This window comes from Babylonia areolata, chromosome 5 (genome assembly GCF_041734735.1).
Source record: "Babylonia areolata isolate BAREFJ2019XMU chromosome 5, ASM4173473v1, whole genome shotgun sequence".
Classification (NCBI taxonomy): Eukaryota; Metazoa; Mollusca; class Gastropoda; order Neogastropoda; family Buccinidae; genus Babylonia; species Babylonia areolata.
Genome location: NC_134880.1, coordinates 28,979,951 through 29,039,950, shown reverse-complemented (window position 1 = coordinate 29,039,950; position 60,000 = coordinate 28,979,951). Strand labels below are relative to the sequence as shown.

At 43.0% G+C, this 60,000-nt stretch overlaps 2 protein-coding genes across 2 annotated transcripts; both read left to right on the top strand.

Annotated features, from left to right (window-relative positions):
* Positions 1–15,038: 15,038 nt before the first annotated feature.
* On the top strand, positions 15,039–28,693 carry LOC143282243 (uncharacterized). Its single transcript, XM_076587841.1, has 5 exons — positions 15,039–15,326; positions 25,596–27,195; positions 27,529–27,721; positions 27,995–28,135; positions 28,422–28,693. Exons 1-5 carry the CDS (start codon positions 15,211–15,213, stop codon positions 28,691–28,693), a joined length of 2,322 nt encoding a protein of 773 aa, XP_076443956.1. The 5' UTR covers positions 15,039–15,210.
* Positions 28,694–33,088: 4,395 nt separating this feature from the next.
* On the top strand, positions 33,089–55,114 carry LOC143282437 (uncharacterized). Its single transcript, XM_076588079.1, has 4 exons — positions 33,089–37,243; positions 39,705–41,048; positions 42,148–42,209; positions 54,700–55,114. The coding sequence occupies exons 1-3, from the start codon at positions 33,109–33,111 to the stop codon at positions 42,192–42,194; spliced, it is 5,526 nt and encodes a 1,841-aa protein (XP_076444194.1). The 5' UTR covers positions 33,089–33,108; the 3' UTR covers positions 42,195–42,209; positions 54,700–55,114.
* Positions 55,115–60,000: the final 4,886 nt, after the last annotated feature.

Below are 60,000 nucleotides of genomic sequence, written 5' to 3'. Positions count from 1 at the left end.
TTTTTCCAGGTATATGTTATTATCACTTTTTATTTCTATTGATTATCCAAGGGAAATATACCTTCATTCATTCAATCAATCATTTATTTCTTCATTTATCCATTCATTTACTAAACCATGAAAAAACCCTCCGTCTCTTTCTCTCTTGCATATTAGAATGATTCTTCCTGCCACCCCCGAAGCAGACGTCTCTTCCCCATTCCTTATTAATTAACTCTGCCACTAGCGGCGTCTTTCAGAAGTACTCTGCTGTAAAACCACCACCTTTCCCCTCAACCGACAGCAGAGCAACTGTTTGCGGCAGCCCTGTTATTACCCTTCCCAACAGCCATTATTTCACCACCAGCTGGAAAACGGGCGGACACACCCATGCTTTCTCGGAGGCCACAATCTATCCACCCCGAGGCTGCGAGAGCTACAGCAGAGCGATGCGGAAAGCGGGGTTGTGTATAGTTGACGGAACAGCCGGTTCACAGTCCCCGCGCAAACCTCGCCGCCTCTCATTTTTTATAGTGTGACAATAAGATTAACAACCCAAGACGGGAGGCGGGTAAGAGGCTGTGACAGCCTCATAACAACACGTACAGTGAACGTGAGGAAGGAAAAGGTTTCGAGTTTCATCACCGTCTTCGATAAGACTATTGATGTTGCCCTTTTACGTGACAGAACTGTTTGCTGGAAGAGCTAGCTGTTTAAATTCTTGTACAAAAGACACTGGTGGGAGGGGAGCTGTGTACAAACTGGAACAGCTGATGCTGCTGATGATGATGATGAAGACGATGGTACAGCAAAGAATGGAGAGAGAGAGAAAAGAGAGAGAGAGAGAGAGAGAGAGAGAGAGAGAGAGTACACTGTGTGTGGGGTGGGGAGTGGAGGTGGGGGTCGTGTCATTGACTAAGAGGTTGTGTGTTTCTCATTGTCTCCTATGAACGTATTGATGTTTTCCTTGCAATGTCAGAAGAAACATACCCGTTGTGCTGGCTTTCTTACACAAGGCATCTGCATGTTGTTTTCATGGCAAGGAAAGGTTGGGGTGGCTCGTCGTGTTGGCAGAAATAGAGAAAAAAGACGGAAAAAAACCACGACTACAAGACAAATGATTGAGAGAGAGAGAGAGAGAGAGAGAGAGAGAGAGAGAGAGAGAGAGAGAGAGACGGTGACAGTCACACACACACACACACACACACACACACACACACACACACACACACACTCACACACAAGAGAAAAAAAGAAAGAAAAACAACACAAACAAAGGAATTGACACAAAACGCCATTCTGGATACAACTGAAAACAAATGTTCACAGAACCTAAACAACGCTCTACTTAATGGAGACAGAAAAAAGGGACTCTCCCACGATTTACCAATTAAGGTGCTCAGAAAAAAAGAAATGAAACAGCACAAAGAATGCAACAGGACTACAGTAGGGGGCTGAACTAAAACTATACCACCCACCTTTACGATTCCGGACAATTTATGCTACAGCTTGACCTACTCATATCACAGAAAATGCCAGAAAATGTCCATGATTCTTTTGACAAAAAATATACCCAATGCGACGAGGTAAACTGAACAGTTTTTCGTTCATTTATTTCTGTTGATCAAGACGCGGTCATTGCAATTGGTTATCGATCATACTTCTTTGCTATCTTTTTTTTTTTTTACTTGTCATTTGTGCAAAGAAATAATCTTTCATGATAATCAGTTGTTTCTCACTCATTCATTTTGTCAACAAACAAACAAACAAAAAGAAAAAAAGAAAAAAAAAAAGAAAAAAAAAAAAAAAAAGAAGAAAAAAAAGAAAAGGTAAATGATGACAGATATGTCACAAAAAGAAAAACAAAGGTAAACACGACAGCATATGAAGGGCACATTAGTTTTTTCATGATAATAAAACGATGGAAAAGAAACAACCAACCCAGAACAGAAAAAAAGCCACCCCACCCCCCACCCCCCAAAGAAACAAACAAACAAACAAACAAAAAACCAATAAAAAACAACAACAACAACAGGAAAGGCACAGAATAAAGTACTGGTTTTATCATAACGGAAACGATGAAAGGGGTGTCACTCCGGTCTGAGGCCAGGCACAGTTTAAGAAACATAGGTACCTTTTGTTCACGAAAAACGGATTTAAAAAATGGAACGGCCAACAAAAACTGTCGCGACGTAATATACGCGCGCGCGCGCGCATGTGTGTGTGTGTGTTCTTTTCCGTAGAGAAGGGATGGAAGCATAAAAAAAATCAGTTTTGGTTAAACTTTCAACCTTGAAAACTAATTTGGGCTTGGGTTAAAAGTTGTATACCATATCTGATTTTTTATGCTTCTACCCCTTCCCCGTGGAAAACGAAGCCACCTACTATCCTGCATCCAAATCAATGAATACAATACAATACAATACAATACAATACAATACATCTTTATTCATCTATTTGGAAATTAATTGTGCATCCACAGGTCCGTAACTCACCCGACACAATATCTCAGCCCACAGGCGAGTCTTAGGCACACACAACACGACAATGTTTTGACCATAAGGTCCAAAAGCAACATACATGAAGCCCCCCCACCCCCCCCAACCCCACCCCCAGCACCTCCCCCTCCCCCCAACACACACATATATGATAAAATGATATGTATATCAAGAAACACAATTTCAAAATCAGAAATGCTTCCATAAAATCTTTACAAATTGATAAATGGCAGGTTTAGTACTTTAGAAAAATTCAATATGCATTTAAAGAAAAATGTTCTAATACAACACGCAGGTATACATTTGGATAAAATATTCTGGAATAAGACACCCTGCTACAATTTAATTATTACAATGTCGTATTGTTCTCAGGGTATTTAATTATGGCATCAAGCAATTATTTATAACATCCAAACAATAAACTCGTGACATGCAACTGCCAGTAAAACACTTAAACGGGAATTCTGTAGCTAAGATGGGAGGTGTGTGTGAGTCGTAAGTGTTGTTACACTTTTCAATATGATTTTTCGGCGAGTTTGTGTCTTGATATTTCATTATGTGGGTGAAGTGAAAGAGCTGTGTGAGTCGTAATTTTAGTGCTTTGTATCTTAACATTTTACTATGGGAGTAAGTTGAGAGAGCTGTATGAGTTGTGAGTGATGTTACAATGTTTTCAAATGGTTAGCGAGTTGTATCCAATCATTTTTGACTCACTTGTGTAAACAAAGTGAGTATGTTTTAACCCGCCTTTCGGTTGTGTGTGTGTGTGTGTGGGGGGGGGGAGGGGAACTTTAACATTGCCATTTTCTCTGAAAATACTTTCTCTGCCAATACCAAAATTGGCTTAAACATAGTATGAAAAAAATCTTCACAGTCATACCAATAACAGGTTGTAAGTCTCCCTAATTAAGCTGTTTCCGAATCATTAACGGTGTATTTCGTTGAGATGTGTTCCGAATTCCGAAAATTCTGAAAACCGCTTTCCACTGTGTTTGGCCGACTTGATGGTAGGTGTGTTCGAAGACCACATGTCCTCGTGTTTCTTGTTCACAGTTAAAAGTAAACACAAATTCTGGACAGAACACTTACATTGATACTAACTACACCATCGACGTGTTTACTGCATAGAAATATTCTTAAGTGGACACTGAATTAACTGGAATGAACATAAAATAAAAATTGAATTGATCGTTTCTTTCAGCCCATTGTTGACTGTACCGATGAAGAGATCTACAATGTGTTGCGATGTGCTTGAAGGAGATGGAAACGTCTCCTTTACCGCCGAAATAAAAGAATAATCGAGATATAATATACTACGCAAGAAACATGATTTAAACGGCGTTATTACGTCTACTACAAGCACATCTATTTATTCCACGGAGAAGAAAAAGTCAACATTGCTTTAAGTTTTAAATTCAGTAACTTGATGTCAGATGTGCCGCAGCCTTTGGGATTAGTCTGTTTGCATCGGAACTGAACATGCGTGGTTCGATCCCGCTGGCATGCCTTTTTTTTTCTTCTTCTCCCAAGCTTATCTTATGTATCATATTAATTTTTAATAATGAGCACTTTTCAACGATCTTTCAAATCTCTTTTTTTTCTCTCTCCCAAGCTTATCTTATACATCATATTTGATACAGACCACTTTTCAACGATCTTTCAAATCTCTTTTTTTTCTCTCTTCCAAGCTTATCTTATATATCATATTTAATACAGACCACTTTTCAACGATCTTTCAAATCTCTTTTTTCTCTCCTCATGGTTCCTTTACTGGATAAAGCGCGAAGCACAAGTGAGTCTTGAAGGCTTTGCCTCTTGTTTAAACTGTAGGCCTAATTACTGTTTCTTATTTAAAAAAATGTAATTGGTGCAATGTTAAAGGCGCTTAGAACCGCAGGGTAATCGCTATATAAATATACATTTTTATTATTATTATTATTTCGACACTTTCATATAAGTGCACCAGTTTTATTTCACACACACACACACACACACACACACACACACACACACACACAGAGTGAACAAATAATGGCACCAAAGGATGCGTCAGTTGTGTGTGCTGTCTGTCAAGGTTATGTGTTCGGATAGCTGTGAGGTTAAAAGAACAGTTGAAACGTGCTGTTCTTGCATGGGGTGCTCGAAACCTACCGCTTCTGTCAACCCGTTCGCCGTTAAGTCCGCGAAAACAGGGTGAGTTTCATCATTTAAAATTGTATAAAATCTGTCTGCCGACATTTTTCGGTAAATATCAAAAGTATCCTGTTTACTGTCCATCACCCTGCCCGCTTTTCTGATAATGATAATAATAGTATTTTATTTTTATATAGCGCTAGAATTCAAGCATAAGCAAGCTCTAAGCGCTTTACTATCCAGTACCTAAAGCGAAACAATAAAGCATATAAATGTAGTAGATACATAAAACAGAATCATTGATATTATAAGAACACAATGCATAAAACTCACAAAGTACCATACTCTCAGTACTACAATTGTTACACTCCAACACACACACAAACACACACACACATGATTAAACAGCTGAGATAACAGCAATTTTCACTTAAAGGACATACATGTAAAAAGGAGCATAACTGCAATTTGCATGTCATAGATTTTGTAAAAATTGTAAGATAAAGTTTTGGATAGAATAGGTAAAAGGGGTAAAAATCGGCAGTCATTCTCCCTTTCGAACCACACCACCACCATCCATTCTCTCTAATCACCTGTCATACACATTTCACATTGCCATGAGCCTGGGGCAACAGCACTATCTGAGTTATGACAAGTTATGATAAGTTTGTCAAGTCGGTCTTTGTCTTGTTTCGTCACGTTCCCGCCTCAACACACAGAACCATAAAACGTAACACTAGAAACAACAGAAAACAAAACATTTGTAGTATCTGGCTGCATACAATAAAAGAACTTAATTTTCTAAGACATTTCAATCGGCTGTTTTTTGTTTTTGTTTTTTTGCTAAGAACATTTGAATCTTTTACTCCATGATAGTTTGTTGTCCAGAATCACACCAAAGTACTTATCAGTATTAAACAGCTAAACAATCCCTCCATTGATGACAGTTTAATTGGTTCTGGGTTTCGACTTCCTGAAATCAATAACAAGTTCTTTCGTTCTATTAACATTTAAATGTAGGAACGTTGCATCGCACAAAGTGGTAGAATTGTCGATTTCCTGTCTGTACTTTGTCTCATTCTCATCAATCAAATGGGCTGTCAGAGCTGAATCGTCAGCGAACTTGACGAATGGACAGGATTCTGTAACAGTACTTCTACGGTCAGTTGTATATACAGTATAAATGAAAGGGTGACAGCACTGTGTCCTTTTCAGGCTTTCAGGCTTGTGGTGTGGCGTCCAGTTTTTTTAATATTCGGGTTCTCTCTCTCTCTCTCTCTCTCTCTCTCTCTCTCTCATGATGCAGATTAGCAAGGACAGATTGGAAGAAGAGGCCATGCCTAAAATCTCAATCCTCGAATAAAAAAAACGTTTTGAGTACTGAGTTCTCTCTCTCTCTCTCTCTCCTCATATATACATCTATCTATAGCTATATATATATATCGATCTATATATATATATATCTATCATATATATATATATATATATATATATATATATATATATATATATATCTGTGTGTGTTTGTGTATGTGTGTGTGTGTGTAAATACATAGACATAGATACAATACTTTGCGAGTTGCTTAATACAGACAAAAGCAGATATGGTCAATGAAATAACGCAATGTTCATTCGCAGATGACCTCATTAGATGTGAACTTACATCGGAAGGTACATGCCACGTTCATGTGCAGAAAATCCCATTTGCAGAACTCGGTTGCTTTGGTTCACATAACGATAGAGAACTGTCTTCAACACAGTAAGAATGTTTTTGTCTTTGTTTAAAGTGTGTTCAACTTCACTTTCATATTGTGCAAAATGCATAAACACATGTTCGGGAAAAACGTTATTGTAGAAACGTTAAAAGCAGTTTTAATGTTCCGAAAAGTTTGAAATGCGAAACAAAGTTCATATTCCGTAATATAATCGTGGCTGTTTTTCTGTATTTATCTGTCTCGTGTATTGCCCCCCTTCCTCGAGAACACACACACACACACACACACACACACACACACACACACACACACACACACATTCACCCTCACCCCTTCCGGTTTTCTATGTTTCTCGGCCGTCCTTGTTTGTAAACAGTGGTTGTTTAATTATTTGTGATCAAAATAATCTAAAAGATTTCATTCTTTATCACAACCGAAAGGCTGTAAATGGACGATCAGAATAACCACCGAAGATGCTGGGGGAATGAAAGATAGAACTATACATCAAGCCCTGCAGCTGCGACCAGCAAGAACTGAGACAGCCAACAACAATAGCGACTTGCCTATCAGACAAAGACAAAAGGTGTCAATTTTCCCCAACCGGAGCCAGTCACTGATAATCACAATGACGAGCGGGGCGTCACCCTGCCTGTGAGGAAGACTGAGGATAACGTCCCACACCAAATCAGACGACTGTCACTGGGGACGGAAAGGGTTAATTTCTGTAAATGCCTATGCCGGGGAGAGAAGTGGTTAACCTTGTATCGAACGACCGTGCGAGAGTTCGCAACTGCCATTTCGCGCTTTACTGAAGCTACATCATAAATCATTCTGCCATTATGGGACGGTGAATAGCGAGAGAGAGAGAGGGAGGGAGGGAGGGAGGGAGGGAGAGAGATAAAAAGAGAAGAAAGAGGAGGGAGAGAGGGAGAGTAAGAGAGAGATATAAAAAGGAAAGAAAGAGAGGGAGAGAGAGAGAGGAGGAAAGAAAGAAAAGAAAGAGAGAGAGAGTGAATGTAAGAGAGAAGAAGAATGAGAGAGAGATTGAGGAAGAGAGAGACACAGAGAGACAGAGGGAGACAGAGACAGGTAGAAAGGAACAGACCGAAAGTCATAAAACTTGCTGCAGCATCCTCTTCAAACAACATTGTTATTGTTATCGTCGTGAAATATCGATTCCCGCTCCTCTAGAAAAAAGGTACCTGGCATTCTGCTGCTCATATCAAGTGATGATATCTTTTGTCGGCAGCACTGCCAAGGATGGAGCAGCCGTGCAACAACAACTGTCTTCCATCCATATTCAGACATACCTCCCAGACGTTCACGCGTGTTGTGTTGGGATCCAAGAATTTCTGATTCTGAAAGGATGATTTTCTCGATCTCCGTTCACCTCCTCGTGCTCACTGGTAATGTAATTCGCGTGTTCTTTTTTTTTTGACGTGGTGGTGTTGGGAAGTAGCTTGTGGATGTGGCGATTTTTAGTTTACAGGATTTTTTTTCTATTGTTTACTTCGCTCGCTGTGTTTTGCTGGTGTGTGTGTGTGTGTGTGTGTGTGTGTGTGTGTGTGTGTGTGTGAGTGTGTGTGTGTGTGTGTGTGTGTGTGTGTGAGTGTGTGTGTGTGTGTGTGTGTGTGTGTGTGTGTGTGATGTGTGTGTACGTGTGTGTGTGTGTGTGTGTGTGTGTGTGTGTGTGAATATGTGTGTATACGTGTGTGTATGTGTGTGTGTGTGTGTGTGTGTGTGTGCTCTTGATTTTTGGTATCATGGCTCGATTGTCGTTGCTCTTGTTGCTGTTGTTCTTTCTGTTATTGCAGTGTTGTTGTTTTGACGTAATGTTGTCGCTGTTGTCGTTACTCTGTTCATTTTTCTTCATCGTCATCATCATCATCACCACCACCACCGTCATCACAATGATCATCATTGATATCATCATGCCATTCTCTACCATCATATCTTTTTCACTTACTGTCATAGTTTAGGATTTCGTCGTTCTCAATATTGTTGCTGTTGACGTTATTTCTTTCTATCTTTGTTAGTTGCTTGCATCCGCTCATCTACGTTTCTTTCCTCTTCTTCTTTCTTTCTATTCTGGTTAGGACACACACACACACACACACACACACACACACACACACACGTATACACATGCGCGCGGGCTCGCGCGTACACACACACATATATTCACGCGCGTTTACACACACGTGTGTGTACATGTATTTGATAGTATTCCCGCACAACATTTTCTCTTTTATGACATCCCCATTGAGGTTGCGGCTTCCGATGAAGGTAATGATGGGATTAACCGACAAAGCCCCTGTCACCTGGTCCATGTACGGTGATCATACTCGCAAGATATGTAAGAGAAATACTACAGTCAGGTAATCGGTCACCACTTTAAGGGAGCCTGTTCTCTCTCTCTCTCTCTCTCTCTCTCTCTCTGTGTCTCTGTCTCCCACGAGTTTGCATTTCATAGTCGTGAAATGGTTTCCTACTGCTTTTTCTGGTGAAAATGGATTCCTTCTATGCAGTCGTGTGAGCATTGTTAAGTCTCATTTCGTTCTTTTTTTTCAAAACATTAAAAAAAAAAAAAATCCTGCTGACATCACCAGTTTATCGAGAGACTTTTCATGCGTACAGTAAACGCCCAAATCAGTAATGTGTGGTGAAACTGAGTCAGAGAATAGTCTCCTGCAAAGGGTGAGGTACAAGGTGCTCATTTTCTGTCTCTGTCTGTCTGTCTTTCTATCAGTGAGTGAGGGAGTGAGTGAGTGAAAGGCAATGAGAGAGAAATAGAGAGAGAGAGAGTGGGGTGGGGGCTGGGGAGGAGAGCGAAAGAGAGAGGTATATATATATTTTATGTATATATAGTTTAAAACTGTCATTGCGTATTGAAAGACTTACCACTCTTGATTGTTCTCATTGTTTATGGAGAGAGAGAGAGAGAGAGAGAGAGAGAGAGAGAGAGAGAGAGAGAGAGAGAGAGAGATGCATATATACAGATACAGACATGTACGCATGGTTATTGTTTGAATTGTCATTGTGTATTGAGAGAGTTACCACTATTTATTCTCACTGTGTATGTTTCCCAGAGATAAAAAGTACAGGGAAAACACATGATGTGGATGTTCACATAAAAATACAGCAATGCCTTTTAGCAATGCTGATATAATAATAATAATAATAATGATGATGATGATGATGATGATAATGACATTGACAACGATAATGATGATAATGATAACAATGATGATAATGATTATAACAATGAAAGTACTTATACAGCTCTGAATATTGTGCAGAGACAAAATTTTAATCAAAGCACTTACACAAGTCATTCACACACACGCACAAGTCTAATCCAGACAGACGAAAAACTTTTTCTTTTAATACGTGTGAACAGAAAGCTTGAGAAAGTGCCGACAAGAGGCAGGAGGGAGGGGGGGGGGGCAGTGGGAGGATGGAGGGGAGAGGGGCTATCTTGAGAAGATGAAGGCTTTCAAGGCTAGGCTTGAAAGAACTGATTGCGGAGACTTGACGAAGCGATACAGGGAGCTCATTCTAAGTGCCACGTCCAGAAACAGAGAAGGAGTGGTGGCCGACTGTAGATTGTTTTATAAAAATCTGGGAACGCAGAAACAGTGGATCCGAAGCTGATCGCGGAGATGGGTTGTGGAGGTGAAGGGAGCCACGGGATGGGGAGGGGCAAGAATCGACGATTTTTCACCCCGTAAAACCAGATCCCAGGTTTCAGTTTCAGTTTCTCAAAGAGGCGTCACTGCTTTCGGACAAACCCATACACGCTATACCACATCTGCTAGGCAGATGCCTGACCAGTAGCATAACCCAATGCGCTTAGTCAGGCCTTGAGTGCATGCGTACTTATCATATTTGTGTACCTATCACAGTGGATTTTCTTCTGCAGAATTTTGCCAGAGGACAACACTCTCGTTGCCATGGAGTCTTTTTCAGTGCCCCAAGTGCTGCACACGGGACCTGGGTTAGACGTCTCATCCGAATGACTAGAAACTCAGTTCGATTTTCCAGTTAAACTCGGGAGAAAGGCCGAAAGCGAGATTCGAACCCAGACCCTCACGGACTCTGTATTGGCAGTATTCTGCTCTGTATTCAGTACTCTGCATTCTGCCACCTTCCTCCATTTGTTTTGGGAGATTTTGACCCCGCACCTACAGCCTGTGTTGTACATGCAGTATCATAATTCGGAGTGGTTTGACAGCGAGGAAGGCGCTTCGCATTTTCCATCAGTTCCGCGTTGACTCAACGTCAAAGCCAAGCTCATCCATCATCTGTCACCGCGACGTCAGGTGGTAACATTGACACGTGTCAACTCAGTCTTTGAGGGATGCCGATGTGTGTGTGTGTGTGTGTGTTTGTGTGTGTGTGTGTGTGTGTGTGAGGACTCATGAGTCATGACAAACCGATAAAAGCAATAAAATGTGAGTACATACACGAATGTTTAGGATTTTTCACATGTAATGTGTGTGTGTGTGTGTGTGTGTGTGTGTGTGTGTGTGTGTGTGTGTGTGAGGGCTCATGAGTCATGACAAACCGATAAAAGCAATAAAATGTGAGTACATACACGAATGTTTAGGATTTTTCACATGTAATGTGTGTGTGTGTGTGTGTGTGTGTGTGTGTGTGTGTGTGTGAGGGCTCATGAGTCATGACAAACCGATAAAAGCAATAAAATGTGAGTACATACACGAATGTTTAGGATTTTTCACATGTAATGTGTGTGTGTGTGTGTGTGTGTGTGTGTGTGTGTGTGTGTGTGTGTGTGTGTGTGTGTGTGTGTGTGTTGTGAGTGTTGTTAAAAATTTGTTTCATTTTGTCTTCATCCGTCTGCGCCTGCTTCTTGATTGTAGGGTTACGCAGACTGGTAATTTCGGGAGAAAATGATTAATATTTCAACAGAACAACAAACAAGTACTATTACTCAACGTGCATATAAAGGAACAATACCTTCGTGCCTTAATTTCTCTCATTGAGATAAAGAGTTTGTTGTCTAGTCTATATTTCCATGTGTGCCTCATCAAATTTCATATTTGTTGTGTTTCTTGGAAAACTCTCTTTTTTCATGACGATAATACAGTCTCTTATTACTATTATTATTATTACTGTTACTACTACTACTACTACTCCTCTCTCTCTCTCTCTCCCTCGATTGAGTCCGACATACACGTGAAGATGACAAAGGATTAACTTGTAAAGAAGAAGAAAGTAATAACTACAGCAATTTGATATTCATACAGTTTGATAAAAGAACGCGTCTTTTTAAAAGGAAAAAAGAACAGCCAAGTAGTACTTTGTACCCGAATAAGAGACGCTGTGTTGAAATGAAAATAAATTATTCAATGGCAGTTTCTGTACCAAAGGCGTCCTATTCTTACATGCCATAAAAGAGATATGTTCTAATTTTAACGCATACATTAAGTAACGTTGATTCCAAAATAAGAAACCCAAGTGAATGCACCCCGTGTGGCCATAGCTGCAACGCCACACACCTGTATCGTGACTGTCCATAATACTCTATGCTTCAACCTGTCTGATGTTAACAGAAATCTGGGATTTTAGTCACGGCCTTCGCTAGCTTATGACAATGTGTTCGAAATAAAAAGCCCACATTAGATTATAAACATTTCTAACTACACACACACACACACACACACACACACACACACACATGCACACATGCACACGGTTGTGTCAAAAAAGATTAAATATAAACCATAACGCCTATCTTAACTTTGTAGGCCAACAGTGGCTAGCTGTGTAAAGAGGTAAACTATTTCAGAAATATTTTTTTCTTTCCTGTGTCACATATCTCAATGGCAAAGGTCCATTTTGCTTGTTCAGAAAGAATCCGTGGAAAGTCCATTTGTTTACTTGAACGTGTTGAGTGGCGGTGGCTAGTGTTGGAGCGCCCGACAAAGAAGAGCGTGTCCCGATGTCACACACCAAATTGTCTTCCCATCCCGAAAGGTCCCACTGGGGATGTTTCGTCAGTACATGTCGTTTAGAGGATGGTGAAATGTCCCACTGGAAATTCAGCAAAGATGTCCTCTTTGGGTTCAAATATAACTTTCATCCATCTCCTCTGTGTGTGTGTGTGTGTGTGTGTGTGTGTGTGTGTGTGTGTGTGTGTGTTCAGGAGACTTTGTTAAGTCAAGGCGTCACTGAATTCGGACAACTTCATATATGCCACATAACATCTGTAAGGCAGATACCTGACGAATAGCGTAACCCAACACGCTTAGTTAGCCCTTGAGTGCATGCATATATATTTGTACACCTATCTCATGGTGTATAAAATCACACCTGCATAAAATTGATGCAAGAAGACTGGGACATTCGTACGGGTTTTGTGCCATGATTATAAAGACCAACACGCTCGAAGACTGCACAAAAGCAAAACTCTACGAAGAAAAATCACCAGCAGCCGCAATTGTCCATTTAGGACTCAATGATTTAAAAACTAAGAAACTGACCAATCCATCAATGAAATGGACAGATGCATCAACACAATCCTGAATAGATTCCCACAATCAAATATTGTTATCACCAAAATGGCTCCAAAAAATCTATCAAACCTGCAAGCACAAAGTGAACTGTTGAATGCTCGAAATTTCAATCAGCAGTATATGAAAGAGATATTATCTTTTATATCACACACCAATTCAAATATCAAGAACAACAAAATGATGAAGGACAACCTCCACCCTTCTGACAGAGGAGCTAGCGTTCTCACGGGAAATTTGGGACGGCACACCGAAGCCCTTTCCTGGCGGAAATTTGAGAAAAGATCAGGCCACCACACGGTGATGGCAGCAAAGGAAAACGCCAGTCTTCTTCAACAAAGGCCCAGTACCAGCAACGAACGACTCGACAGCAAGGTGACGCCACGTGGTACAGAGATCATCCCCGGGGCCGACGATATGCAGCCAAAAACTGGGACACCCAGACATGGCATCCGCGGAACATCCATCATCTTCAGGGACATCAGTGGAGCTATTACCATGACAAGAGACACCCAGAATTTGACTCAAACCAGTGTCCCTATTCAAGACAGTTCACGTTTTACTAACCCACCCACCTAACGGTGACTTTGTGCATTTTGTTGTACCATTGGCTGTGCGGTTACCAGTGAACAGGTTTTAGCGCTGAACACTGAACTGAACACAAGCCATACGCAGAATTATTGGTTTTTGTTGGTTTTTTTTTTTTTTCATATTACTAACCGAGTGTATCTTTTTTGTTAAGTTTCCTGACTTCTCCTCCCCCACCCCCCTTTTTCATTAGAAAAGATATAACAGTCTAATATCACCAATAGTAAAAAGACGCTAAACTAAAGAACACACATATCAGATGGACTTCTGCAGAATTTTGCTGGAGGACAATCCTTTTGTCGCCAATGGTTACTCCCATGTCGCACATGGGAACTCGATTTATCGTCTCGTCTAAATGACTAGACGCCCAGTTGGATTTTTGTGTCGAACTTCGGAGAAAGGGCGAAAGCGGGAATGGAATCCAGACCCTCACGGACACTGTAGGCCTATCGGTAGATGAGCGTCTTAACCATTCTGCCACCTTTCTCCTGAAGAAGTGAAGAAGTTTCAGAAGATGATACTGTCACATTGTATGCATTTCGCATGAAACTCTCTCCCTCCACAGCCTCTCGAACAACACGAACAAACCCTGAAGAACAACAATCACATTCACAATGGGACACAGACAGACAGACAAAGAGATGAACAGAGAAAGAAAGGATGTATCTGTGTTTATGGGACACAGACAGACAGAGAAAGAGATGAACAGAGAAAGAAAGGATGTATCTGTGTTAAATCTCTCTCTCTCTCCCTCTCTCTCATGATTGCCATAATACAAATCACATGTTATTTCGTGGAATAACAGACAACGAGGAATATGTTCATTTTCTAAGGAAGCTTATATTTGGATGCTTGTGTGTGTGGATGGGATGAGTGAAAGAGGAAGTCGGAGAGAGACAGAGAGGCACAGAGACTGAGAGAGAGAGAAAGGTTAGAGGGAAGAGACTACACATAGTAGAGATCCTAGGCGCAGCCTACATCATTAGGGTCTTCCTTCCTGTCTCGTTATTGAATTAATCAGATGCACCACAATCAGGGCCATTACCAGCGTCAGAAGAAACACTGATCAGAGCTGGGCTGCCTGCACCAAGATCGCTGCTTCACACCCCCACCTCCCGACCCTCCACCCTACCCCACCCCCTCTCCTCAGACCCACAGGCTTTCGAAAGAAAGCATCCGACGCAACAACCAACAAACTTCTACCTGTTACGTGTTTTTTCTTATCAGTCAGTAATCTGCACCAGTCTGAATCCAAACACCTGTGCGCGGGGAAAAGACAAACGCGATGCGCGCAGACCTTTTTGCGGTTGGCTCGCCGCATGCAATAGAGCGCGTGCCAAGCTCGTGCAAGAGCCGCTGCCTGCTGCAAACCGCGTGTCGATAATGTCACCGTGTGGTCCCAGGCTGGTGACAAAGTCATCCATCTTTCGCCTTCGGCTGGCTGTTCTGCAGGCATTTTGCACAGCGCTGTTGCCCCGCCTCACTGTGTCATCAGCCGACGCTCGGTGCAGACGACATTTTTTTTTCCAAACAATCGCCATTTTTAATCTTGTTTTAAAAACCAGAAAAAGCTGCGGATTTACTTTTTTTTAAAAAAAAATCTTGTGAGGACGTAAAGTACTTACCATGGAGCGGCATCTGGATACTGCCCCCTACTCCGTGTTCGACGGGTGTGTGGAGAACTTTGTGTGTGGGTTGTTGACTCTGCTGACGTGAAGTGTCGGGTGAAGTTGGTTCATTTTTTGCTCCCGTGGTGTTGCTATGAGCGGAAGGAACCGAGGCAGGCCCCGAGGGAGACCGAAAGGTAGGGGGAGAGGCAGGGGTCGGGCCTGCCAGACTGACGACTCCTTGGTCACTCGCTCTTCGCGTTCACCTTCGTAAGTTTACATTTCGTTTTTTTTTTTTTTTAAATTAGTTAATTAATTAATTTATTTACAGCAGATGTGTCGCGTAGATGGGCCAGTCCGCTAGCTTTGACACACTGAAATTCTTTTTTTTCTTCTTGTTAAATGAATTGTCACTATTATTATTGTCTTTATATTATTATTATCTATTTATTTAGTATTGTTATTATTATCTTTTTACTTGTTAATTGTTGATTGGACAAAATTGTAGAGTCATGTTGTGCCGAATTCTTTACCCATTAAAGATTCAACCAGTCAGTCTTCTTCCAACAGTTTTCGACAGTTTGATGAATTTGGACATATCGAGATTGTGTTTTCGTGTGTCTGGTTGCAGCAATGAACAAATATACACAGTTTGGTGACACAAAATGGAGGACAAATACTTAATATGGAAATTAACATAAGCTGGACATTCTATTCTCTCTCTCTCTCTCTCTCTCTCTCTCTCTCTCTCTCTCTCTCTCTCTCTCAAGATGGGGTGTACCGTGAATGTTGTTGAACATTTGTGTCAGCTATTTTTGGTTGGTTTGTGTTGTAGATTCATAGTGTGTGATGTTAATCTTATTTATCCTTCTTAACTGTTACCCCCTTCAGTAACAATCGTTATCGTTGTCTCTCTCAAGATGTTGCAAGAATGTCTTGAGCATCTTGGTACTTTGTCTATCTATCGGCCTGCCCGTCTGTCTGTCTCTGCCCCATCTGTATGTGTGTGTGTGTGTGCGCGTGCGTGCGTGCCTCTGTGTGTGTGTGTGTGCGTGTGAGTGAGAGAGAGAGAGAGAGAGAAAGAGAGCGAGAGAGAGAGAGAGAGAGAGAGAGGGCGAGGTGCAGAGTCCATGCCGGCTGAACGTAGTAAGATACAGTTTTGGATCGCGAAATTTTAAAATATGTTTAAACCATTCAAAGCCATGAGTGTTAATTTTTCGTCAATATCGTCATGCTTAGAAGAGCAGAAAGTGGTTTATATAGGAGCAATGTGTCTGTGTATGGTTTGAATTAAATCTCGGTGCACATGATCATGGTTTCGCAACAGTCGGAAAGTCTCCAATGATTTTGACCTTGACCTAAATCTGCTTGCGCATGCACCAGTATTCATCAATGTTTGGACAGATTTGTGAATGTTGGGTGATCAACGTGTCAGTGGTATCAAACTGATGTTTCATTCACTAACATTGCAGAGCCTTTGCGTTGTAAATGATATTTCACCATGACCTTGACCTTTGGTTTAAAGTGAAGAAGTTAAATAATCATGCTTATTTCTAAAGTGTTTGATAGTCATACAGTGTATGCAAGACAAAAATATGCTGCAATTAAAACTACCACTGAATACAATTGATCGTGTTTTTTTGTGTTTTGAGTCAAATGTTTAAAATGAATTTATGGCGGATAGAGTATGGACGCAGAAATCCCGAAAATCTTAGTGTGATGCCTTATTTATTGAAAAGTCTGAGGAAGAAAAACACGTCAGTATTTTAATAATTCTTTCTTTCTTACTGTTTTACAAGTTTTGAGATAATATTCAGAATCAAAGTTCAGAGATCCTGTCAATTCAAAGACGAACCGACACAAATGATGAATGATATCTATTTTTTAAAGTACAAAACCGTGTCACCTTCACTTTCATTTTCGTTTGCATTTTTTTTCTCTCTCTCACAAATGTATTTGTCGTTGAAAGACTTCGGCAGCTGTGGAGGACACCTGGTATCACCAAATAAACAGACAGCTGTGGAGGACACCTGGTATCACCAAATAAACAGCTGTGGAGGACACCTGGTATCACCAAATAAACAGACAGCTGTGGAGGACACCTGGTATCACCAAATAAACGGCTGTGGAGGACACCTGGTATCACCAAATAAACAGCTGTGGAGGACACCTGGTATCACCAAATAAACAGACAGCTGTGGAGGACACGTGGTATCACCAAATAAACAGACAGTTGTGGAGGACACCTGGTATCACCAAAAAAACAGCTGTGGAGGACACCTGGTATCACCAAATAAACAGACAGCTGTGGAGGACACCTGGTATCACCAAATAAACAGACAGCTGTGGAGGACATCTGGTATCACCAAATAAACAGCTGTGGAGGACACCTGGTATCTCCAAATAAACAGCTGTGGAGGACACCTGGTATCACCAAATAAACAGACAGCTGTGGAGGACACGTGGTATCACCAAATAAACAGACTGCTGTGGAGGACACCTGGTATCACGAAATAAACAGCTTTAGAGTTTCTCAGATGTGATCAAACACACACATACACACGCGTGCGCGCCCGCCCGCACCCACACGCACATACACACACACGCATGCAAGCACGCCTGCCTGTCTGTCTTTTTTTGTCTCTCCAGTTCTCTCTATATTGTCTATCGTTGTGTTGGCTTTCTTACACAAGTCAGCTGCATGTTGTTTTCATGGCACGAAAACGTCCGGCTGGCTCGTCGTGGTGGAAGAAATAGAGAAAAAAGACGGAAAAAAACCCAACCCGCCCAAAAAACAAAAGACAAATGATTGATTGATTGATTGACACACAGACAGACACACACAGACACACACACACACACACACACACACACACACACACACACACACACAATATCCGCATGGCTTTGAGATGAATATCTGAAGAGGTAGGTGGCAACATGTTTAAGACGATTATTTGTCAATGCAGAGTCCGTGAGTGTCTGGGATCGAATCCCGCTGTCGCCCTTTCTTCATAAGTTTGACTGGAAAATCAAACTGAGCGACTGGTCTTTCGGGTGAGACGATAAACCCGTGGCGCACTGAAAAATAATATACAGCAACTCCTCTGACAAAATCTTCACAAGAAGTCTACTCTGATAGGTACACCAATATATGTACATGCACTCAAGGCTTGACCAGAGCGTTGGGTTACGCTGCTGTCAGGCATCTGCCTTGCAGATGTGGTGTAGTGTATATGGATTTTTCCAAAAGATCGCAGTGACGCCTCTTTGAGAAACCGAAACTGAATCTGAAGATCTGTTTCAGCACTTTAACCTGTCAGTTTCGAGTATTGGTTCACTCAGACATTAGTTCTTTTCTTTTCTGCATTCACATTAAAAAACCAGCAGAAATCAAACAAACAAAAAACAATGTTTATATAGAAAAAAACATACACAAATAAAAAAGAAATACATTTGGTCAATTTGAAAACAACAACAAAAAAACCCCAACTAAGCAAAGAAGAAGTATGCATTGATATTTTGCGTGATATCATTCGTCAAACAAATTCAAATAAAAAGTAATATATATTGGCAATTTGAAAAATAACAGCAAATCAATAAACATTGATATTTTGCATTATATCATTCGTGACAGTTCATATTACGCAGAACGAGGGGGAAAAGAAGCAAAAACAACCTTCGCATTTCAAATCTACTCTCCAAATGAAATAAATGTTTTTAAAAGCTGTAGTGTATCATATATATGGAAAGCAGACAGGTTACAAAAATAGACAGGTAGACAGATAAGAAAGTATGAAAAGTAGCCAGGTTACAACTGATTTTTAGCTATGCATTGTACTATGTCAAAACATGACTTTAAAAGCAGTAATCTGGTCTGCATTTCTCGTTATATTTGCATAGGTAGCTCTTTGTCAACATTATCATGTTATTTGTTGTAAAGTTTTCTCCCACGCCAAAATGAACAATGTTCCCTCGGATAAAAGGGTTCTAGCGTTTGCACATGGTTCATTAAACAGATCCTGTTATGATGCCTCAGAATGTTTGCTGTGTCTCCAATCCCACATAAAGTGCTCTCTCTCGCTCTCTCTTTCTCTCTCTCTCTCCATTCCTCCGTCTGTTTCTCTCTGTCTCCCTTTTCTCCTCCGTATTTCCGCGTTTGTCTCTGAATCTGTGTTTATCTATCTCTGTCTGTTTCGCTCTGTCTCTGTGTCTAAATGTCTGTCTCTGTCTCTCACTCCCTCTCTCACTCTCCATGTCATCTGACACGTACTATTGTAGTAAACTATGGAATGAAATCTCCGGCTGTCTGAAAAAAGAAATCAGAACAGCGTACAAAACATGCGTAATGGAACAATTATGATTCAGTCTTATCTGAACTCCTGCTAAGTCGACAATTTTCATTTGTCCCCAACAATGTATGAACAGGATGTATTTGTGTGTATTAGTGCGTGTGTGCCTGCGTCTCTCTGTATATATATATATATATATATATATATATATATATATATATATATATATATATGTGTGTGTGTGTGTGTGTGTGTGTGTGTGTGTGTGTGTGTGTGTGTGTGTGTGTGAATATTTTCATGTGATTGTTGATGTTTTTGTGTTAAATTTCCAAGAAGGTTTTTGTAAAGTTTAAGCATCTTATGTATCAATGCTTTGAGGGCAAAGTGTATAGAAGCTTTCAGCTCATCCAGTTTACCCCCAATAAAACATTTGTCATTGACATTTGTCTCTCTGTCTCTCTGTCTGCCTGTCTCAGTCTGTCTGTCTGTCTGTCTCTCTGTTTGTAATTCTGTCTGTCTGTCTGTCTCTCTGTTTGTCTCTCTCTCTCTCTTCGCTGACAATCAGCAGTGACCAGAGAAAATGCACGAAAGCTTTCGAACGTTTGGGAAGCGCAGATACAAAATGGGCGAAATAGTTGAAATGAATATCAACAATCTCTCTCTCTCTCTCTCTCTCTCTCTCTCTCTCTCTCTCTCTCTCTCTCTCTCTCTCTGTGTGAAGGGTGGAAGGGTGGAAAGTTGGGGACGCAAGACAAATACAGAGTGTCAGTGTTTATTTGCTATTTCCACTATTCCTGCCAATAACAAGAAACGCAAAACGGATCCGCTGTGTTCAAGCAATATTTATATCGTTCCGTTCTGACGTTATCAATAATCGCGCCCCCCCCCAACCCCCTGCCCCACACCCCTCTCTCCCGCCCCTCCTCTCGGCCCCCTTCTCTACAATTTCCCCGTTTCTGTCAACTTGAGTCAGCAGTATTTCCATCAGATGGAAACGTCCAGCCAGATGTTGCCAACAAGGATGACTGTGTGGCAGCTATGATTATGACAGACACGAGGTGTACAGTGAATCCACCCGTTATCGATTCGCCTGGCCTGTGTTTCGGTCATTAAGGAAAGAATTAATGTGGTGTATGGCCCAAAGACTGCAACATTATTCGGGAGAAATGGGGGAAATGACGCTTTTATCTGAATGACCGTATGTAAAATCCGTTTGTGACAGTTATAAGTTACTTCACATGAAGTCGTTTTCGTTTTCTTTATGGAGAGTTTAAAAGGCCTTTTCATTCACATTCAACATTTCTCCCTTTTTATTTTACCACGAATATACCAAGTCCACTTCTTATTTCATTTTCATTACACAGAAAATCACAACGTAGCGTAGTGATCAATACACAATAGCAGATTACAGCACGGTAACATCAAAAGAGCAGGCCTATACGCGTTGGTTATCAGATGCTTATCAATTTACATCAGCAAACATTGGCTCATACCGATTCCATGCGACATTAGATTTGGACACAATTTATATCATAATTCGCCTCGAACTGCTCGATCTTATCCGTGCCCTCAAATGTTCAAAAAATAAACACAGCAAACATAAAAAACAACCAGCAACATCAGCATCAAAACAACAGATACAGACAAATTTCTATCTCGCTTTAATACGGACACGATTTGCGAATAAAGTAAAAACTGCTTTTTGTTCTTTGATATTCATCAATGCAAAAAAAAAAAGAAAAGAAAAAAAAAAAAAAAAAAAGAAAGAAAAAAAGTAAATGTTCAATGCCATTGAACAGATTTTCCCCCCTCAAATTTGCTTTCTCTGAAAACGTTTTTCCCATGTGTGAAAGATAATCCCGAAGCCCGAAACAATGAGCAATGAGCTAATGAGCAAAGTAAGTTTTTTTTCTGATAAGAAGAAGAAGAAGAAGATGAACAACAACAACAACAACAACAACAACAACAACAACAATAAGAAGATACACGTATTGTATTGAAAATGATAGTGCATGGAGGCATGGAGGCATTATTTAAAAAAAAATTATTTTATTTAAGTAAGAACAAAAGTGTGCATGAAGGTGAGAAGGAAAATGCACAGAGAGGGATGACTTTCATATACGTTTAAAGGTGAAAGGTCCAGTAGCCTTTTACGGCCATCGGGGCAGTGAATCTGTATACATTGCGTCTGGGACTGGGCATGGGAAGGAGCAGTGAATCTGTATACATTGCGTTTAGGAATGGGCATGGGAAGGGGCAGTGAATCTGTATACATTGCGTCTGGGGCTGGGCATGGGAAGGGGCAGTGAATCTGTATACATTGCGTCTAGGGCTGGGCATGGGAAGGGGCAGTGAATCTGTATACATTGCGTCTGGAGCTGGGCATGGGAAGGGGCAGTGAATCTGTATACATTGTGTCTGGGACTGGGCATGGGAAGGGGCTGTGAACATGTATACATTGCGTCTAGGGCTGGGCATGGGAAGGGGCAGTAAATCTGTATACATTGTGTCTGGGACTGGGCATGGGAAGGGGCTGTGAACATGTATACATTGTGTCTAGGGCTGGGCATGGGAAGGGGCAGTGAATCTGTATACATTGTGTCTGGGACTGGGCATGGGAAGGGGCTGTGAACATGTATACATTGTGTCTGGGGCTGGGCATGGGAAGGCGGGGCCCAGTCATCACTCTGATCACTGGACCAGAAGTTCAGCGCCTCACCGATTCTGCCACGCCGCTTCTTCATGAACTCCGCTCTTGTTTGTAATTTTTGCAAAATAATCACCAACCTCTAAAAAATCACAAAAATTAAAATAATGCTGAAAAGTTTGTAAAAGTATAGTTTTCATAAAGGAAAATGAATGGAGAATATATGATTTTAATACTTTCAATATAGACAGGATGAGATAACTCCCAGTCAGGGTAAAAAAAAAAAGGCAACAACCCCACAAAATATTTTGAAAACAAAAAGAGAAGAAAATAAACGTCTGTGTATTTTACAGGTGGAAATGGTGCTACACTATTTGCGAATGTATCAGACACAACAGCCAAGTGCAGTTATGCTGTTCTCATCCACTATCATATTATTTTAGATATGAACACTATACATAAACACTTACAGGCACCACACACACCCTCTTCCACCCACACATCCACGAACACTATCACACCATATTACAACACAAAAGTTCACTGTTAACAATATTTTGACTTGAAGCTTTCTTCTGAAGGGTCTCATAATAAATGAAAACCCCAAAATGAATGTTTCAAGTTAAAATTTTGGGTTTGTTTCTGAACCCACTTCTAAGACGACCCTGCCTGTCCCGCTCCTGTCGATGTACCTGAAAGCATGTAATTATCATTGGGATAACCAGATTTACTTCAGTTGATAAACAACGATATTACTTTCGTTTTCTATCATCTTTTCGTGGTTGTTGTTACCTCCTCTGCACCGTATGTCCTGGCAGCCATGTTGGCACACTCAAACTTTTCGCTTTACGAAACGCGAAACACCCTACCTCTCTGTGTCTTGTCTATATGTATGTCGTTCTCTTGGACTTTCTCCCCTAACACCCCCCCCCACCCCCCTGTCTCTCTCGCTCGCTCGCTCTCTTTCTCTATCTCTGTCTCTCTTTCTCTCTGTGCCTGTATTGTATCCCTGTCGCTGTGTCTGTCTCTCTCTCTCTGTGTCTTCAATTCATTTCCAGTCTCTGTATCTCATTCTAGCTATGTCTCTTTCTATCTCTCTCTGTCTCTGTCCGTCTCGCTGTGTCTCTCGATCTCCCTCTGTCTGTCTCTCTGTCTGTCTATCTTTGTCCTTGTCTCTCTCCCTCATTTCCTGCTCCTGTCTGTCTGTCTGTCTCATCCCTCTCTGTCCGTATCTTTGTCTGTCTACCTATATTTCTGTCTGTCTGCCTCTGTCGGCCTATCTCTGTCCGTTTCAAATGGTATTTTGCAAACTGAGAAGGCGTATGAAAGCCTGTATTTTCTGTCGGTTTGCTCTGTTGTCTTTTCGCGAAGACCGATTTAGGCTTCGTGCTGCCAATAGGTGCCCGAGGAAAGTTCAGACCCTAGGTGGCATCTTTCTTTCTTCTTTTTTTTCTCTCACCAACACTGTTTTCTGTGTGCATTGATTGATGCTGTTGTTATTTTTGTCTCTGTTTTTATTTATTTATTTTTTTGTCTCTTTCTTTTTGTGCTCTGCCTTTTTGTTTGAATTGTGAGTGAGTCATACCTTTGTACAAAAGCCAACGCAACCTTGCGTATTGATCGAAAGCGTTTTCTTGCACGTATACTTTTAATTAACAGTATTGATTGTGCTGTGTGTGTATCGGGGAGGTTCTGGGGGTGTGGGGAGGGGGGGGGGGGGGGGGGGGGATGGGAGGGGGACTGGAGGGGTGGTGGTGGATATGGGGGTTATTAACTTTTGTTTTTTCAAGACGCGGCTGACTTTGTTGTGTACAGTTTGCTGATGGTATACTGTCAATAAGAGAGTTGTTCGTCGTTTTGTAGCATCTGTGTGTTTTGATGGCTTGTGTGCGTGAGGTATTTTTGCTTTGTTTTTGTTTTCGTTGTCTCCTCAGTTAGCTTCTCACTTTGTTTATTCACTTGATTATTTGCTTATTCCATGTTGGCTGTTTAAAAAAAAAAATTTGTATTGCACAGTTATTGTACAATTAGGTGTTGATGTTTCGTGTGTGCATGTGACAGAGAGAGACAGACAGACAGACAGACAGACAGATGGATCTAACAGGCAATCACAGAAGACAAACATGCAGTACTGTCTGTGTTTCTTGGCGGAGAAACGAACGGCACTTTTTGTTGTTGTCATTTTCCGCAAATAATTCTCGACATAACAACAACGACGTTTCTTTTTGAATGAACTCGCTTGCGAAGTTGTATGACTGAGTCTGATCGGTCTTAATGTGACGTTGGTTCCCAGTAATAACGGTCATCCATTCAGTGATGAGTTCACTGTCTTTATTTGGCCAGATAACCGCAAAAGTGGACGTTGAGTAATGTGTTCCGAATGACAGGAACACACACACACACACACGCGCGCGCGCGCGCGTTTATTTCTAGGCGCAATACAGATACATAAGTATCTCACATACCTTCATGCTTTATACAAACAATTGACAAACACTACAAATCTGAATATTTGCATCATAATGCTCATGTAGAACAATTCAATAACGAACCTTCCTTTTATGATATCTAAATTATCTGTTCATTGAATATTGTCATTGCGATACGATGACTCAGATCCCCATTTACCGTGTTTGTAGTTTTTCTTTTTTTCACCTTCATTGCCCCTTCAAGTTAAAAAGATTTAATTGTATCACATAATTACCCTTAATTTAATAGTTGTAAAAACAGTTATGCTTATATATATATATATATATATATATATATTCTTATCATATTTGGGATAAACGGGCTTGACTGGCATCAGTCTCAAGCCTTTAGGTGTATCATAAAAAAACATTATTTCAGAAGTCGTAATTTTCTTTTGTTTGGCGTTTAATGATCTTATCTTTTTGGGGGAAAAGCAGGTTTGACATGATAGCAGCTTGAAGTACACAGTGACCTTTTGTTGGCAAACACCTGTCAGTGTTCTATCACGATTTCATCAGATGTCATCTCGGTTCCACATATAACGTGATCCAGTTTTGTTCTGGAGATAGGAGAAGTTTGAATAAACACACAAAACACACAACACACACAGACGCACGCATCCGTCCATGTACATCTGTCTGCCTGTTTTTCCCTTTATCCTTCTTTTTTATATTTTTTATCTGTCTTTGTCCTCTCGTGTGCCCGTGTTGTCTGTCTCCCCCCACCCCTCTCGCTCTCCCTCCATCCCCCACACCCTCTCTCTCCTCCCCTCTCTCCTGTTCTTTCTTTTTCTGTCACTTCTATCGTATATTTTTGTCGCCGTCTTTCTCTGCTTTCTCTGTCTTTCTGTTGCCCGCTCTCTCTGTCTGTCTGTCTCTGTATAAACATCGCTGTAATAAAATCACACACATACAAAAGCACACAGACAGACAGACAGACAGACAGACAGACAGACAGACAGACAGACAGACAGACAGACAGACACAAACATACACACACACACATATGTATATTCACACAGGACGTATATATTTTCTGTGTGGAGATAACTAGTGCTGATAGTTACACAAACAGTACGACCCCGTATTCACAGGCAGGTAAACAACAGCGTTCCTTTCTCTTGTGTTTCAGGGCGAGGTCCAGAGCAGAAGGCGGCCAGCACATAGGCAACACCCTATCCAGTTTTCCACACGGCATCCACCCCGGGGCGCCACCCGCTACCTTCCCATGTAGTCTGCCCCCAGGTGTCCAGCCACCCGGCCTCCCCCAGTCCTTCGCCCAGATCTCCCCTCCAGGCATCAGCATGCCTCGTGCCTCCTCGCACAGCAAGTCCAGTCGTCACGATGACCAGTCTCCCAGCAGAGTCAGCTCGGGTATGCAGACCACACTGCCGCCCAGCCAGCAGAGTGGTTTCAACAATGGCCGACACTCCCACGAGTCTTCCCGGCAGCTGTCGGGAAGCAAACAGAACATGGAGTCCGGTTATGGCAGACAGAACCTAGATCACCCCTCGGGTGATCCTCGGTATGTGATGGATCACCAGGTGCGTCCTTCTGTGCGGAAAGCCCATCGCCAGTCCAGGGACTTTCCCTTCCAGGAGGAGTTTGAGCCCACGTACAGTGGACTGAAAGAGAAAAGGGTCAGCATGACAGGACAAAGGCTTGACAAAGATTCCCCATACAGCAGCCAGAAACAAACTGTGGACAAAACTCACAAAGAGATGTCTCATCGTATCCAGTTTCAAAACCTGGAACCTTCGTACCAGAAATCCAAGAAAGACTCAAACTACTTCGAGCAAAAGCACGACAAGGAACAGATGTATGCCAGCCGCAGACTGGACAGAGACCCGTCCTACAGCAGTTCGCGGATGGACAGGGACCAGCGATACACCAACCCCAAACATGACAGAGACCCCATTCCGCCAGCTCCGCGACGCGGGAGGGATTCCCCGTACTGCCTGCAGCGTCAGGAAGCCTCGCACCGCTCCAGCAGCACTGACTCCAGCCAGAGTGCCGGGTCTCAGTACGCCGACAGGGACACGAGCCCTCACTACAGCCCCAGCCCTTCAGCCAGTTACCACACACAGGGCGTTCAGCCCTACATGTTTGATTCCAGAAATCATTCCGGGGACAGAGATTCTGGGTTTTCCAAACACCGGGATTACAGTAGTGAACGCTATCCTTCCCAGAACACCGGATCTTTCTCTTCGCCAGCAATGAGGCAGTCGGTGGACAGTTTTAACGAGCCTACATCCAGGGACATCCAAAGAGAAAACCCGTTCAGTGCTTTAACCTATGCTACTGACAGTCACATGCATCCTAAACTGGGGTGCTCTGGAAAGGCTGGTAAATCAAACAAATCTGGAAATATTCACCCGTCTTACGCCACAACTGCTTCTGGTGATAATATTCCAATTCAGCGAATGTTTTCCTATCCAGGTCATCCGGATTCACGACTCTTGGCGGGATCTGATCCACAGACTGACACAAGGATGTGTATGGACTCGCCTTTGAAGAAAACGTCTGACCAGGGAAATCATGGAAGAAGTGGTTCACTTGAGAGGAATTTCATCGGACAAAGTGATAGAGACAAGTCTTCTAATCGCAAAAAGCAGACCACACGAAACCAGCATTCTGATGTTCAGATTTCCTCCTACTCACCACAGTCCCCTTGTTATCTGAGCAGTTCAGATATTCCAAATGATGTGTCTTCTGCAAGTGGCAGCATAAGAGTCAGCAACAAAGTATGCGAAGAAGAGTATTCTAATTTCAGGACTTCCAAGCAACAGGCATTACAAGGACAGATTCCTGATCACCGACCTTCACGAAGTCGAAGACCTTCGACACCTTCCTCGCCGCCGCCATCACTTTATGCTTCAAGGCCTCCAACGCCGCCTCTGTATCCGTCCGTACCTCCTTCGCCACCACCATTCCCATCAAAACGTCTGTCCTCTAGACAGCAGCAAATACAAGAAGGCCAGGAAAGTGAATCCTGTAGACGATCCTTACGTCTGGCTCAAACCACAGATTCTGAATGCAACACTTCATTAACCGCGATTTCTCAGACGTCTTCCAGTCCACCGAAATTCAACCCAAACAGACGTAGGAAGAATGATACAGAGGCCAACCCAGAGTCTACGGAGCCTCCACCTCTGATTGAACCCATGGCATTTCAGCAGCAGTTCCTGAAACATCTGCAGGAACAACAACATCAAAAGCTGCAGGAAGGCGACACCCAGGACGAAGAACTCCAGCAGCGTTTCCAAATGAAACAAGAAAAGCAAGATGGTGCAAAGATGGCATACGAAGATAAGAGACAGCAAATCATAAGACAACAAATGATGAAACAGGAAGAGCAAATGTGTCGGGAGTATATAAAAATCACACAGGAGAACATGGAGCGGGAGCATAATAGACAACTGGAAGAACTTCAGATGGAGCACACGAGACAAACTGAACAAATGCAAAGAGAGCAAATGACGCAGATGCAGAGGCAAATGCAACGTGACCATGTGAAACACCATGCTCAAGTTCAGCGAGAACACTTTCTCCAAGAAGAAAGGATGCGGCGAGAACACATGAAACAGCTGGAGAAAATGCGACAGAATCACATGAAGGAGGCTGAACAAGTGCAGCACGAACTTTCATCCTTAGAACAGAAATATGTGGAACGTGAAAGACCAGAAGTCCAAGACAGCCTAATATGTGAACAAGATTTGATACAGAAGGAACCATTGCATTTCCAACAGTATCGATATCAGCATCAGCAAACTCAGCAACCAAAACAATACCCACAAGAACAAAATCAACAACAACAACAACCGAAACAACAACAAAATCAGCACCAACAACAGCTGAAACAACAAAATTCAGCAACACAATTGGAAGAAGAATGTATTAAAACTACCAAGAGACAGCTTCCAGATTACATCAAACACCACTTTGACCTGGTACAAAGACAACACGAAGGTCAGCTGTATCATCAACAGTATGAGCAACGAAAGTCTACAGAGTGCCTTCAGCAAGCTGATGGAAATGGCTATCAGCAGCATCAATACTATTCACAGCAACAGCAGAAACAAGATACCAGCCCTCATCAAATGCAGCAACACTCCCAGCAGCAGGTCCAACAAAGTTCCTCATGTCATCAATATCATCATCAACAGTCGCAAAATCAAAATGGCCAGGTCCCTCCAGGACGGTGGCAACAACAACAACAGCAGCAAATGATGATGTGTGTTCAGCAGCAACAACCAAGTATTCCACACCAGGAACAGCATGACAACAGTGAGCGGTTGCAGTATGAACCACAGCGTGGACAAACTTCAGTCTATCAGCAGCATCATAGCAGAGAGACGTTGCCGCCTGTCCCTCCCTGGCGTCAGGGGTTGTCAAGCAGAGAGCCTCCTGGACAAGGGACACGACAGGTTGTCAGTGGCCAAATGGAAGACCAGCAAAACATCTCTCCAGCACGACTGCCACACAACAGTAATAAGAATGTGTCTCCTGTAAGACAGCCTCGTCAAGACAGACAGTCAGTGTCTCCTGCTAATTCATCGCCTGTCAAACAGACACACCAGTCACCAGTACGACAAATTCCATTGCATCACAGTGGTGGTCAGACTCTTGTTTCCATGAATTCCACTCACGTCCAACTCCCAATACCTCCACTGAACAGTACAGCACAGGCTACATTCTGCACACAATATCCAGGACAACCAGCACTTTGCCAGACTAGTCAGACGGTGCCTCAGGCCAATCAGAACTTTGAACCATACAGATCATCTCTAATGGCAGCTCCTGCAGAAAAGCCAGGTAACAAACCTAAGAAGCCACCATGGCTGGTAGACTGTGAGAACCAGATTTTGTGTGCACAGAAGAAACCTCCATGGCAGCAGCAGGCTGAACACGTTTTTGTGATGCCAGCACAAGACTCTGCTTCCAGGAGTGGATCACATTACAGTGGGTCTGGTGCTTCATCAAAAGATCAAAAGTATCCTGTGAGCATGGCGGCACCAACAGCTATGACGAGGTTGGCGACATGTGCACCCATGCAGACAGCACATCAGCATCAGAGCAGTGTTGATGTGACGCTGGATGTTTCACATCAGACAGTACTCACTCAGCACACGCAGCAGAGCATCAATTACCAGATTCCACATAATGGCAGCAGTGTTGACTATCAGACTTCTTACAGTGGGTTGCAGACTTTCAATTCTGTTTCACAGCCAGGTGTTCAGTCTAGCCACTGTTCTCAAACTGTATTACCACAATATTCAGCGTCTTCAGCAGGACACCATTATACTCATCTCAGCACACAAGAACAAAGCAGGCCTCCACTTTGTGCTGTGACTGCTCATACCCAGTCCACATCTATGCACTTGTTTCCAAGTTATGCTGCCACTAATGACCCTCCAAAGCCACAAGCATATGTGCCAAATGGAATGGAAACTAACGAGGCAAAGTTTCAGACTGCAAGTGACTATTTGGTAACATCTGAATATCAGGGGGTCTTTACAGAGGCTACAACAGATCAAGAATGCGCTGAACAAGTTCTTGTGGAAGCCCTGAATGAACAAATGAAGCAGAATAATTTGCAGTTATCCGAAAAGCCCTGTAGTGATGTACAACCTGCACAGACAGGAGTGACTGATCAGACCAGAATCAGCGTTGAGATGCATTCCAATCACACAGTTGTCACTGCTCCTCATTCTCAGCAGCATGTATCAAACACCACCCCTGGACTGCAGACTTACACTTTACACCATTTGTTTGACGATGCAAACAAGATTCAGCCCAATGTCCAATCTCCTCAAACTTTGCCTCAAAAACCAACTGCATGTGCTTTGAATCCTGCTCAGCTGGGTCAACTCCAACAGTCTACCATGGAATCCAGTCATCGGGTGATTCCAAACAATCCTTTGGATGCAGCAGTTGCACTGCTGAACATCCCAGAGAGTGTGCTGGACATTCCAAGCATTGAACAACATCAGGTTTTCGTGTTAGAGCCCCCTAGCAGACAGCAGCCAGCAGCTGCCAATACCACAAACACTGCCATGAGAAGAAACAGCTGGCACACTCCAGAGAACAGCATCACAGGAAGTGGTTCTGGTTCCATTGCTGATGATGACATTGGTCTTTTTAATGAAATCACAGCAGACCTTGGAGATGATGATGACGACATTTTTCTGCCACCACAATCAGCGCCCAAACCAACACCAGATTCCAAAGTGCTTCTTCAAAACTCTGTGAAAATTTCAAGTATGGGTATCAATGACTTGGGGCTTCGGATTTCCAGTGTGTTTTCTTTAGCAACAACACGCAGAAGAAAACGCAGAACAATGTCAGATAGTGTACTACAAGAGGTCGAAGTGATGGCCAGGCAGGAAGGACTATCTGAAGCTGCACTTGAGTCCAGTTCCATTGTTAACAAAGGTAGCAGCAGCCAACAGGATCTTTCACAGGAACCCCATAAAATGCGTGATAATAGCGGAACATGTGTCACTGAATTTAACGCCATGGTTTCAGGCGATACAAAATGTAACAGTTTTGAGAATATCCAACGCTCATCGCCAGATCCACTGGCACAGCTAACCAAGATGCTGTTTGCCGACATGGCAGCACCATCACCAGCTACCATGGCAGTCGAGGACTGGAATCTAAATGAAGCATCATGTGTCAGTTTTGAAGCAGATTCAGTGTGTGTGCCAGGTACACCAGCCAGAGGAGAACCCGAGGGACTTGCGACACCTTTACCTCACCTGTACACTCCTAGGCCTCAGCCCGGAACACCAAGACCCTCCCATAACAGAGAGCCCAGCACTCCCTTTTCACGTTATTCATCTGTTCCTCAGTCGATCAAAACACCAGCCACTCCTTTGTCTGGGTGTGCCAAAGAGTCTGCACACGCCATCATGGGAAAAGCACCCTCTAATACTTGTGTCAAAGACTTGGTTGAACCGAAGACACCATGGCCTTTCCCTGTTAAGGAATTCAAAGAACTTGATACGCCATTGTCTTCATGTTTAATGGGGCCACCCACGCCTCTTCCAAACGTGCATGTCAAAAGTAAAGATCAGTCTGTCCTGCGTCCCCAGTGTGCTAAAGGTTCTTCTTCAGACTTTCATCACACTAGTAATGGAACCACTCAGCTCAGTTGCAGTATGGTGTCAGACTACCAGTCAAAGGAAAATGTATTAGAAATCAGAGTGGATGCCATGCAAAAAACCATTTCAGAAAATGTGGAGGGAGCTTCGAAGCAACCTCTGGAACAGGCTATCAGAAAGTTGTTGGGAGATGATCCTATAGAAAACGTGACTGAGAGGTCTTTCAAGAAAATGACCAACAAACCTCCAAACGCAAACTGTGAGGATTGTTTGCCCAAACAACTTCAGAGAAAAACATGTGGAGAAAGTACTCAGCAGACTCACAAACGCCTTGTTACAAATAGCACATCAAACCAAAGAGATAGAAATGACTGTGCAGACACTAGAAACCATCAAGCAGAAAGATGTGTGAAGACCACTTGTAAGAGACCTCTTAGAACAGGACATGGTGAAACTGTCTCAAAACAACCTCAGAGAAAATCAGAAAGACTTTCTGCAAAGGAGGCAGTTACTGCAAACGAGAATACTCCAAAAAGAAGTACTGCAGTAAATACTGAAAAAGACATTAGAGACAGAGTAAGTGATCACTGGGAAAGGAGATGTGTCTCCAAGAATGGCAGTAATTCCAAGGCTGCCACCAGCCGATCAAGGGAGAGCTCCAGAGAGTCAGATAAAGAAAGACGAATGGTTCCACTGATTCCAGATGCTAACATAAGTAGACGAACACAGAACAACAATTCTTCGTTTTCAAAAGCAACAGACAACACTTTAAAAGTTGCCGAAGATGATCGGAAGAGCTGCGGGGTTAGGGGACGACGTACAATGACCCTAGCTGGTAAAAGGAAAACAACATGTGACAGGCAGTTATCCACAGAAGATACAGGTCAAGGGCAGGACCAGGTCCCTGCTAATTCTAAGACTAACATTAACAGCACAAAAATTTCGAGTCAAAACAGCAATGAGGTTGATCAACAAAACAAGCCAAACTGCACAAAAGAAACTCCAGAGAAAGAAGAGGACCTCATTGTTGACGACATGGACGAGGACGTATTTTTTCCGGATCTGTCTCCCAGCAACAGTGCAGACAGCAGTGGTGGAGAGGAGGACGCCAGGGACAGTGAGAAGAGACGACGTTTGTCTTCTTGTGACTCTGAATTATCACGGACATCAAGTGTGGGTGGCTATGCTGAAGGTGGAGGTGAATGCATTACCGATCTGATACTGCCCACAGTCTTGCCACCACCTAGACGTCAGCGGAAGAATGACAAAGGAACAACCGACTCCATGGACCTGCTGGCAACCTTTCATGAACATAAGCTGCGCTGTATCCAGCTGGAAGACGAACATTATGTTGTATTGGATGAATTACTGGCCAAGTGTTTCCCTGGCTTGTCTCGTGCCCAGGTTGAACGTGCACGGATTCGCGATCTGAACCTCCTGGCACGTTCTGTTCACTTGCTGGACTCAGACCCAGATGAAGATGCCATGACTGTCCTGGCGCTGCAAGACGCTGGTCGTTTGCTGCATTATTTCCACAGCATGATGTATTGCCCTGGCACTGACTGTAAGTTAAAAACCTACGCAAATAAAGATCGAAAGGATGCTGGAGATTCTGATTTGAGCAGGTCCCAAAAGCCATGTGCTGACAAACACACTGGTGAAGGCAGCGTTCACAGCTCTGATTCCTTTGGTTTTGTCTGTCCAGACAGTCGCCAGAAGAGACGCATATCCTCTGAGAAGGGCAGGAAAACCAGTGCAAAAGATGACGATGACGTGTTTCTAGATATGGACGTGCAGGATGATACACATTCCAGTTCCAGTGATCAGACTCTTCCATACTGTGATGGCCAGCCCCTTGTGTGCTGGGAGATAGATCCAGCCAGGAAAGAAAACAATGACAATAGTGATGCTGAGCAAGACATCAGTGCTATATCGTCACACAGTTTTGGTAAAAAGTTCAGAAGGCACTCCTCAGAATCAGAGTCAAGAATCCGTAAACGCAGAGACAATGACGGTTTTCAAAGAAACCATTTTCCAGGCTCACCAGACACATTCCGGCATGGGGAAGCTTCCCCCATGCTGCCCCCGCTCCCTACGTATGCTTCTCCCTTCACGCCTGGCAGCATGTACAATGTGCCCATGGACAATGAACGAGTGCTGTTGGAGTGTTTCAGTGCCCCTGGGTCCCAGGCTCCCAGCTCTGTCAGGAGCGCCCCCAGTGTCAGGCTCTTGTCTCCAGACCGGCACGACCATCCACACTTGGAAGAAGATGTATTTGCCGGGCTGTGTAACAACAAATCTGTGGCAGACAATGACCAGATTGCCACCAACAGAGAGTCACTCTCCAACTACCCACAAACTGACACAAGAATGAGTCACGCAGATTCAGAAGCACCCACAAATGAACAGTTTGATGACAGCAGAGTTAGTGTTAGAAAAACGAAGACTGAATCTGTGGATGATCAATATCAAGATTTTACAGATGATTTCCATGCTGATTACCCAGATGATGATGTTTTCATGGAAAACGAAACAGAATGCCAAAAGGATTGCCTCCGAGACATAGGTACCATCTGTTCGCAGACAAAGAAAGAAGTTTATGTCTCATGTGAGCATTCAGAGCCCCCCAAAAATATATCTCCTGATTTGAAAGATACATCCAGTTTGCTGCTTGACATGCCAGGTAACTGTCCCAGGACTGATATTGTTGTAAACTATGTAACGGCACCAGATGGTAGATTACTGTCCCCTGTGTCCAAAAAACAGACACGTCATATTGACGAAATCACACCGGAAAAAGACAAAAATCACTCGAACAAAACTGGACAAAAAAGAAAGCAGTTTGTTGAAGAACTGCATGCAAAGCTCAGCCAGGTTCCTGTCAAGAAATATGAAACAAACTATGACGACAAAGATTGTGTTAAAGATCATGTTAGCGTGACAGAGGAAGTTGTGCTTAATAACTACAGAAACTTTGTGGACTCGCCTACAGATGGATCAGGCAGTCTCCTGAAAACTACTTACAAGAATACAACCTCAGTAAAAGATGACGAATTGGAACAGAGCACATCCGGGGCTGTGCATACAGCTTGTGACAGTGACGGGCTGATCCCAGAGGAATCAGATATCCGTGAAGATCGAACGACTTCTGATGCCACGTTTGCTTATGGTGCGAGTGATGAAGACACAGACATGCACTATGGTGATGATGGAATCGCAGAAGAATTGGGAAACCACACTTCTGTTGATCATCCAAAGCTTGATAAAGCTCAAGACTGTGAACAATCAAACAACATCCATACATCACCCAGACCGGGTCCAGCTGTCAATGAAAGTGTGTTGGAGATCCAGACTGAAGAAAAAGCTGATGTTGAACTGTTGGAAGATGAATCGTTTGACAAAAGAAGACCACCTCGTGAGTCTGATGGTTCCTTAGAAGATCGTGTGCAAAATTTCATTGCTCATGGTAGTCAGTTCACACCCAGAGCAGTGGTAAGGTCCAATTCTTTACCCGTCCTGTGTGGAATGGAAAATACGGCCAGCCCACTCACAAACTGTGAACATGACGAACTCCACACTCCTGGGGCCACAGGAGATAGCAAGCTGCACATTCCCGGGGCGATCACCTCTCGTAGTAATTCTTACCCGGGAGCCTCTGCCGGTGATTGCTCTGTCAGCAGTGGTCGTCCGAGTTGTGCACCAAGTCCTGTTGCCACTCATGATGAGGCTGCAGATTCTGAAAAGGAAGATAAAGTTGTAGATGTTCTTCCACAAAACAATTGTGGTTTAAGTTCTGAATCTGCAGAAGAAACGGGAACAGAGCTAAAAGAACAGTCTGTAACCACCGAGCAACCAGCAGAATCTGATGAACACATACTTCTCGATCCGGGTCATGTGGTGGACGGGGGTGAGGTGGTGACCAAAACCACACCACGCAGGAGCCCTGGTGGAGACAGTGGAGATCAGCTGCTTCAGTGGGTGGTGCCCTGTGCGGCTCACGGCAGTGCCTTCTGTGCCTGTGAGGGGATTGACATTCACACCGCACAGGACGTGGCCGCCAGCCCCAAAGTGGGCCCCTGGCTGTGCACGCCCGGCACCCCTATTCCGGGAACCCCCTTCTGTGACTACAGCAAGCTGATCTACTCCCCATTCCCCGTGGTGGGGGGTATGACTCCAGCCAGGCCTGAGGCCCAGGACACTCCTGCGGGGAGTCCTAAACTGCCGTCTTCCCCTGAACTGGACCTGTACAGCTGTGGTGGCAAGAGGTTTGCCGCCCGTGAAAGTCAGCCATCGCCAAAGCGTCGATCCGTCATTCCTTCAAAATCAGAATGTGATGCCGGCAGTCCGTCCAGCAAAAGAGCAGAGACTTGTGACGCCATTTGTGATGATAGTCCACTCAAACAGCCAGCTGACAGGCTTGGTAACAAAAGCGACTTTATAGGAAATTGTGAAGGAAACGTGAAAACAGCTGAAGAGATCGATGAACTGTTTCTGGAGAATGAAGAACGAGAATTAATTGCTGCTGCTGAAGAAAGTGAAAAAAACATGGCGAATCTGACACCAGAAGAGAAACAAAAACTGTTTGACACTTCACTTGAGATATCTTCAGATGCTCATGTGCCTGACATTGTAGGTAATTATTCACCTGAAACGAACTCATTATGCATGGTCAGTGATTGCAACGTGACTGAAACACAGCCCCCTGATGCATGTGCAGCCCTTGATGATCCCGACAAAGTTATGACTGCTGACTCTGAAAGCGTTGAAGAACGTGAGGTTTCCGTGCCTGAATCAAAGGAAAATAATATTTCAAGTATTGTCCAAGAAACAAACCATCCTGTCGACGTTGAAGACAGTACTCTGGTTTCTGACATAGCTTCTGATTCTGACGTATCAAAAGAAAGTACAGTAATATCTTTGCCTCAGAAAACGGAGAGTCTTGAATCAGATATGACTGTATTCCCTTGCACTCCGTCAGACAAACGAACCGATGTTAGTGCAGACATTGTCGTGAAACAGGAACCGGAGGAAGAGCCGATGTCGCTAAACGCAGACTGCAAGATCTGCCCTGACGCTCATACCCCGGGTGATGTCTCCGACACCAACTCTGTCGGAACAATGGACAGCGACTCTGTGAACGACGTCAGAATCATTACTCTTGGAGACAGTGATATGGATATTACTTTCGAATCAGAAGACTCAAAAGACTCATCAGAGATAGAAACCAGTTTGATGGGCAGAGATCCCGAGACGGTTTCGAAACAGCCGTTGTCAGAAAGCAAAAAAATAATAACCATAGCTCAGTACAAAGAAAGGCGGAAACAACAGGCTGAGAACAAGAGTACAGCAGTGACACCAGGGACCGACAAAACACCCCAAAGATGCAGCGGTGTTTCACATTCTTCGGCAAACTCAGACCACAGAACCAACCCAACATCAAAGACAGGCACCCCGACCAAAGAGGGACCCTCGGCGGCGTCATCAAAGCAGATGGTTCGATCCCCAGACTGTGTGTTGTCGCTGAAACATGGATTAACCGAGGGGCCCATCTCCAAAGTGCAAAGGACAGAATCTGTGCCTGCTGAACTGTCCAGGAAAGTGGCAGTGGAGCTGAAGAGGTCTTCGTCCTTCCATGGGCAGCATCCAGCCATCAAACGCTTCAAACACGAACGAGGTAAACTTTCACTTCAAAGCATATGATATAATGACAGCATAGCTGAAAATGCAGTTGCTTGTGTTTTCGCTGTTATATTTTGTGGTTTATGTCTTCCCTGTGTTTCTGTCGGCCTGTCTGTCTCTGTATATGTGTCTGGTATATTTTTTCTTGTTTTTTTCAGTCTCTGTCCCGACCTTTCGTCATTGTCGCTCTTGTTCTTTCTCTCTTACTCTCTTTCTATCACAGTATCATTACCCTTTCCTCCCTTTAGTTTTCTCCTCTCCCCCCTCCCTCCCTCTCTCTTTCTCTCTCATTTTCTCTCATCACTCTTTATCTTTCTTTCCGTTCTTCCTTTCATGGCTATTTTTCTATTTATTTCTTTGTTTCTTTTTTCTGTGTATTTATTCTTTTTTTCTTGCTCCTTTTATATATATATATATATATATATATATATATATATATATATATATATATATATATAATCTTTATTCCATTCACTCTTCTCTCGTCCACTGTCTCATCTCACTCTGTACGCACGACCGAATTTTTCAGTATCTAACACATAACGAGTAACACCCTTACACAACAGAAGATCCCAGTACTTCATAGGATGATGTATATCCCTGTGCGCCACAAATCCCCAATGTCTCGCATAGGTTGATGTACATTTTGTAGTTCGGAATTTCCCAGTCTTTCACACAGCGTGGTTTGCACACTTGTGCACCAGAAGTTCCCAATATCTCACATGGAGTGATGTACATCCATGTACGTCCGAAGTTCCCGAAATTTCACACAGGATGATTCACACAACACCGGAAGTCACCCCTACCCCCTACCCCCCCCCCCCTCCCACCCCCAATAAAAAGGAATGAAAAATAGCAAACAACCCCCACTACCCCCCCAAAAAAACCCAACAACAACAAAAAAAAAAAACCAACACCCAGACTCAAATAGCGTAGCGTACACCCTTGCTCCCAAGAAGTTCCCAATACCTCACCAAGGGTATGTACACCTTGAATCTCACGTTTTCAGTATCTCACACAGGATGATGTACACCCAATGCGCCAACGCACGCAGTACTTAATTTGCTCACAGAAATCAGTCTGTCGTGGGAAAGACTTTTGCTTGCTACAAACACAAGGTCTTGGATTAGGGACAACCATATTCGAACATAAATTTATTTAAAATCTTTGCTACGTCTCTATATCGTCAATGCAAAAGCTAGAGAGTGCATGGATTCGCTGAGAATGTAACTAATATGAAAAAGTACACACAAAAATAGAAACGCATTCAATTATAATCTGTATGGGGTTTTGTTTTTGTTTGGTTAAATTCGTAAAACTTATATATATATATATATATATATATATATATATATATATATATATATATATATATATATATATATATATATATATATATATATGTGTGTGTGTGTGTGTGTGTGTGTGTGTGTGTGTGTGTGTGTGTGTGTGTGTGTGTATTTTGCCTTTAGTTACCGGTTTGCTAGAACAACACCTCAAATCATTCAGGAAAAAAGAGTCATAAATAATCTTGCCCTCTGTGAATAGTCCATTCTTGGAAAGAAATGCGAACTATTGTTGAAAATATTGGAAACGCTATTTTATTTTTAACGAATGAAACACCATTGCGTTCGTGTACTTTTAAGCTCTAAAACTTTGCACGATTGAAGTGCTTCAGTTCAGATGTTATTTCTTATGACTTTTCTGTTGCCAGTCATATTCAACTGACATAGTAAGTAGATAAATTTTGACGAAAATAGTTCGAGAGAAGTTCCTTACATGGGAAAATGTCTTCAACAATGGACTTGTGGGTATTTAGATAAGTAGATAAATGGAGACGTAGACAAATAATTATAGGGGTAGGTAGATTGATATGAACAGGCGGTAGACAGACAGACAGACAGACACATTGATCGACAAGTAATTAGATAGATGGATAGACAGATGGATAGATTGACAGATGGATGGATGGATAAGTAGGTATAGAAAGATAGATTGATAGAGAGAAGGATAGAAGGGTGGATAGATAGACGATGTGGTGAGGGGTGAGGAGAAAACATTAAAACACTGTACTTCTTGTTGTTCAGTCCAAAAACTTAATTGACCATTGCTTGATTTTTCAAGTGCTGCGTTGTGAGAAAATCACACATGTTGTTACCTATGGATATTGATGTGGGGAAAATGCTGGTGTGTTTGCGTGTGTGTATGTGTGTGTGTTAGTGTGTAAGTGTGTGTGTGTGTGTGTGTGTGTGTGTGTGTGTGTGTGTGTGCGTTTGTGTGTGTGTGTGTGTATACGTGTACGTATGTATGCTGTGTGTGTGTGTGTGTGTGTGTGACCGCATGCGCAGGCACGCACATACACATTGGCTCGCACATGAAAACAAAAAAAACCCAACAACAACAACAACAAAAACAAACAAAAAACAAACAAACACACATACCATACTTTCTTTCAGACGAAAGCCTGGACACGGTGAAAGCCGAACTGAAGAAGCAGGCACGCACCAGCAGAGTGGAGTCTGAGCGGAAAACAAGATCCCCTCAACACCGTCCTGCAGACAGGTCCCCCAGGGTCACCCCCACAGCGGCCACCAAAGGCACGTCCTCTCACCACCCTCCAGCCACACATGCCGCCAGTGTCGACAGGACCATGCGAGAAGCAAAGAAAAGGGACATTGCTCAAAGAGAGAAAGCGGCGAAGGAAGCCAGAAGAAAAGAGAGGACCGAGAAAAAGAGGGATGTCGTGGAGAATAAAAAGGAAACCATCACGAAATCTGGACAAGGTAGCATCAGCTTTCGATTAGAGTCCTCTGCGAGCGAACACACCAAACCGACTAAACGAAAAGGAATAACAAAAGACAGGAATATAATACCCACGTGCTCAGATGCCTTGAAGCCGTGCAGCGTGGTGGTGTCAAAGATCTCCAGTTTGGATTTCAAATCGTCCAACTTGAAAGACGATAGCGATGAAGACGAGAACGACGATGCTCTGATTATCGAGTCAGAGACGATTTCCATCAGTTCCCAAATTGAGGTGCACAAGACTACCCGTCGCTTGCCCAGGACGCAAACTGAACCGTCGTCACATACAGAACCGATGCAGACCTCAACACAAGACGAACAAATATCGTCGCAAGCCCCCGGAAAGTCACAGTCACTAGTACCGTCTCCCAAGCAAGACGAAGCAGTGTCGACAGCATCTGTGGAAAGCCAAAGATCCCAAACTTCAACACCGGAAAGAATGTCGGTCGGCGATCCCGAGAGCTCACCAGAACCAATCGAAGTTGATGATGACACAAGTACCCAGAACGAAGATGCAGACAGCGGTGGACCCTCCTCCACCACAACTCACTTGGAGGGAACGTCGGCCAGAACTCGCAGCGATTACGTCTGTCGACGAAAATCCCCGCCATCACCTCCTTCCTCTTCCCCACACCCTGTCAGCGACAAACCTCAATCACAAACCGCTCAGCACACGTCATCAGAGACAGATCCGTCATCAAAACCCCAAGATGGATGCAGCACGACGGGGTGTGCAAGTCCAACAACCTCTGGAGCGAGGACAGACACAGCAGATGACAACAAAGCTCAGAACGAGACGGGTGGGGATGGTGGGTCTTCGGAGAGAAACTCGAGGCGCCCGGACAAGGATGCAGGTGCCCCGGCAGGTGCTGTGCACGCGGGGGGCACGGGAACTGACAGGCAGCTGTCTGACCAGCTGGCAGCTCTGCTGAGGGAGAAGGAGAGGATGCTGGCGGAGTTTGCGCAGCGCAACAAGGAGCTGGAACAGAAACTGGAGGGTATGGCGTACGTGTTGTGGTTTTTGTTCTTGTTGTTATTGTTTCTTCTTGTTTCAGTTTTAGTTAGTTTCTTAAGAGGTGTAACTAGGTTTGAACACATCCATAGACGCTACATCACTGTTAGACAGAAGCCTGACCAGCAGCATCACCCAACGCGCTAATAGTCAAGCCTTGAGTGCTTGGGAATGCATATGTGTGCCTATCAGCGTGGATTTCTTCCACGGAATTTAGCCACAAGACAACACTTATGTTGCCATGGGTTATTTTTCAGTGCAATGAGTTCTGCACACGGGACCTCGCTTTATCGTCTCATTCCAATGACTGGACGCTCAGTTTGATTTTCCAGTCAAACGTGGGAAGAGGAGCGAGACCGGGATTCGAACTCAGACCCATTACGGACAGTGTATTGACAGATGAGTTTCTCAACCGCTCTGGTACCGCTCGCCTCGTTGTTGTAGGTTTTGTTGTCATAGTTGTTGTTCATCATATGCATATGTATATTCATCATCATCATCACCATCATCAACTCCTGCTCCTCCTGCTTCTTCTTCTTCTTTTTATGTTTTCTTTTTTCTGTCGCGTTCGTTCTGGCAATAAACTTCTTTCCCACCCCGATGTCTTTCTGTCTGATAGTTTGTATTTTTTTCTTCCCTGCGTCTCATCGTCTCTGTCTTTCCCTCCCTCTCTATTTCTCCCTCTTTCAATTCTGTCTGTGTCTCTGTCGGTCTGTCTGCTAGTCTGTATGTATATATCTCTGTCTCTGTCTCTCTCTGAGTCCCTGCCTCCGTCTGTCTACCTCCTCTCTTTCTCTACCACTTCACATGTGTATTGGAGAAGGTGGTTAGTTTTTGTTGTTGTTGGTGTGTGGATGGTAGTGTGGAATGAGTGTTCGGGGAATGCTTCATAGTTTTCTGGTAAAAGAGACTTTCTGAATCAAAAAATCTGGTTTTTGTATTATTATTTTTTAAATTTTCTGATATCATTATGCAAGCTTCCAAAGCGTCTGAGCTGATGTTTCCACAATGCCCCTGATATTGAAACGACCTTTGAAATCTGAAGACTTGTGTAGGATTATTTTATCCGTTTACTTTTATTGCAGGTCTTCGTGTGGAACTGCAGGGAAACAAACAGAAAAGTGATCCCTAAGACAGCGATAAGTGGGTAAGTTTCCTTTTTTCCTTTTTCTTTCTTCAGTTTTGTTTTTACGTCTTTCATGTTCACAATCTATTTGCCTCGTCGTCTGTAAAGTTACTCTGTGTGTGTGTGTGTGTGTGTGTGTGTGTGTGTGTGTGTGTGTGTGAACCCCTGTCTCTTTCTCTCACCGATTACTCTCTGTTTTTCCATCTCTTTTACTCCCTATCTCCCCCTTTTCAGCCTCACTTTCTCTCTCATCTCGTCTCTCTCTATCTGTCTATTGCTCTCTCTTTCCCTCTCTCCCTCCTTCTTGTTCCTCTTCTCTCTCATCTCGTCTCTCTCTATCTGTCTATTGCTCTCTCTTTCCCTCTCTCCCTCCTTCTTGTTCCTCTTCTCTCTCATCTCGTCTCTCTCTATCTGTCTATTGCTCTCTCTTTCCCTCTCTCCCTCCTTCTTGTTCCTCTTCTCTCTCATCTCGTCTCTCTCTATCTGTCTATTGCTCTCTCTTTCCCTCTCTCCCTCCTTCTTGTTCCTCCTTTCCTCCTCTCTCTCCTTTTTCTTTCAGCAAACATATTCACAATATCCAAAACAGTTATCTCTATCTGCCTCTACTTCTTTCTGTCTGTCTGTGTGTCTCTCATCTCCCTCTTTCTCTGTATCTTTCGCTGTCTCTCTTTCTATCTCTCAATCTCTGTCTGTCTACCTTTCTCTCCCCCTCCCTCCCCTCCCCTCTCTCTCTCAGTCTAAAACTTTGTAAATTGTCAGTCGTAACAGTATTGCAGTCACATAAATTTGGATTCACAAAATTTCGGTTACCGGTGATTTAAATTCTACAGTACTTCTTCCGTAGTAGAGACACATAGAAGATTGTCCCCTGCACAGAAATGCGTGTGGCGTTTTACGGTGTTAAGGAAATGTTAAAGATCTCACGTCCTGTTAGGACCATCGGGGCAGCGATTTCTTATCCACCGTGTTCTGGGCCTTTCAGTGGAAGGCGGCGGGGCCGAATTCTCTCCTTCCGCAGGCTTAACCTTCCTCGTCCGAAGTCAGGTTCTCATTCTCACCTGGGTGGAGTGAGGAAAATCATTAGTAAATTGTCCCCTTAGGAAACAACGCATTGTCAAACCGGGGCCTCGAACCCTGATCACTGGTGAACACTGGATCAGAAGTCCAACGATTAATTAACTGATTCGGCCAGGGCGCCTTTCATGCGGGTGGCCTTTGTCTGACAGTGTACAAACTGAATACTTTTTGTACATATTTTTTATTTATATTTTGTTAGTTCTCACGTGTATGTGACATCTTCCATGATGTGTGTATATTTCATGTGTGTTTTCGTTCTTGTTTTTTTGGGTTTTTTTTTTTTTTTTTTTGGGGGGGGGGGGGCTTTGTATTAAACAGTTGGCCCTCTTTCATTATATGCAACAAAGTGTTCTACGTTTCACATTTACGCTTTGTTAAAAAAAATCATTTATTTTGTATTTTGTTCCTCGGGGTCTTTCTTGACAGACACAGGGTCTTGAATTAGCCGGTCATTACGATTTTCCTGGAGAGAACGCAAGAACGCAAGAATTTTATTGTATAGGCCATATGACCCGTTACAACAGATCGTGCGGACAATGTCAGAGTGAACCTTTGTTATAGCAGACTATGAACATAAAAAAAAGAAAGAAAAAAAGCATTAACGACGTCGGTTTGCATAATAAATGTATCTTCCAATGTCATGGAGGCAATGCTTGTCTTGCATCAAATGCTGAAACCTAGTCATCGACGGATAAAGCGTGTATTTTTTAGGAATATACTTCTGTCGTAAGTCATTCAATTCTGTGCAGTGGAAAAGAAAATGCAGTTCCGTTTCTATAGCATTGTGGCAGAATGAACATGTGAGGTCTTGCTCTGATACAGCAGTGTAACGTTTTTTGTGTGTCTGTAGTTCGGATATACCTAATCTAAATCTTATCAGGATGTCACGGATGTTTGTTCGTAACTGTAGTGAAGTAAGCTTCCAAGGATACTGATGTTTTGAATGTGTGGTAAACACTAAATCTAGTGCTGCTGCTGGCATGTTCAATCCACTTTTGGTAGTAACAATCTATCAGTCTCTGTTTGAAAGATCCCAGGAATATACTTTGATTTGCTACCCCCTGATTTTCCCATACAAAGCCAAAACCCGTCTCGTATAAAGTTTTACAAACCTGTGTTACCCAGCAAATCTTACCATCATTATGAAGTGATAGGAGCATGTTGTATGCTTTACGTGGAAGTCTGGAAACATCTAGTGTTGTTAAACTTAACCAGTATTTGATGCAAGCGACTTAGGTAAAAACATATAAAGGGTAACGTCGCGTCCAGTTTCGCCGTACACCATGTCGTTTGGGGTTCGGGGGCTGACATTTAGCAATTTCTTCAATGCAAAGGTGTGAACATTTTCCACCGCTTTCTGTTGTGTTAAACCCCATATTTCTGCACCATATAACATTGGCTTAATTTGTGTGTCAAAAAGTTTTACAAAAATGGTTGCTGAACAATCTCCTAATCTCCAAAGGGTTCTAAAAATATCAATGACCCCTTTTCTCGCTTTACAAGTTAAGCCACTGACGACTTTACTAAATGCTAATTTTGTTGAAAAAATCATACCTAGATAGTTATAGGAATTTACCACTGACATTACCTGCCCTTTGTAGAACCACATTTCTTTCTTTGCCACGTAACCCCCCTTTCTGAAAATAACAATGTTAGATTTGTGAAGATTTGCATGAAGTCCTAGCTCATCTGATTTGCATGCAAGTACATTTAACTGGTTTTGTAAGCCTGTAACCGCGTCTGATAGTAAAATAATATCATCTGCAAACAGTAAAATAAAAAGTTCAAGCACATCGGGGGAAAGTTGTATACCATGTTTTCCATTCTTAATGATGTCCTGAGCCAGTTCGTTAATGAATAAGGAGAACAAAATGGGACTTGTTATTTCACCTTGTTTTAAACCCTTAAGGCAATGAAAAGCTTCTGAAATCTGGCTTCCAATACGAATGCGGGCCTTAACAGTTGTGTACATGCTCTTTAATGTGTTCAGTATATTCCCTTTAACTCCTAATTTGTGTAAAATGGGCCACAATTTGCAATGAGAAATAAGATCGAAAGCTTTCTTAAAATCAATGAACGCAACATACAATTTTTTGTTTTTCAGTAGATGTTTTCGAATCATAGCAAAGAGCGTGAAAATGTGGTCAATTGTAGAGTGATCCTTTCGAAAGCCTGCTTGTATCTCACCAAGAGTATTTTTCTCTTCTACAAAAGCTGACAATCGTTTATTTAAGATGTAACTAAAAATTTTGCTACAAATATTTAATAAGGAAATACCTCTGTAGTTATCAGGATCGTGTATATTTCCTGGAGAGAGAGAGAGAGAGAGAGAGAGAGTGTTTGTGTGTGTGTGTGTGAGAGAGAGAGAGAGAGAGAGTGTGTGTGTGTGAGAGAGAGAGAGAAGAGAGAGTGTGTGTGAGAGAGAGAGAGAGAGAGAGAGTGAGTGAAAGAGAGAGAGAGAGATCTGTATTGATTTACTGTATATTGTGTCCCGTACATACAGGCAACGAGTCACGCCAGAATAAGCTCGCATTTTATATATGTATACCATATATATCCACACATATAGTTTTATATATGTCCCTTTTGCATGTGTGTGTGTGTGTGTGTGTGTGTGTGTGTGTGTGTGTGTGTTATCGGTATTGTTCGTTTCCTTCTAAACAGTAATTTTATGCACTCTTCGTGTGAAGAGGCAAAAAAAGGCTTCACGAAAACTTTAAATTTGTTCATATTTACACGTTCCCTCTCTTGTCGTCTCTTGTCTCTCTCCGTCTCTCTCTCTCTCTCTCTCTCACACACACACACACACACACACACACACACACACACACACACACACACACACACACACACACACACACACACACTTTACGTCCTTAAACTCGCCTAAAACTGAGCGAGAGAGAGACACTCTTTCTCTCTCTGTCTCTGTCACACACACACACACACACATACACACACGCGCGCGCACACACACACACACACACACACACACACAGATGGAGTGGGAAATGGAAAGAGAGAGAAACACGTCAGCCTTGGTCCACAATTCCATGAGGGTGAGGAAACATGCACAACGTGAGGATTGCTGGGTGACCGGCAGGGGGTGGGGGTGGGGGAGGGGGGGCTGGGGGGGGGGGGGTAGGGAACAGGGGAGAGGGGAGTTGAAGGAGAAGGGGAATGACGATAGTTTAACCCGCCACCATCAGTAAACGACCTTTTCCTAAGGAACGTGTTTGTAATATTGCCAACATAAATCCAGATATAATTTTTATAGATACAGGCTTGTCACGCACAACACATCAGTTTACAGCTTGCATATAAGCTAGACAGAGATGGAGACAGACAGAGAGACAGAGAGAGAATCCGAATCATTTATATATTATTTGGTCATGGCCTCTCATGAAGTGGATGCACATACATAGAAACCATGATACAGACAGAACAAAGCGTTATACGTAAGAGAGAGAGAGAGAGAGAGAGAGAGTACCCAGAGCATTATATTGTAGTATCGTGGAAACCAGTGCATGACTCTGCTTTGTTGTCATACCTTGGGCTCGGTCGGTCGTTGGGGGAAAACTGGGCGTGTTTCCTGCGAAACATTGATGTTGCTATGGCAACCGTTGCTGAATTTCCGACCGTTATATTATGGAAGGAGCAACAAGTCAATAGCTACCCTACCGTCCTGTTTACGTGTGTGCGTGTTCATGTGCGTGTGCGGAGCGTGGTTGGTTCACATTTAAGTGTTCGACACTTGGAGTCTCTACGTCCCGTCCTGGGTTTCTGTACAGAGAGAGAGACGGAGACAGAGAGGGAGACAGAGAGGGAGTCGGAAAGAGAGAGACAGAGAGATAGATAGAAGGAGACAGAGACAGAGAGACAAAGAGGGAGACAGAGAGATAGATAGATAGAGACAGAGGAATTCGGAAAGAGAGAGAGAGGGAGAGACACAGAGAGAGAGACAGAGAGAGAGAGAGATGGAGGCAGAGAGGAAAACGGAAAGAGAGAGAGAGAGAGAGATAGAGGGAGACAGAAACAGGAATTCGGAAAGAGAGAGAGGCGGGTGGGGGGGGGGGAGACAGGCAGAGAGGAAGTCTGAAAGAGAGCGAGACAGAGAGAGACAGACAGACAGAGAGGGAGACAGGCAGAGAGGAAGTCTGAAAGAGAGCGAGACAGAGAGAGACAGACAGACAGAGACAGAGAGGAAGTCGGAAGTCGGAAAGAGCGAGAGAGACAGACAGAGATAGAGGGAGACAGAGACAGAGAGGAAATCGGAGAGAGAGAGAGAGAGAGAGAGAGAGAGATTTGTTAGTTTCTAGCACACTTGAAACACTTAAAGTTTGTCATCAAACGAATATAACGCTCAAGATATAGACATCGACGTTGAAGCTGGAAGCACGTGCACAGATCTATGGACAAGTATGCATTCATTTTATGTAATCCCCAGAGGTCATCATGACGGTTTAGGTTCGTGTGGCAAACACATATTAGCCCGCTAAAAGTATTCAAAATCGTGCGATCGTTCAGTGGTATATGGACTTTCTCACTCACACACGCATATGCACACACGCACACACAGAGACTCAAACACACAAACGCACGCACACAAAGACAGACAACACTTACATACGTACGCAAGCACACACATGCACGAACACAAGCACACACATATACACACTGTACACCAGCAGATCGATATGCAAAGACACGTTCACACTCATACACACAATACAAACATAAGATAATATGTGCGTGCGCGCACACACTAAGTTACACACACGGACACAGACAGACACAGTCAGACAGACAGCCAGACAGACCCCCCCTCCCCCCCGCCCGCCCCCCTCTCGAACACACACACCGTTGCGGCGTGTGTCAGTTAACAGCTGCTTTTGTTGACAATTCGCATCAAGGTCGTGGCGAAGATAAAAGAGTAGATGATGTGTGTGTGTGTGTGTGTGTGTGTGTGTGTGTAGGCCTTTCACTAACCCATGCCCTGGTTAAATGTTTCGCGACACTCAAATCTCTTTTAAATGTTTCTGTGTGTATTCCCAAACATAATTATTTCTCACTGTGATAAATATCTGATGGCAATCGGCGATTTTGTCCATGACGTTTTCATGTGCTGTCACGGGCATCAAGCCTAAAAAAAGCAGAATGATATTCCATTATAACCGTGCTTTGATTTGCATGTTTATGCTTTGGTTCGTTTGGTTATGATCATTTTCCTATTCTCCGAACGCACACTCGTGTAGGACAACAAGCAAAGCGACTTCCACATTTTTGCTGAACATATGTCTCCTCTCCCATTCCTGTGAATATGTCACGTGGATATAAATTCATACCCTCCCTCTGTTTATGAATCGTGACACAATTTTCAAAACAGTAAAGTCGATGGCACTTTTTTCCGTATTTGAATCATAGCACGTTCATTAGAACAGTAACAGTTTTGCAATGATAATAATGATAATGATGATAGTAATGATAATATAATATTAATAATAATATAATAATCAGAAGAAGAAGAAATAACGATGATGATGTTAATATTGATGATAATTTTTGTCATGTTAAAAAAGCGACAAGAAAGTCTCTCATTTATAATTGATATTATCAACTGACAACAGAGCTTTTGGTTTGTTTGTGTGTTTGTTTGTTTCTAAATATCATCAGATGCCAAGATATTTTTGTTGTGTTTTTGTTTTTGTTTTTAATATAATTAACTATCAAGAGATTTTTTTCTGATTATCAATAAAAACAACAACAAATCTGAGCATTAAAATACCAACACGTAACAATATTTAGTGTTTTTATTAACGCGATATGTGATATTACTTTTCTTTTTCTAAAACACTGTACACGCAGTAATAACAGGCTAGCATGACGCTGTATCCCAGCAGATGTACCGCTCCACAGCAGTCTGTATGCCCTCTTCAGATGCCAATCGATCACATCAGTGAAAGCCAGCTGTGAACCATATGCAAATACCGATGATTTCACAACACTGCGAATCCTGGAGAAAAGCGCAACAGCTTTTGTCGCGCGTCCACCCCATCGTAGATGCCCCTTTGAGGGATGTTGCACAACTTTCCTCCCCAACACCGCAGGTGCATGCGTCAGTCGCATGAAGTTGATGGCTGGGATATGTCATGAATTGAATCATTATTAAAAACCAAAAAAGAAAAAAAAGAAGCAGTCTGGAATCTAAACGGATCTTAATAGCAGCATCATTATCTTCTCTTCATCATCCATCATGAGAAAGTGCTAAGCAAAACTAATAGTCCCGGGTTTTGACGCTTTTCATCCCGGTCAGTAGTTCATCATTTCCATTAGAGAAAAAGATAAGCGAACAGTTCCCTTTTAAACGTCTGCCTTTGTTATTTATGCCTTGTGTTCATCGTGATCCCAGTCCCAGCATGTTGGGCCGTGAGCTCATCGGGGTCAACCCTGCCTACGTGTTTGTTGGTAAATGCGTGTATGCGTGCACACACAAACACACATTTTACCATCGTTCACACAGACATGCATAGACACGCATACATACCCCTTTCCCCGCCTCCGACCGTCCCACACACATACACACACAAACACACACACACACACACACACACACACACACACACACACTCGCGCGCTCGCCCGCCCTCACACCCGCACAACCCTGTTTAGCCTTCAAGACAGTGGTCGTATCACGAACAGCAGCATGCGGACTGGTAAACACGACCATTCGGTTTTTCAGTGGTGGGCGTACAGGACACTCCGTGGCACAGTCAGACAGGCGCTGGACTTGATCCAGTGTTCACCAGGGGTCAGGGTTCGGGTCCGCGTTTCGGCATGGTGTTGTGTCCTTGGGAAAGGTACGTACTCCGATTTTCATCCTCACACCACTCAGGTGTGAATGGATACCTGGCCGGTTGGGGGAATGTTAAAACGTCGCAAGGAGAGGTCTTGGCCCCGCCTTCATATACCGAGCCCTACACGCAGTGGATAAGTATTCAGTAACCTAACAGGAAACAACTCCTCCCTTTTGCGTTGTTGCATAACATCTGAAGGATTCAGTTAACGTGACAGACGATGTATGTTTTTGTCTCTGTGTCTGTTTGTCTGATTCTGTCCCTTTCTTCTCTTTCAGTGTATGTGTTTGTCTTTATATGCGTCTGTCTCTCTTTCTCTCTCTCTTTGTGTGTGTGTGTGTGTGTGTGCGCGCGCGCGCGCGTGTGTGTGTGTGCGCGCGTGCATGTGTGTGTGTGTGTGCCTCTCTCTCTCTCTCTCTCTCCTCCGTCCCTGTCTGACTCTCTCTGCCTCTGTCTCCCTTTCTCCCCTCATATTCAGTACCTCAGTTTGTGTGCGTACGCACAGAGAGAGAGAAAATATGACAATGACAGTGACAATGCTTTTAATGTCCATTTATCAATGAAGCCCTTCGGACACGTGGGCTTTGAGAGAGAGAGAGAGAGAGAGGGTGGGGGGGGGGGGGGGGGGGTAGTAGCAATGACAAAGAGAGAGAGAGAGCGACAATGACAGTGCTTTTAATGTCCAGTCAGCAATGAAGCCCTTCGGACACGTGGGCATTGAGACAGAGAGAGAGAGGGAGAGAGAGAGAGAGTGCACTGACTGTTCTCAAGTTATACGTCCCGTGTCCGCGGGCGCGCCGATTGTACGGAGACTATAGTTGGTTGTCCAATAACAACCACGACAAGCAATGAGTCACTCACTATGAGACACTACATAGCTGCTGCCACGGCGCTGATGACTGTATGTGACGCTATCAGTGTATATATGAAACAGAACGAGAACTGTTTGAAAGGCAGCGCACGTGTGCACGCCCGCAGTGCATGCATATACATAATTATTGGTGACAGAGGGTCCCTGTTTGTGGTCGCGTTCAGTAATGAAACAGTCACCCCATACCCGCTGCACTGTAGTAATATGAAACACAGCGATGTGGTGGGGGGAGGGGAGGGGAAGGCATGAATAAAAATCAAACAAAACTCGTTAGTGAGAAAATGTCCAGGAGCAGAATGTTTCGAAATGGACAATATAGAAATTCGTTCTTTCTTTTTCTCTTCCTTTCTTTCTGTTTTTTCCCGTTCTCTCCACATTCATTCATCATTCATCCATCTATTCTTCATACATACATACATTCATTCAGTATTATGTATCCGTCAGTCTCCGGGGACTAAAGGATTGCACACCGGGTGGTGATCAATACAGCGGATTGTGTCGCTGGACATGGCTGATGCATTCTGGAGTGACGTTCAGTAATAAATATGACTAATGAACATGGCAGTCAAAGCAAATTCCCTTTTAGTTAGTTTCTGGATTGACAAGTATGACCAATGAACGTGGCAATCAAAGCAAATTCCATTTTAGTTAGTTTCTGGAGTGACAAGTATGACCAATGAACGTGGCAATCAAAGCAAATTCCATTTTAGTTAGTTTCTGGATTGACAAGTATGACCAATGAACGTGGCAATCAAAGCAAATTCCATTTTAGTTTCTGGAGTGACAAGTATGACCAGTGAACGTGGCAATCAAAGCAAATTCCATTTTAGTTAGTTTCCGGATTGACAAGTATGACGAATGGACGAGGCAGTCAAAGCAAATTCCATTCTAGATAGTTTCATAAAGTTTTATTTTATGTTATTATTCCATTCTATTCTGTTCTGGCGATGTGGCAGATTCAGTTGGGCATTGATCTTCTGATCTTGTTGTTGTTGTTTGTTAGTTCGAGGCCCCGTTTCGGCATGGTGTTTTTTGTCGTTGGAGAAGGCAGTTTACCCCCCCCCCCCCCTTTCCTCCATCCACATCCTCCACATAACAGGTGTGAATGGGTGCCTGACATCGGGTGGCGGAAGGAGAGAATTGGGCACCGCCTTCCTATGTCGAGCCCTGGACATAGTGGATAGGAGTCCACTGCCGTTTACATCGTAAAATGCAATGGGACCTATAACCTTTTTTTTTTAAACCCCACACAGAAAAAAACACACACAAAAAACCCCAACAACAAACAAACCAAACCAAACCAAACCAAACAAAAAACGTTGTTTACAACTCGGTAACATAATGCAAATCTCTTCTGACACGGTTTCGGAAAGATGGGTTGAAATATGTCTGCTTTGTAAATGTGGTTGATGCTGGTGATGATATAACTGTTGTTGGTGGTGTTACCGCTCTTTCTCTTCTTCTTCTCCGTCTCAAGCAGATAAATTATCTTTGTCGCTATCATCATCATAATTATTATTATTATTATTATTATTGCGTAGTTGTTTTTGTTATTGTAGTCTTCCACAATTCTTGATTTCATAATTGGTGATCAAGTCCGCCCGTTCCAAAAGGTCAGGTATAATGTCAAATATATAAACACCCAGACAAGGGGCTGTATCCAGCTGCTGACTGGTGTGTGTGTGTGTGTGTGTGTGTGTACGCGCGCTGGATTTATCCGCCACCCTCGGCAACGAAGGACGTGTTTTTGTTGTTGTTTTTTCCCGCTAGGCGCCTATGCAGTGGGAACACTACATACCGATCGTAGCTGTATCGTGACATTGTCCTCTTTGTCGTATTGTCGTGGCCGTCATTCGTTGTTTTGTTGGGTTTTTGACTCACTTGTGTAAACAAAGTGAGTCTATGTTTTAACCCGGTGTTCGGTTGTCTGTGTGTGTGTGTGTGTGTGTCCGTGGTAAACTTTAACATTGACATTTTCTCTGCAAATACTTTGTCAGTTGACACCAAATTTGGCATAAAAATAGGAAAAATACAGTTCTTTCCAGTCATCTTGTTTAAAACAATATTGCACCTCTGGGATGGGCACAAAAAATAAAAAAACGAAGCCTAATTATATGCAAACTGCATTTACTGTTATATGTATATTTTTTGTATTCTCTAAACTTGGCACTTTGATCTGATATTCTGACCCAACAACAAGAGCAGTCATTATTATCATTTTTTGTTCAAACAGGAACTTCTTTTGCTAAGCATGGATGTTTTATTTATTTTGCAAACGTTTTGGTGCAGATAGTAAAAAAGGGAAATTACTCTGTAATTAATGCTAGGGGACTTAATTCGAATCTGGTTAGGACTTTTTTTTTTTTAACGCGAAGCTTAGATTAAAAAAAAAAATGTATCACAAGTGAGTCTTGAAGGCCTTGCCTCTTTTGTTTTCGGTTGTTTTCATTTACTTTGTTTTGGCTCTTTTCCTATATTATGTCTCTGTCCCAGTTTCGACTCTCTCTCTCTCTCTCTCTCTCTCTCTCTTGAGGGCTGGATGTAAAAAAGCAGCTATGCTTACTCCACTACCCTCGTTAACTAAAAATTAGCCTCGTCTCGTCTCGTCTCGTCTCTCTCTCTCTCTTCTGTGTGTGTGTGTGTGTGTGTGTGTGTGTGTGTCAGTGTTCACATGTTTCTTTCTTCCTTTCCTCCCTTTCGTTCATCCTTTCTTTCTTTCTTCTTTTGTTTTAAAACTGCTGCTGCTGCTGCTGCTGCTACTACTACTACTACTACTGCTGCTTTTTTCTTTCTCCTCCTCCATTTCTCCTTCTTCTTTTCCCTTTCAGATGTCATTTAAAACTGCAGCACGCCGTATGGAATTAACAAGTCTGCCATTTGATCATGTCCTGGTTAACCTCCAATGAAGGAAGGAAGGAAGGAGTGGATGACCGGATGATTGGTTGAATTGGTGAATTGTGAAATAAATGGAAGGGAGAAGAAAATCCTTTACAGCTGTTGTCCATTTCGAATATTCTGTTTCTGGACATTCTTTTCACTAACAATTTCTTTTATTCCCATCCTCCCCACCTGCCCCCACCTCTGTCTCGACACCCATAGTGCCCTTCCTTCCCTGTTGCTGACCACGTTCTGTTTGGTTGTGTGTGTTTGAGTCGACAAGTTCTGTTTGATTGTGTCTCTGTGATTAGACAAGTTCTATTTGGTAATGTCTCTGTGATTAGACAAGTTATGTTCTGTTTGGTTGTCTCAGTGATAAGGCAAGTCTTGTTCTGTTTGGTTCTGTCTGTGATTTTAACAAGTTCTGTTTGGTTGTGTCTATGTGATTAGACAAGTTCTGTTTGGTTGTGTCTCTGTGATTAGACAAACTCTGTTTGGTTGTATCATTGTGATTAGACAAGTTCTGTTCTGTTTGGTTATGTCTCAGTTATAAAACAAGTTTTGTTCTGTTTGGTTATGTCTCAGTGATCAGACAAGTTTTGTCCTGTTTGGCCGTGTCTCTGTGATTTAACAAGTTCTGTTTAGTTGTGTCTCAGTGATCAAAGTTCTGTTTAATTGTATCTCTGTGATTAGACAAGTTCTGTTCTGTTTGGCTGTGTTTCAGTTATAAGACAAGTTTTGTTCTGTTTGGTTGTGTCTCAGTGATCAGACACGTTCTGTCCTGTTTGGTTTGTCTCTGTGATCAGACAAGTTCTGTTTGGATGTGTCTCAGTGATTAGACAGTGGATCCCCCGGTACCAGGAAGACAACGCCAGCAGCTAGGATTCCTGCCAGACGATTGGACAGGCATGCAGGCACGTGATTCTGGCAGCAAAGGAAGTCGTCTGACAGCCAGCGGAAAACCGGCCGGTGCTTCTCCCTTCAAGAGAGGCCCCAGGCGGAAACTGAGACGGACAGTCCACTGGCGAGATTAAAAACAACAGCAACCACAGTGCATGTGTGTCTGGTTTAGGTGGTGGGCGAGGAGAAGACTGGGTAGTGCGTAAATGGAGTGAGGAGTGTTTTTGTATGTGTGGGTGTGTGGGTGGGTGGGTGGTTGACAAAGACAAAATTCTATTTTCAAATGGTACATTGAATAGACAACTTATTTTGTGTTCATTAAGCCATCTAGAGAAAATATACAGAATAAAGGGTATATGGGAAAAAATATGTATGAAAAATTGTGTGTGTGTGAAGGGGGTGGGGGGGGGGGGTCGGGAGGGGGGATGTTGGAGAAAAATGTATGCAGATTTTCAACTAGACCACTCTTATGACATTGAAGAAAATGATACAATTCGTGTTCCTGTAGCCTACCACATGTGACAAATATATACCATTATGACATTACTTTGTTGCATGTAAATATATCGACTATAAATGCCTTATCGCAACGTTGATTTTGTGTTTTAAATGAACGAATATCTAGTTCACAAAATAATGTCTGTTGTCTGTTTTGAAATGTTTATTATTTAAGCATTATGCTTATTGTTGCTTCAGTATGCTTTCCATCAAATGTAGATTTCGCTTGTTTTCTTTCATTTTATTTCTCAGATTGTTATATTGAAGACATGACGTAAACAATGTGAATACACCGTATTCAGAAGATTTTACAAAGATTTCTATGTCTACACGTAACCTGTGTTTTATAGAAGTAAATTCATCCACGTTACGATACCATTGTTTACTCTTTTTCTGTGCCTTCGAAACCCGACTTTGTTATGCGTTACTGATTACGAAGTGTGCGTCTGTACTGTGCAATTTGTATCTCAATTAACTGTCATAGCGCCAACGCGTACAATGAATTTTGCCCAGTCGTTTCCTTGCTGTTTATACGCTTCTTATGAGCGACGCAGTTGTATTTTGTGACATGGTGAGAATCGCACGACACCAGGAAAAAGGCATATAGAAACAAAGTTGACATGGTGATATTGTGACTCGCACGACACGACGAAAAAGGCACATAGAGACAAAGTTGACATGGTGATATTGCGTCTTTTCGGACTCCTTTACGAAGAAGAATCAGAATTACATCAGTGCTACTGTCGCGGATTAAGATATGTTTGGGGACGATTCTTCATTCTATCGATAAACCGATATGTAATAGTGTGTGTGTTTGTGTGTGTGTTTGTGTGTCTGTGTGTCTGTGTGTGTGCGGTTCAAAACCCTGATTTGAACTGAGATTTTGTTCAAGTTATAGCACGACTAATTTGGGGTGGGTTGCATGAGCGAACTTAGCATCGCGGAGGTTGCTCAATCGCTAATAATATTCCTAACTCCACGGTTAAGTCCATATACTTAGATACATTACTGATAATTCTAAGCAAACTTAGCGCTGCAAAGATCGCCTCGTGCAACCCGGACGTTTAGTCCAGGCGACAGGACCAGTGAGATATGAAAAGACACGCTGTCCTTGGCATGTCTTTTTACCTTGTGGAATACAGAGCCACTCAGTCAGTTGGGAGGTAGGGGGGCAGGCAGATAGACAGAAGTCCTTGCGGACAGTTCAGGCGTAGGATGTCTTTCATCTCTTTGTTTCAGACTAAAGCATGCATACCTGTGAAAGTTGGATGTGAAAGAGTTTTCATTTGTTTTCCGCGCATAATTTTCTTTAGCGCTATATGAATATATCAAATCTTTATTATTATTATTATCGTCATCATCATCATCATCTTTATTATTGCTGTTATTATTATTAGACCACGTATCTGGACCAACTTATAATTAATCATTTGATATAAAAGTCGTTCGTTTTGGTTGCTGTTGTTTAGAAGATGAAGATTGGCACATTATGACGACGGCAATAAATGCATTAACATTTATGTTTTTACACTTGTCACGTGGCATATTTTGACTAAAAAGGAAAGTCCTGTGGCAACTAGGCTTGGAGTTTGTGTGTGTGTGTGTGTGTGTGTGTGTGTGTGTGTGTCCCATAATTGTGTGACATGGTCGTCGGGAGCATTATTCTTATGCACCTCATAGTCCTCCACCCTGAAGCTCGTGGTCTTAATGACAGACTAAAGTCCTTAGCTGTGTGTATATACGTGTGTGTGTGTGTGTGTGGGGGGGGGGGTGTTGGTGTGTGTGTGTGTCTGTGTGTGTCTGTGTCTGTATTGCTGCCCCACCTTCTGACAGCGTTTCAGCAGCATTACTTCCACCACGCGGCTCACCCCGAGTCCGTCCTACACAGACACGCTCGGGTTAGTCTGCAGCAGTCCACCGTGACTTCTCGAAGTGAGATTGTCGGGAGGCCACATACCAGAGAAGACCCTGCGCTGCTCCCCGCTTCCGGTGTTTATTTGTGCCTATTCCGGTTCAACATGTGCTACACCACCTACTAAGCCGCCCACCCCAGTCCCTGCAGACAACAATAATCGCTGTTTTTACGGAGCCAGACTAAGAAAGCGTTCTCTCCACAGTGGAGACCGCAACCTCACCCCTTCAACGACAGTTCCCCCATGAATCTCTCGACACCAAAGACATGCGTTGAAGTGGAGGGAGGTCGAAACTGAGGTCACTATGAGAACAGAGCATAAAAGGCCACAGAATATGGGACATCTTTTTTCTGTGTGGATGCTGATTGGGAATGAGGTGGTGACGTTCTGCTATGGAGGTCCGTTTTAGGTTCTATATGTGCTTCCTTCCATAATGATAGCCCCGCGTTAAGAAGACCCGACAGACACAGACACCCGCAGTGTTGGTTCGGGAACTTGAGCAGCACTCCCAAAAGAGCAGCCATGAAGTAGACGATACTCAGCTGTGTGGTCCTCGTCTTTCTTTTTGAGCCCATAACATAGCTCAGCTATGGGTAGACTGAAGCTGACCACAGGCCGAAAAAAATACATCAACAAAAGAACAGCAACACCCATATCTGCTGGGACTCGAACCCACGTCCTCTCAGTCAATCAGTCCGCAACGCTAATCACTTCGCCATGGCAGTTTGTTATACATGTGTGTCTCTTCACTTTTTTTTTTTTTTTTTTTAGTGCCACTATGTTTTATTCCAGTTTCATGAGCCAGTCGTAGATTCGCCGAAGGGAACTGGCGTTACCAGTATGAATGCCAAACTTGAGGCTTGTTTTGGTTATAAATGTCAAAATATATTTCTTTTTTTTTTTTCGGGGGGTCTGTTAATGACCACAAGCGATGCTACTGATGGACATGGGTATGACATAGTCATGCAATATTTCGGGAGTTTTTTTTTTAATTTAATTTTTTTTTAGTGTGCTTGAGAGAGAGAGAAAGAGAGAGAGTGATGGGGGAGGGGGGAGAAAGAGAGACAGACAGAGAAAGACAGGAACAGACAGATACAAAGAGAGGGGTTATTGGACATGACACGACAAGGCAAGGCAATGCAAGACTGGAACTCTCGTCATTTTCGAAGGTATTTGATGATAAGACCACTAGCTCAAGTCAGTTTTCGAGAAAATACAGGCAATATAAAACTTTGTGTACCTGGACTTACACTGCAGTGATTGTTATAATATGTGCATGCTGGAAATCACGATCAAGACATCCTAACACCCCCCCTCCTCTATTTTCTCGATTTAGATTGCTTGTTCCACTTCATGAGAATTGTACTGCCCCCCTTCTCTTTTCTTATTTGGATTCTATAGCAGCTGGCTTTGCAAACACACCGGCGATGTATTATTTGACATTACTGTTGTCAACTGCTTTGCCGTTACGCGTAGGTACACCAATACTAATTGTTGCGATGATCTGCACCACATGATTGTGATGATGCTTTTACTTATGTGTCTTTTCGATGTTGGCTTTTGTTCGTGGTGCTTCTGTGGTGTATTTGGTATGTGTATAGGGATGAGTGGAGGATGGAGAGAGTCCCACACAGAAAAAAGAAAGAGACGCGACGATGTGACTTAAAGTGAAAGAGAGAGAAAAAAGTGTGTGCGTGTGTGGAGGGTGTGTGTGTGTGTTAGACACGACAGGTAAACAGAGAGAAATAGTATATGATTTCTCATTCTACAATAATGATGATAGTGATGAATAACGAAGAGACGAAGAACATACACCAAGATTCAAGACTCAATATTTATTCACGTTAGGTCTTGACCCGTCCACATACACGACGAGAGAAAAAGAGGGAGAGAAAAAAAAAATACCATTCACACAACCACACACACTTTATTGTTAAGGCCAAGTTCTGCATGACTTTTTTCTTTTATCACATGTAGAATACAACATGGTCAGAATCACACTTTTTAAGCGCCTTGATCATCCGTGCACGGTTCTGAATTTGTGTAATGATTACCCCAGGCCTTCATATTATATGATTATAATGCATTGTCAAAACTCTGCTCTCGGCTCTTTCGAGTCTGGCCTCAAAACCTGCCACTCCCTTCCAAAATAGCCCACCCCACCTCCCCCCTGTCTCCTCCCGGTGTATCTAGCTTTCTATTCACATGTACTTATGATTATTATAATAAGATTATTATAATGATGTTATGTCGTTCCTCTCTCAGAATCAGAGCTGTGCATACGTGTGAATGACTGGTGTGTGAACCCTTTGATTTGTCTGCACGAGATTCAGTGCAATTTTTAAAATTTTTTTTTATTATTATTATTATTATGACACACTCGCACAGATAATCTGCCACCGTTCCTCAGTATTGAACGTTTGCTAAGGGCAGGCGGACGGAGGTGGGGTTGGGGCATGGAAGGGGAGGGGGAGGGGGGGGTCTAGGGGGCGGGGATTGGAAAAATAGAAGAAGCAGTGAAGAAAAGAACAGGAAAGGCAAGAAAAGAACAGCGCCACAATTAAGCGACTTTCTTGCAGCAGAGTTTTCTGCAATGAGTTTCATTGAGTATTGATTATAATTATAACCCCCACCCTCTCTTCCCCACTACCCCATACACACTCGCCGTCTCTTTCTCTCTGTGTGTGTCTCTCTGTCTCTGTCTCTGTCTCTCTCTCTCTCTCTCTCTGTATCTCGATCGTCGACAGACCCCACCTCGATCCATTAGAAAAAAAAAGGAAAGAAGAAAAGAAACAGAAAAAAGGGAGAACGAAAGAAAAAGA

Bases quoted from the DNA above. Each gene is read 5' to 3' on its own strand.
- LOC143282243 (XM_076587841.1), top strand. From the start codon at position 15,211: ATGAGCGGAAGGAACCGAGGCAGGCCCCGAGGGAGACCGAAAGGTAGG. The intron at 27,196-27,528 runs GTCAGCAACAAA...GCGATTTCTCAG, and splicing joins CTGCAAGTGGCAGCATAAGA to ACGTCTTCCAGTCCACCGAA. The intron at 27,722-27,994 runs GTTTCCAAATGA...ACCATGCTCAAG, and splicing joins GGACGAAGAACTCCAGCAGC to TTCAGCGAGAACACTTTCTC.
- LOC143282437 (XM_076588079.1), top strand. From the start codon at position 33,109: ATGATGTATTGCCCTGGCACTGACTGTAAGTTAAAAACCTACGCAAAT. The intron at 37,244-39,704 runs GTAAACTTTCAC...ACTTTCTTTCAG, and splicing joins ACGCTTCAAACACGAACGAG to ACGAAAGCCTGGACACGGTG. The intron at 41,049-42,147 runs GTATGGCGTACG...CTTTTATTGCAG, and splicing joins GCTGGAACAGAAACTGGAGG to GTCTTCGTGTGGAACTGCAG.